The sequence below is a fragment of the Chiloscyllium punctatum genome, chromosome 24 (genome assembly GCF_047496795.1).
Source record: "Chiloscyllium punctatum isolate Juve2018m chromosome 24, sChiPun1.3, whole genome shotgun sequence".
Classification (NCBI taxonomy): domain Eukaryota; kingdom Metazoa; phylum Chordata; class Chondrichthyes; order Orectolobiformes; family Hemiscylliidae; genus Chiloscyllium; species Chiloscyllium punctatum.
In genome coordinates this window covers 85,728,935-85,801,023 of record NC_092762.1, presented here as the reverse complement: position 1 = coordinate 85,801,023, position 72,089 = coordinate 85,728,935, and the positions used below count along the sequence as shown (strand labels likewise).

The window sequence follows — 72,089 nt, the reverse complement described above, 5'->3', positions numbered from 1 at the left end:
GCTACAGCAATGGCAACACATCCACCTTCAATGATAACACACTGCAGAGTGAAGCTATACAACCAAGTACTGTTACCTGCACAAGAACTAGACTTGGTCATGTTGCACATCTACTGAAGTATTGTCTAATTTGTAGAGATAATGACTGCATATGAAAAGGGTTCCCTTCAGAAAACAGTTCCCATTCTTTTAAAAAAAAAGGGGATTCTTGAATTATTGCACAGGGTTCCAGATATCGCGTTATTATGTAAGTACCTTTGAATTCAAGAGTCGTGAGGTGATGTTGCAGCTGTACAGGACTTTGGTTAGGCCACATTTGGAGTACTGTGTGCAGTTCTGGTCGCCTCACTTTAGGAAAGATGTGGAAGCTTTGGACAGGGTGCAGAGAAGATTTACCAGGATGTTGCCTGGAATGGAGAGTAGGTCGTACGAGGATAGGTTGAGAGTTCTCGGCCTTTTCTCGTTGGAACGGCGAAGGATGAGGGGTGACTTGATAGAGGTTTATAAGATGATCAGAGGAATAGATAGAGTAGACAGTCAGAAACTTTTTCCCCGGGTACAACAGAGTGTTACAAGGGGACATAAATTTAAGGTGAAGGGTGGAAGGTATAGGGGAGATGTCAGGGGTGGGTTCTTTACCCAGAGAGTGGTGGGGGCATGGAATGCGCTGCCCATGGGAGTGGTAGAGTCAGAATCATTGGCGACCTTTAAGCGGCATTTGGATAGGTACATGGATGGGTGCTTAATCTAGGATAGAAGTTCGGCACAACATCGTGGGCCGAAGGGTCTGTTCTGTGCTGTATTGTTCTATGTTCTATGTACCTTAAAAACAGTTGGATTAAACCACACTTCATGTTCCAGACTAAAGGTCCTCGCTCACTGTCAGTAATCACAGTGCAATGGAATCATTGCAACTCCCAGTCATTAAACTAGCTACTGTTATGAAGATGTGGGTGTACTGTACCTTTAAGAAAGTTAAAAGCTAGCAGAACTACCTGACACAGCACAAAGTGGTCTGAAAAAGATATAATGTAACATTTGGTTGAACAACTCGATTAGATGATTTCCTGGAAATGATTTGAATTAGGCCAATCAGTTTAAATTATACCCCAAAAAATACCAAACTCCAATCCAGTCTGAATTGAATTTATTGACAATCTTAAAAGCCAATGACACAATCTGATGCTTTGGGGGTATAAGACTGGGGAAAATTGAACTCTTGGGAAGAGAACAGATGTAGACTGCTAGTCAGAACTGTCTGAGAGGGATCTATCCAGAGAAGGTGTTTGTACAGAGAAAAGCATCAACACTGACCTGGACAGCAAATCTGCAAAGTGAAGATTCGACAGCTGGCTGGTTTTGAAATTTGAATTTTTCAGTAAATCTTAATTGGGTGTTTTATCTGACTTGTATTATAGAAGGGAAAGTAAAAGTTAGGTTAGAGGAAGGAGTTGTAAATTGTTGTTAGTCAATTATTCTCTATTATACTTTAAGAAATAAAGTTGTTAATTTTTAAATCGTTCTTGGCCTCTCGAATTTTCACAGATAATTGCACGGGACAAATTCTTTCTGTGTTGCTGGTTTAGATTAAGCAGGACGGTTTACCCTGTGTTGTAACACTACAGTCAGACAATGTAATGCTAACATCAGAGTGTATCGAACCCGGACTATATGTCGGTCTGAGATTTTATGACAGTATAAAGAGTGTTAATAATTAAGGTCAAATGATCTGTCTTAACAACAACCCAGTCTTTAAGGTGTTTGTTACAGGGAAGCAAGCAGACTGTGTCATATTGACAGGGATATTTGGCCTGAGAAGCCACAGCGACCGTGTGGGTCTAATACAGAATAGAGTCTGTACAGCATGGGTACAGTACAGTGTGGGTACAGTACAGCGTGGGTACAGTACAGAGTGGGTACAGTACAGTGTGGGTACAGTACAGCATGGGTACAGTACAGAGTGGGTACAGTACAGTGTGGGTACAGTACAGCATGGGTACAGTACAGTGTGGGTACAGTACAGCATGGGTACAGTACAGCATGGGTACAGTACAGTGTGGGTACAGTACAGCGTGGGTACAGTACAGTGTGGGTACAGTACAGTGTGGGTACAGTACAGCATGGGTACAGTACAGCATGGGTACAGTACAGTGTGGGTACAGTACAGCATGGGTACAGTACAGTGTGGGTACAGTACAGCATGGGTACAGTACAGCGTGGGTACAGTACAGCATGGGTACAGTACAGCGTGGGTACAGTACAGCGTGGGTACAGTACAGCATGGGTACAGTACAGTGTGGGTACAGTACAGCATGGGTACAGTACAGCGTGGGTACAATACAGTGTGGGTACAGTACAGTGTGGGTACAGTACAGCATGGGTACAGTACAGCGTGGGTACAGTACAGTGTGGGTACAGTCAGCATGGGTACAGTACAGTGTGGGTACAGTACAGTGTGGGTACAGTACAGTGTGGGTACTGTACAGTGTGGGTACAGTACAGCGTGCGTACAGTACAGTGTGGGTACAGTACAGTGTGGGTACAGTACAGCATGGGTACAGTACAGTGTGGGTACAGTACAGTGTGGGTACAATACAGAGTGGGTACAGTACAGTGCGGGTACAGTACAGTGTGGGTACAGTACAGCGTGGGTACAATACAGTGTGGGTACAGTACAGTGTGGGTACAGTACAGCGTGGGTACAGTACAGCGTGGGTACAGTACAGTGTGGGTACAGTCAGCATGGGTACAGTACAGTGTGGGTACAGTACAGCGTGGGTACAGTACAGTGTGGGTACTGTACAGTGTGGGTACAGTACAGCGTGCGTACAGTACAGTGTGGGTACAGTACAGTGTGGGTACAGTACAGCATGGGTACAGTACAGTGTGGGTACTGTACAGTGTGGGTACAGTACAGCGTGGGTACAGTACAGTGTGGGTACAGTACAGCATGGGTACAGTACAGTGTGGGTACAGTACAGCATGGGTACAGTACAGCATGGGTACAGTACAGTGTGGGTACAGTCAGCATGGGTACAGTACAGTGTGGGTACAGTACAGCATGGGTACAGTACAGCATGGGTACAGTACAGTGTGGGTACAGTACAGCGTGGGTACAGTACAGTGTGGGTACAGTACAGTGTGGGTACAGTCAGCGTGGGTACAGTACAGTGTGGGTACAGTACAGCATGGGTACAGTACAGCGTGGGTACAGTACAGCATGGGTACAGTACAGCGTGGGTACAGTACAGTGTGGGTACAGTACAGCATGGGTACAGTACAGTGTGGGTACAGTCAGCATGGGTACAGTACAGCGTGGGTACAGTACAGTGTGGGTACAGTACAGTGTGGGTACAGTCAGCATGGGTACAATACAGTGTGGGTACAGTACAGTGTGGGTACAGTACAGCATGGGTACAGTACAGCGTGGGTACAGTACAGTGTGGGTACAGTACAGCATGGGTACAGTACAGCATGGGTACAGTACAGCGTGGGTACAGTACAGTGTGGGTACAGTACAGAGTGGGTACAGTCAGCATGGGTACAATACAGTGTGGGTACAGTACAGTGTGGGTACACTCAGCATGGGTACAATACAGCGTGGGTACAGTACAGCGTGGGTACAGTACAGCATGGGTACAGTACAGCGTGGGTACAGTACAGTGTGGGTACAGTCAGCATGGGCACAATACAGTGTGGGTACAGTACAGCGTGGGTACAGTACAGTGTGGGTACAGTACAGTGTGGGTACAATACAGTGTGGGTACAGTACAGTGTGGGTACAATACAGTGTGGGTACAGTCAGCATGGGTACAGTACAGCGTGGGTACAGTACAGCGTGGGTACAGTACAGTGTGGGTACAGTACAGCGTGGGTACAGTACAGCATGGGTACACTACAGTGTGTGTACAGTACAGCATGGGTACAGTACAGTGTGGGCACAGTGTGGGGTACAGCATATAGAGTGTGGTACAGTATATAGATTGGGGTACAGTACAGTGTAGGATAAATAGAAACAGGAATAGGCCATTCAGCCCATTGAGCCTGCCCTGCCATTCGATATGATCATGGCTAATTGAACACTTTAATAGCTATTATTCATCCCATCCCCATACCCCTGAACATCACTGGGAATCAGAAATATATCAGTCTCTACCTTAAACGCACTCAAACACTGAGCTCCCACAGCCCTCCCACAGCTTAACAGCCCTCTAAATAAAAACTATTCACCTTCTCGGACTTTCACAATTTTAACATTGTGCTCCCTGGTACTAGACTCCCCAACCAGGGGAATCATCTTACCCACATCTCACCTGTATAACCCTTTCAGTATTTTGTAGGTTTCAGTGAGGTAGAGTCATAGAGATGTACAGCACAGAAACAGACCCTTCGGTCCAATCCGTCCGTGCTGATGAGATATCCGAAATTAACCTAGTCCCACCTGCCAGCACTGGGCCCATATCCCTCTAAACTCTTCCTAATCATATACACAACCAGATGCCTTTTAAATGTTGCAATTGTACCAGCCTCCACCACTTCTTCTGGCAGCTCATTCCATACACGTACCACCCTCTGCGTGAAAGAGTTGCCCCTTAGGTCCCTTTTATATCTTTCCCCTCTCACCCTAAACCTGTGCCCTCCAGTTCTGGACTCCCCCACCTCAGGGAAAAGATTTTGTCTATTTATCCTATCCATGCCCCTCATAATTTTGTAAACCTCTATAAGGTCACCCCTCAGCCTCCAACGCTCCAGGGAAAACAGCCTTAGCCTGTTCAGCCTCTCCCTATAGCTCAAAACCTTCATCCCTGGCAACATCCTTGTACATCTTTTCTCAACCCTTGCAAGTTTCACAAATTCTTTCTGATAGAAAGGAGACCAGAATTGCACACGATATTCCAAAAATAGCCTAACCAATGTCCTGTACAGCTGCAACATGACCTCCCAACTCCTGTACTCAATACTCTGACCAATAAAGGAAAGCATACCAAACACCTTCTTCACTATCCTATCTACCTGCGACTCCACTTTCAAGGAGCTATCCAAGGACTCTTTGTTCAGCAACACTCCCCAGGACCTTACCATTAAGTGTATAAGTCCTGCTCTGATTTGCTTTTCCAAAATGCAGCACCTCACATTTATCTAAGTGAAACCCCATCTGCCACTTCTCAGCCCTTTGGCCCATCAGATCAAGATCCTGTTGTAATCTGAGGAAACCTTTTTCACTGTCCACTACACCTCCAATTTTGGTGTCATCTGCAAACTTACTAACTGTACCTCCTAGGTTTACATCCAAATCATTTATATAAATGACAAAAAGTAGTGGACCCAGCACCGATCCTTGTGGCACTCCACTGGTCACAGGCCTCCAGTCTAAAAAACAACCTTCCACCAGCACCCTCTGTCTTCTACCTCTGAGCCAGCTCTTTGTCCAAATGGCTAGCTCTCCCTGTATTCCATGAGAACTAACCTTGCTAACCAGTCTCCCATGAGAAACCTGATTGAACACATTATTGAAGTCCATATTGACCACGTCCACCACTCTACCCTCATCAATCCTCATTGTTAATCCTTCAAAACTCAATGAGTTTGTGAGACATGATTTCCCACTCACAAAGCCATGTTGACTATCCCTAATCAGTCCTTGCCTTTCTAAATACATGTACATCCTGTCCCTCGATATTCCCTCCAACAACCTGCCCACCATTGATATCAGGCTCACTGGTCTATAGTTCCTTGGCTTTTCCTTACCACCTTTCTTAAATAGTGGCACCACATTAGCCAACCCCCCAGTCTTCCGGCAACTCACCCATGACTACCGATGATATAAATATTGCTTTGAAACGCTCATGAACATAAGCCCAGTTTGCCCAGTCTCTCTTCATGGGACAGTCCCAGAATCCTGCAAGCGTGTCTGGTGAACCTTTGTTATACTCCCTATATGGCAATAATATCTTTCCTGAGATATGATTTGGAGGAAGCAGTTTTGGACTGGGGTAAACAAAGTTAAAAGTAACACAACATCAGGTTAAAGACCAACAGGTTAATTTGGAGGCATTAGCTTTCAGTGTGCTGCTTCTTCATCAGGTGGTTGAAGAACCTGATGAAGAAGCAGTGGTCCAAAAACTAGTGCCTCCATATAAACCTGTTGGTTTATAACCTGGTATTGTGTGATTTTTAACTTTCCTGAGATAAGGAGACTAAATTTGTATATCATACTCCAGATGTGGTCTAATCAAGGGGAATGCAAGAGTTCACTACCCATGTTCCCAAATCCACTTGTGATAAAGGCAAACATTCCATTAGCCTTCCTGTAGTTTGCTGCACATGCATGTTAACCTTCAATGATTTATTGTCAAGGGCCGCTGGTCCCTTTATACATCTACACTTCCCAACCTGCTACTATTTATGAAATACTCTGAAACTCTGTTCCCCCTACCAAAGTGGACAACCTCACATATTTCATCTGCCATCTTTTTGCTGATTCATTCATAGAGTCATAGAGTCACAGAGATGTACAGCATGGAAATAGACCCTTTGGTCCAACCTGTCCATGCTGGCCAGATATCCCAATCCAATCCAGTCCCACCTGCCAACACCCAGCCCATAACCCTCCAAACCCTTCCTATTCATATATCCATTCAGATGCTTTTTAAATGTTGCAATTGTACCAGCCTCCATCATTTCCTCTGGCAGCTCATTCCATACACGTACCACCCTCTGCATGAAAAAGTTGCCCCTTAGGTCTCTTTTATATCTTTCCCCTCTCACCTTAAACCTATGCCCTCTAGTTCTGGACTCCCCCATCCCAGGGAAAAGACTTTGTCTATTCACCCTATCCATGCCCCTCATAATTTTATAAACCTCTATAAGGTCACCTCTCAGCTTCTGATGCTCCAGGGGAAAACAGCCCCAGTCTATTCAACCTCTCCCTATAGTTCAAAACCTCCATCCCTGGCAACGTCCTTGTAAATCTTTTCTGAACCCTTTCAAGTTTCACAACATCTTTCCGATAGGAAGGAGACCAGAGTTGCATACAATATTCCAACAGTGGCCTAACCAATGTCCTGTACAGCCGCAACATGACCTCCCAACTCCTGTACTCAATACTCTGGTCGATTAAGGAAAGCATACCAAATACCTTCTTCACTATCCTATCTACCTGTGACTTCACTTTCAAGGAGCTATGAACCTGCACTCCAAGGTCTCTTTGTTCAGCAATATTCCCCAAGACCTTACCATTATGTCCTGCTAAGATTTGCTTTCCTAAAATGCAGCACTTCACATTTATCTAAGTGAAACCCCGTCTGCCACTTCTCAGCCCATTGGCCCATCTGGTCCAGATCCTGTTGTAATCTGAGGTAACCTTCTTCGCTGTCCACTACAACTCCAATTTTGGTGTCATCTGCAGAATTACTAACTATACCTCTTATGCTCAAATCCAAACCATTTATATAAATGATGAAACGTAGTGGACTCAACACAGATCCTTGTGGCACTCCACTGGTCACAGTCTGAAAAACAACCCTCCACCACCACCCTGTGTCTTATACCTTTGAGCCAGTTCTGTATCCAAATGGCTAGTTCTCCCTGTATTCCGTGAGCTCTAACCTTGCTAATCAGTCTCCCATGGGGAACCTTGTTGAACGCCTTCAGCCTGTCCAAATTATTTGAAGCCACTTTATACCTTTGTCACAATGCACATTCCCATTTAGCCTTGTATCATTTCCAAATTTGGAGATATCACATTTAGTCCTGTGACAATACTATGGTCTTACAAGGTGTATTTTGTGCTTTGTTTTTAAAGAAAGGTTTTAAGATAGAGATGATGAGCTGTTTATGAAAGCCTGCAAAGTAAACAGCTTGAGAGGCCTTGGGGGCTTTTTTTTAGGTTGGAACAATAGAAGCAGCCTGAATGGGTGGAGTCAAGCTCCCACAGAACCAGGGTTTTTCTTTTGATTTTTAGTTTCTCAGTAGCAATTGCTGCTAGGGCCTTGAAGATGTGGAAGCTGTTTTCTCTCTCTCGGTTACAGCTAAAAACTGGGGTTTTCTTTCTGCTGTGAGAATTGATTGTGAGACTATCTGTTTTCTGAGCCTGCCTTTTCCCAAGGATTTGGTTATGGGATGTCACTATATTATTGACTTATGATGCACTTCCTGTCGGCTCTCTAATTTTAGTTAAAAGTTTTAACTTAGTTTTAGGTATATTTTAATAAGTTTAGTTAGTTGTTTTAATAATTTTAATATTTTAAGTTTAATTTTAGTAATAAAGTTTTGTATTTAGAGCACAATTAATGGTGAAGGGAAATTGGGTGTTAAATAAATTTTTCACTGGAAGAGTTATTGGTTAGTAGTAAAATAATCTATTATTCTGTGAATTATGCAATTGAATTGCATCTGGAACGCAACACCTTACACTTCTGTCTAAAATAAGAAAAAAATTATGGTCAAGACTACCTTCTTCATATATTTTGAGGGGGTTTATAACAGTCCCCACCTCCAAATCATTGATTATATACATATCATTCTGACACAGGAATGACCACTCGGAGACCCTGTAGCTTTCAGAGCTCACATTAAATTCAACAATTTTAGGGCCTGAGCACCTCCTTCTATTCCTTTATCTGCCCCCCCCCCCCCCCCCTTACATCCCAGACCCTGTCATCACATTGGCTCCTTTCAGCACAGCCAGCCCACCTTAACCCAGTAATGGTCTCATTACCAGTTTCTCTTTCTCCCTGGTTCATCATTATCCATCCCTTTGTCTGTCCTACTGCTGTTTTTTTTTTCTCTCTCTCTCTCTCTCTCTGGGCTCCGTCTCCTTCTATCATTTATTCTTTTACCCCACACATCTGGCTTCAGCATATACGTGACCTTTCCCCAGGTACCAACAATTCTGAAGAAGGGTGGCTGGACCCGAAACTTTAACTCTGCTTTCACTTCACAGACGCTGCCAGGCCCTGCTGGGTTTCTCCAGCAATTTCCGATTCTGTTTCAGAAATGACCCACTTATTCCCTACCATCTGTTTTCTGCCTTTTAGCTGTCCTTTAGTCCATTCCCACCTATCCCCATGTGTTTTAATTTCCTTAACTAAGTATAGTGTGTGATATAACAGAGTGTGGGTAAGGTACAATGTGTATTTTATATAGTTTGTGTATGCTATTGCATGGCGAACAGAAGGGTGTGGGTATTGATCATTGTGGTGTACAGTACATAGTGAATGCAGAATGTAGATTGAGGGGTTGCAGACTCTTGTGTTCCCACAGGCCAGCACTAATCCGCAACAACAATTAAACAGCCTTGCGTCACATAGTTACAGATTGCCCTTATCGCCCTCATACAGCCTCAGCTCAGAGCTGAGGAAATGCACGCACCAAAAATACACCACGTAGATAAACACACACACGCTAACAACTCCCATCACGTAGCACACTGCTGCTGTGATATCAACACGTATTATTGCATGGACATCAGCAACAAAAACTCATTGCATTGCTATAGCAACTTCAATGCAGCAAAACATTCTGAGGGTCTTCACAGTAATCAGAGAAAACAATCATCAAACCACAAAGTTTTAAAAAATTCATTCACATGATGTGGGTCTCACTGTCTAGGCCAGCATTTATTGCCAATCCCCCAGTTGGGCAGAGGGTAGTTAAGAGTCAATCGCATTGCTGTGGGTCTGGAGTCACATATTGGCCAGACCAGGTCAGTTGCCTTCCTTAAAGGACATTCGTGAATCAGATGGGGTTTTTCCTGACAATGGATTCATGGCATCATGAGACTTTTAATTCTGAATTTCCTTGAATCTAAATTCCACCATCTGATGTGGCAGGATTTGAATCTGGGTCCCCAGAACTTTACCTGGGTCTCTGGATTAACAGTCCCATGATATCAGCTCCCTATTACACCAGGGGAGGCTGAGGTGATCATCAATTTCGATCCTTCCCCTTTACTCCCAAGCCTTGCCCTCTCTCCCATTGTCAATGGCCACAATAGCCTCGTTGGTTGGTGGGGTGTGAACTCCCTTTGATGCAGCCCTGCCTATGTCTCTGACTTTGGTCACTTGTGCATCTGGAGTACTGAGGCTTCATAGAAGTGACCAAACTCCCCCCACTGGTGGCACTGCTTGCTCGTCTTGTCGTGAGTTGGCTTTTCCTGTTTGCACTTTTGGCAATAGGGCGCAAAGCCGTTGACAACCAGGTGTCTGGTTTTACCACTGGTCTGATACACTCTGCCTCACATACACCAAACACCCTCAAAGCTGAATGGAGGGTGGATAATGACTGCATCGATGTCCACCTTCAGGGTTTCCTTGATCTCCATCCTTCATTTGCCCGTCCAGAGATCAAACAGATTTTTAATCCTGTACTGGTTCCAGCCAGCTCAACATATCTGGTGAGGAATATGACCATATTAACCACAGAGAGATGGGGTTGTACACATCGAGGGTATTGCATACAATTCTGGTCACCCCGCTATAGGAAGGATGTTATTAAACTGGAAAGGGTGCAAGAAACAGTTTACATGGATGTTACTAAGACTGGAAGGTTTGAGTGATAAGGAGAGGCTAGATAGGCTGGGACTTCATTCGCTGGAGTGTAGGAGGCTGGGGGGACCATATAAACGTTTATAAAATAATGAAGTACATAGACCAGGTAATTAGCCAGGATCTTTTCCCCAAGTTTGCGGAGTCTAAAACTAGAGGGCGTAGGTTTGAGGTGTGAGGGCAAAGATTTAAAAGGGACCTGAGGGCAACTATTTCACATATATGGAATGAGTTGTCAGAGGAAGTGGTGGAGACATGTAGAATTACAACAGTTAAAAGACATTTGGACAGGTAATGGGTGGGAAAGGTTTTGAGGAATATGGACCAAACGCAGGCAAATGGGACTTCTTCAGTTCAGGTAATCTGGTCAGCAGGTATGAGTTGGAATGAAAGGTGTATTTCCATGCTGTATGACTCTATACCTCTGATTCTAAGTGCCCATCCAAATCTACTGAATGTCTCAAGGCTGTGTAGTGAGTATCAACTGTTTCTCTTCCACTTCAGACAGATGTAAGATACAGACTATGGATCTTTGAATCTCATCAGCCAGTTTAATATCTGGGACTTTTGTGGACTTATGTGGTTTTAAGAAGCGACAAAAATATTGGCTTTAAATGGCATCATCTGACCCACAAAGGTTGGTCAAGATTCTAAAGTCCAAAGTGGATCAAGTGGCTGAGCTAGAATTAATATTTTACTCAAGAGAAATGAGTAAAGCCTACATTCACCTACAAGGGAGGCGTTAAAAGACCCTCATCTCCTCGTTTGAATTACACCATTATGAGAATCTTCATATGTTGGAGATGAAACATCACCTGCAATACTCATGGATGCAATGACCTCAACAGATATGGTCTGCATAGAGGCTCTTACTTCAAGAGGCTGTGTCTCTGTCAAAGTTGGAATATTAGATTTTTGACTACAGAACTGAACATAGGTCGGAGAATGCTAAACCAAAAAGACCCAAACAACTGTGGATGCTCGAAATCAGAAACGGCTGGAAAAGTTCATAAGGATCTGAATAAGGGCCACTTTGCTTTCTCTCCACAGATGCTGTCGAACCTGTTGAGATTTTTCAGCAATTTCTGAACCGATTGAAACTGAACAACGAGCTACCTATTCTGATAGGACAGTGATAGGTTTTAGAAAAGTCTCAAAGGGAGATGAGGGAAGTGGAGATATGCAAAGACATGAAAGGTTATTGGGAATGTGGAGCAATCAGATCAGTTACAATCATATTGAATGGCAGAACAGGCACAAGGAACTGAGTGACCATCTCCTTTTGTAATTTGTTTATTCGAATGGGAGGTTTGGGAGGGGACTCCAGGGTTTAGAACCCAGGCAGCTGAAGGCATAGACACCAACAGTGCAAGTGATTCACATTAAAGATGGGCAGGAATGGAAGAGTGAAGAGCTCCAAGAGGGTTCGACATATCTGTCCATTCCATTTTGGCCATTCAATCCTGATCTATGTTAAGGTTTGGGCAGAGCTATGAGTAAATGGCCCAGGGCTCAGCATCTAATCCTCAATGTAATCAGTCACTTCAATGTAACACATTTACCTCAATGTAACCCAGTCACCTCAATGTAACCCAGTCACCTCAATGTAACCCAGTCACCTTGTTCTGCCAAATGAATTTGTTTCAATGTCAGCCAATGATGGCATCAGATGTAGCTACCTCACAGTCCAATATCTTACTTAGCTTCAGCTCTGGAGAGCTAGAGAGCAACTACATCTTCAACATGAATTACTCAAGTGGCTCATTGAGTTGAGTATGGTGGCTCAGTGGTTAGCACTGCTACCTCACAGCACCAGGGGTCCTGGGTTTGATTCCATCTTTGGTATGAATTTACACATCCTCCCTGTGTCTATTTGGGTTTCCTCCCAAAGATGTGCAGGTTAGTTGGATTGACCATGGTAAATGCAGGGTTACAGGAATAGCATGGGATGCTCTTCAAAGGGTTGGTGTGGCCATAATGGCTTTTCCCATACTGTAAGGATTCTCTGAAAGCAAACCAGGAGAGATGAGAGCATGGAAGAAAAACAAATTTGGATTCAATTCTTTACTGATTTGGCCTTTTAAAAAAATCTAAATTGTACTTGCCCTCCATCTTAGCTTGCTGCTCTCCTACAAATCAGCTGGTTCGGTGTGATTGATTTGCACAGAGGTACAGTGGGTGGCTCTCTGATTCAGAGAGTTATGGAGTCAAGTCCCAACGTAGAGATTTTAATCCATATTCCAGGACGACACTCCTGATGGAATCCATAAGACTATAAGACACAGGAGCAAAAATTAAGCCATTCAGCCCCTCGGGTTTGTTACGCCATTCCATCATGGCTGATAGGTTTCTCAACACCATTCTCCTGCTTTCTCCTTATAAGTCTTGATCCCTTGATACTCAAGGGATCTATTTCCATCTTAAATGTACTCAATGACCTGGCCCCCACAGCCTTCTGTGGCAGTGAATTCCACAGACTCCCCACTCTCTGGCTGAAGAAGTTTCTCCTTATCTCCGTTCAAAAAGGTCTTCCCTTTATTCTAAGGCTGTGCTCTCGGGTCCTAGTCTCTCCGACCAATGGAAATATCTTCCCAATATCTACTCTGTCCAGACCATTCAGTATTCTGTATGTTTCAGTTATATCCCCCCACCCCCACCAATCCTTCTAACTTCCATCAAGTATAAACCCAGAGTCCTTAAATGTTTCTCATATGTTAAGCTTTTCATTCCTGGGACCATTCTCATGAGTCTCCTGTGAACATGCTCCAAGGCCAGTACATCCTTCCTGATATATGGGCCCCAAAACTGCACAAAATACTCCAAATGTGATCTGACCAGAGCCTCATAAAACCTCAAAAGTACATCCCTGCTTTTAGATTCAAGTTCTCTCAAAATAAATGCCGTCATTGTATTTGTCTTCCTAACTATTGACTCAACCTGGGCGGCATGGTGGCACAGTGGTTAGCACTACTACCTCACAGTGCTAGAGAACTGGGTTCAATTCCCGCCTCAGGCAACTGTCTGTGTGGAGTTTGCACATTCTCCCTGTGTCTGTGTGGGTGCTCCAGTTTCCTCCCACAGTCCAAAAATGTGCAGGTCAGGTAAATTGGCCATGCTAAATTGCCCGTAGTGTTAGGTGTAGGGGAATGGATCTGGGTGGGTTGCTCTTCGGAGGGTCAGTGTGGACTTGTTCGACCGAAGGGCCTGTTTCCACACTATAGGGAATCTAATCAACCTGTAAGTTTACCTTGAGAGAATCCTGGACTAGAACTCCTGAGCCTCTTTGCACTTCAGACTTCTGAATTTTCTCCCCATTTAGAAAATAGACCATGCCTCTATTCTTCCTACCAAAGTGCATGACCTCACACTTTTTCGACATTGTACTCCATCTGCCATTATTTTGCCCACTCTCCTAACCTATCCAAATTCTGCTGTAGTCTCTCCACCTCCTCAATGTTAACTGTCCTTCTACCTATCTTTGTACCATCTGCAAACAATAGCCAGAACGCCCTCAGTTCCTTCATCCAGATCGTTAATGTACGAAGTGAAAAGTTGTTTTCCCAACAGCCTTGAGGATCACCACTTGTTACCAGCTGCCATCCTGAAAAGGACATTTTTACACCCACTGTCTGCTTTCTGCCAGACAGCCAGGCTTCCATCCATGCTAGCACCTTGCCTCTGACACCATGGGCCCTTACCTTACTCAGTAGTCTTCTGTGTGGTACCTTATCAAAGGCCTACTTGAAGTCCAGGTAGATAACATCCATTGTCTCTCCTTGCTCTAACCTGTTTGTTACTTCTTCAAAGAACTCTAGCAGATTTGTCAGGCATGATCTCCCCTTGATGAAACCATGCTGACTTTACCCAAGTATTCAGGAATGTCATCCTTCACAATGGATTCCAGGGTCTTACTCACGACTGAAGTTAGGCTAATCAGTCTGTAATTTTCCATCTTTTGCCTTATTCCCTTTTTAAACAGGGATGTCACGTTAGTGATTTTCCAGGAACCCTCCCTGATTCAAGCAATTCCTGAAAGATCACCACTAACACCTCTGCTATCTCTTCAGCTACCTCCCTTAGAACTATGAGGTGTAGTCCATCTGGTTCAGGTGATTTATTCACCTTAAGGCCATTCAGATTTTCTAGCACCTTCTGGTGATGGCCACCATACTCAGTTCTGCCCCCTCACTCCCTTGAATTTTTGGGATATTATTCGGGTCTTCCACCATTAAGACTGACACAAAGTGATTATTCAGTTTGTCAGCCATTTCCTTGTTCCCCACTACTATCTTTCCAGCATTATTCTCCAGCAGCCCAATGTCCACATTTGTCTCTTTTTTGTCCTTTATATATCTAAAGAAACTCTGACAGTCTTCCTGGATTTGACTGGCTAGCTTACCCTCATAGTTAATCTTCTCCCTCCCTATTCCTTTCCTTGTTGCCCTCTGTTGGTCTTTGTAAGCTTCCCAATCCTCTGGTTTCCCACTGTCCTTTCCACATTATATGGTTTCTCTTTTGCTTTTATGCTATCCCTGACTTCCCGAGTCGGCCATGGTTGCCTCATCCTCCCCGTACCATGCTTCTCTTTCCTTGGGATGAATCTCCGTTGTATCTCCTGAATTATTCCCAGAAACTCCTGCCATTGCTGTTCCACTGAGTTTCCTGCTAGGCTCCTCTCCCAGTCCATTCTATCCAGCTCCTCCCTCATGCTTCTGTGGCTGCCTTTATTCAGCTGTAAAACTGTTACCTCTGATTCTGCCTTCTCCCCCTGAAATTGCAGAGTGACTTTAATCATACTATGATCACTGCCTCCAAAGGGTTCCTTCACCTTAAGCCCCCTTATCAAGTCTGCCTCATTGCACAACAATATATCCAGTATGGCCTATTCCCTAGTGGGTTCCACCACACGCTGCTCCATAAAGCCATCTTGTAGACATTCCACAAATAACCCGAGGGAGTGCTGTACTGCCAGAGGTGCCCTTACTTACATGAGGCCACAAATCCATCTGTCCTGACAGGTAGATATAGAAAAATCTTTACTGCTATTTTAAAGAGGTGAAGGGGAATTTACCGCAATGCTCCGAGGCCAATATTTATCCCTCAGCCAATATTACTAAAACAGCTTTACTAGTCATTATCATGAGGCTGTTTATGGGAGGTTACAGACTGCAAATTAGCTGCTGCAGTTCCTACACTGTCATAGTAGTTGCATTTGCAAAAGTGCACAATCTGATGTCATGAAAGTGTTCTGATATTTGTCTTTTGGTGATCTCCCTGGGCTGATACAGAGAAACCCAGCAGTTGTCTCTGATGTTCAACAAGATTGTCAGTGCCCAGGGCTACGACCACCTCCCTCCATCTCTTAATGAACAAACAAGAAGAGATTTGTTTGCAAACACAGCACAGATATCTGATGCAGTCCTTGCTAGCAGGACATTATGCCATATGGTTTCTGACCTTGCTACTCGATTCTGTGCATTTGAGTGGCTGATAAAAGCCTTTTGCTTTCAGAGAGTGGTGCATCTATGGAACCCCCTTCCCCAGAGAGTGGTGATTAGATTAGATTCCCTACAGTATGAAAACTTCGGCCGAACAAGTCCACACCGACCCTCCGAAGAGTAACCCACTCAGACCCATTCCCCTACCCTACATTTACCCCTGACTTGGCAGTCTTAGCATGGCCAATTCACCTGGCCTGCACATAGTCATAGAGATGCACAGCACGGAAACAGACCCTTCAGTCCAACTTGTCCATGCCGACCAGATATTATAATCTAATCTAGTCCCATTTGACAGTACTTGGCCCATATCCCTCTAAACCCTTCCTATTACTTTGGATTGTGGGAGGAAACTCATGCAGACACGGGGAGAATGTGCGAACCCCACACAGACAGTCACCCAAGGCGGGAATCGAACCCAGGTCCCTGGTGCTGTGAGGCAGTATTGGTAACCACTGAGCCACCGTGTCGTCCCGGTGAGGATAGGGGCATTGCATATTTATAAGGCAGAGGTAGATAAATGATCAACTAACAGGGAATGAAAGTTCAAAGTTCATAAGATATAGGAGCAGAATTAGGCCATTTAACCTATAGAGTCTGTGCTGCCATTTGATCGTGTCTGGTATGCTCCTCACCCCAATTTTCCTGCCTTCTCCCCATATCCCTTCAACCCATTACCAAATAAACATCTGTCTAACTCCTCCTTAAATGTACTCACTGTCCCAGCATCCCCCGCACTTTGGGGCAGTGAATTCCACAGATTCACAGCCGTTTGGGAGAAGTAGTTTCCCCTGAACTCTGTTTTAAATTTGCTTCCCCTTATCCTAAAACTCTGACCTCTCTTCCCAGAATGTCCCACAAGAGGAAGCACCTGCTCCATGTCTACTTTATCCACACCTTTTTATCATCTTGAACACCTCAGTTTGATCTCCCCTCATTCTTCTATTGGATACTGTGCAGGCAGGCAAGTGATCATAGCCAAGGCAATCACTGTTGAAAGTGCAGTGGTCTCGAGGGGTGAATGGACTATTCTGCTCCAAATGAACATGTGAAAGGATACCAAGAAACCCTTTTGTTCTGTGTTTCTCACTGTATTAACATTGCATCTTTGAACTCTGACAACTGAAACCCATGTCAGCCTTTGTCCCTTACCCCTCGCTGGTGGGATTGTCATTTGTAATCACTCTCCCAATCTCTGGAGCTTTGTCCCCTCACCTCTCTGACTACTCTATCTGCATTAATCACCCCTCCGTAGCACATAAACAGCAGAATCACCTGCCATTGCAACACACTACCATGTTCCCTGGCCCGACGTCTCTGTTTCCAGCCTGCTACAGTGCTCTGGCAAAGTTCAGCACGAGTCATAGAGCTATACAGCTTGGAGGCATATCCTTCAGTCGAAGCCATGCAGATATATTAATCCAGAATTTGAATAGATAAATAGATTGATACATAATGTGGAGGAGTTGGTGTTTCAGGGACCCTGCAGTCTTCAGGACTCAACTTTGCGTTCAATAAATTTAAAGCCTAAACATCTTCATCGTTATGATATGGAGGAGCTGGTGATGGACTGGGGTGGACAAAGTTAGAAGTCACATGACGCCAGGATTTAGTCCAACAGGTTTATTTCAAATCACAAACTTTCAGGGTGATGCCCCTTCACCTAATGAAGGAGCAGCACTCTGAAAACCTGTGATTTGAATTAAACCTGTTGGACATAAGCTGTTGGTGTGGGATTTTTAACTTTGTCCACCCCAGTCCATCACCAGCTCCACCATATCATGTATCAATCTGTTTATCTATTCAAATTCTAGATGAATTGAAGATATCTGGACGAGTTGGACCGAAGGGTCTGCCTCCAAGCTGAACCGCTCTATGACTCTATAAATCAAGATGTGGGGGTGTTGGTGTTGGACTGGAGTGGACAAAGTTAAAAATCTAGCTTTATGATGAAGGAGTTGCGCTCTGAAAGCTTGTAATTTCAAATAAACCTGTTGGACTTTAACCTGGTATTGTGTAATTTTTAACTTTATAAATCATTTCCGGCATGGACTGGTTGAACTGAAGACTGTTTCTATTCTGAAAGAGAAAATGCTGGAAAATCTCAGCATCTGTAAAGAGAGAAAAGAGCTGACGTTTTGAGTCTAACTGACCCTTTGTCAGCTTTGACAAAGGGTCAGTTAGACTCGAAACATCAGCTCCTTTGGTAAAAACAATGACTGCAGATGCCGGAAACCAGATTCTGGATTAGTGGCGCTGGAAGAGCACAGCAGTTCAGGCAGCATCCAAGGAGCTTCGAAATCGATGTTTCGGGCAAAAGCACTTCATCAGAAATAAAGGCAGTGAGCCTGAAGCGTAGAGAGATAAGCTAGAGGAGGGTGGGGGAGGAAGTAGCATAGAGTACAATAGGTGAGTGGGGGAGGGGATGAAGGTGATAGGTCAGGGAGGAGAGGGTGGAGTGGATAGTTGGAAAAGGAGATAGGCAGGTAGGACAAGTCCGGACAAGTCATGGGGACAGTGCTGAGCTGGAAGTTTGGAACTAGGGTGAGGTGGGGGAAGGGGAAATGAGGAAACTGTTGAAGTCCACATTGATGCCCTGAGGTTGAAGTGTTCCAAGGCGGAAGATGAGGCGTTCTTCCTCCAGGCATCGGGTAGTGAGGGAGCGGCGGTGAAGGAAGCCCAGGACCTCCATGTCCTCGGCAGAGTGGGAGGGGGAGTTGAAATGTTGGGCCACGGGGCGGTGTGGTTGATTGGTGCGGGTGTCCCGGAGATGTTCCCTAAAGCGCTCTGCTAGGAGGCGCCCAGTCTCCCCAATGTAGAGGAGACCGCATCGGGAGCAACGGATACAATAAATGATATTAGTGGATGTGCAGGAGAAACTTTGATGGATGTGGAAGGCTCCTTTAGGGCCTTAGACTTGCTGAGATTTTCCAGCATTTTCTCTTTTGATTTCAGATTCCAGCATCCGCAGTAATTTGCTCTTACCCACTGTTGCCATGCTGATATGACTCCAAGACTCCTGTACAGCGGCTGTCCACTGAAGAGGAGAACTGTAGCTTTAAGAACGGAAGGGAGGTGACGGAGTTTTTTTTTAATTTTCGCGAAAGCTTTTGCCAATTGGAGGAAGCAGAGGAACCGCCTCTTTCCTGAGTATTAGGGAGTGGTAGCAGGGGGTTTGGGATCAGTCGGTTCAGTTACTGATCTGTGTGCAGGAGGCTCCCAGAGACAGAGAGAGGAAAAAGTTACTTTCAGAACACAGTCCCCTAACAGATACACACACTCACATTTCCAAATTTCAGAAATACCCAGTGAATTACTTTGACCGTCTGGACACAGCCCTAACCGACGGAACCTAGCGCACAGCAAGATCCCACAGCCATAGAATTGAAACCGTGAGCGTTTTGAGTGAGACTCTGCCGCCGGTGGGAGGCTGGAACTGTGTAGGGTCTCTCAGGATGAAGGTCGGTAAGATCCGCGGCTTCCTGCTGCTCCCGGACCGGGTGGAGGACTCGGTCTATACCCGGGGCCAGTTGATGTCGGGCCGGGTGATCCTTGACCTGAGGGCGGCGGTAGCCATCCGCTCGCTGCTGGTGTGTGCCCAAGGCATAGCTGCGGTACACTGGCTGGAGAGCAGGAGCATCGGTATGAACACTGTCTACTCGGATTACAGCTCCCATCAAACTTACTTCAAACAGAGGCAGCACGTTATCCGAGGTCAGTGCAGGAATATCACTTTTAGCTGTCTGTGTGTGTGTGTGTGTCTGTCTGTGTCCTGGGTCTGTGTGTGGGTCTCTGTGTCTGTCTGTGTCCTGGGTCTGTGTGTGGGTCTCTGTGTCTGTCTGTGTCCTGGGTCTGTGTGTGGGTGTCTGTGTGCGTGTGTGAGAGAGAGAAGGGACCGTTCAGGGTTCATATAGACACGTGGCTGCGAGCCGGGGGGGGGGGGGGGGGAAGAATCTGGCTTCAAGTCTTGTTGTGGGATCTTCCCGTGCATTGTGTTGAATCTGGCTGCAGTGTAGTTTTAAGTATAAACTGCAAAATCGCTGTTGAAATCTTTTTAATTGCCTATAACTGTTTAATAAGCAAATTTGTTGATTATGTTTAACTGTGTGCTTTCATCTGGTTGTGTTAAAGGAATAGTATTCTGTCTGTCTCACTTTGCTGATAGTCCTAACGCTCCTTGTACAGACAACGGAATACTCTGGGGAATGGATACATCCACATCTCCTCCTCAAATTTGACAAGCACACTCGCTCACATTTCACACTCCAGCTCCCACATACTGCACACATTCATTCCCAGACATACGCACCCCTCTCTATCTCTCACATCCTCAGACATACACATTGCATGTACACTCACAGATGTACACTTATTGGGGTACAAACAATACAAGCACATGCTGTCTCTCTCCTATTCACCCAGACATGTACGTGTGTGTGTATATAGATATAACACGCATTTGTTTGTACATTGCATACACATACTCACAGACACACTTGAATGCACACTCATTAATACACACCCCATGTATACACAGACTCCCTCATGCTCTTCTATCACCTCCACTTCACCTGGTCTCTCTCTCCTTCACATATTCAAATTATGTGTGCATTCACAGAGTTGAACATTTTCCCCGATCTGTGCCAGGTTAGTGTATGAGGGCTATGATGGTCCTTACCCCTTTTTTATTTTCTCTTTCATGCTATAGCATGTATGAATTTTTTTAAAAAATTAATTAACCATCCCTACAAGTACTGCTTTGCATAGGAATTATTTAGCCCCAGATCTCTTGGGTATCAGTGGGATTAAACTGATGATCAGAGCACAGTTTCACAGGAAGATGGTGTCAATGTTAGAAGTTAAAAATCACACAACACCAGGTTATTGTCCAACAGGTTTATTTGAAAGTAATAGCTTTCAAAATGCTACTCCTTCATCAAGTAACTAGTAGGGCAGGATCATAGAGCATAGAAAAGTACAGCACAGAACAGGCCCTTTGGCCCACGATGTTGTGTCAAGGTTTAATCCTAATGTAAAATATAATAACTTAACCTACGCACCCCTCAACTCACTGCTATCCATGTGCATGTCCAGCAGTCACTTAAATGTCCCTAACCACCACCGCTGGCAATACATTCCATGCATTCACAACTCTCTGCGTAAAGAACCTACCTCTGACATGTCCTTTATACCTCCCTCCGAATATCCTCAAACTATGACTACTTGTCCCAGTCAATCCTGCCCTGGGGAAAAGTCTCTGGCTTATTGACCCTATCTATTCCACTTGGTATCTTGTATATCTTGGACACAGAATTTATCATAAAAGATCAATTCTGTGTCCTATGTTCTTGCACCACTAGTTACCTCTCAAAGGAGGAGTGCTCTGAAAGTTTGTACTTTCAAATAAACCTGTTGGACTATAATCTGATGATGTGTGATTTTTAACTTTGTCCATCCCAGTCCCAAACTGGCACCTCCACATCAGTGTTAGAAGTGGGAACCTGAACCTCTCAATATCACAGTGGCTATTACATCTAAAGCATAAACGTATCCCATTCACACTGACATTCTGCTGATGTTATCCAAAAAAGAGAAGTGTGCAAATCCATTTGTGACTCAGCAGGTCACCCTCCCCTACTTCCTGAGCTAAAACATTTTGTGGGTTCTCTCTGGAGACATAAAAACTCCATCTAACCTGATGGTCCAGCTGTGGTACTGAGGGAGTGCAGTGTAGTTGCAAATGCACATTTTTGGATGAGGTTCAAATTGAGCCACCACTTCCAACGGTGCTGTTTCCAAGAGAAGCAAAAGACAATATTTATCCACCAGAACTCTTTATCACATCATTATCACATTGGAGGCTTGCTGTGTACTGATTGGATCCTGCATTTTGTTTTTTTCAATATTAACTATACTTCATAACACTGGCTGCTAAGAGATGTCCTAAGACAAAACTTACTTTTCTTCAGGAAAATTAGCAATAAAACTTACAGATTATCATCTTTCTTTAAAAAAAATGAAACCAGTGGTAAATGTGCAGTGGGGGAGGGAGTCTGCTGTGTTTACCCAGTCAGAGCTGATTCCAGTCCCACAGCCATGTGTTTGATTCTTGACTGCTCTTCATAGTGGCCCAAAAAGACACTCAATTGAAAAAAGGAAGCCTGATCAGCATCTTCTCAAGGTCTGGAGAGAGAGAGAGAGAGGTTAAGCAATAAACACCATTTGGGTGGCACAGTGGTTAGCACTGCTGCCTCACAGCGCCAGGCACCCGGGTTCAATTCCCGCCTCAGGCGACTGACTGTGTGGAGTTTGCACGTTCTCCCCGTGTCTGCGTGGGTTTCCTCCGGGTGCTCCGGTTTCCTCCCACAATCCAAAGATGTGCAGGTCAGGTGAATTGGCCATGCTAAATTGTCCTTAGTGTAGGTAAGGGGTAGGGGTATGGGTGGGTTGCGCTTCGGTGGGGCGGTGTGGACTTGTTGGGCTGAAGGGCCTGTTTCCACACTGTAAATAATCTAATCTAATCTAAACCATCACAAAAACTCATTCCGGATTAAATTCTCTCTTCAGTCCTAGCTCTGTTAGTCCTCCCGTGAAATGCCAGCTCCTTCACCAAGCTTTTTCTGACTCCCCTCCCCCTGCTATCCAGTTGCACTCCTTATGCCTCTGTAAAGTTTCTTGGGGATCTTAAGCCAAGTTGATATTGAGCAACTTTTTTTAAAAAATAAATTTTTTGTCAAATAGTTATTAAAGCCTCCTTAGGGCAGATTTTGACACAGGTCTGAGTGTGTTTTGGGGGGGGGGGGGTGATATTGCGCAAATAACGTGTGGGAAGTTTTGTGGCCTCCACCTGACTCTCCGATTCCCAGAATCCTATTGCAATCTGCAAGTCCCCTCACGGGGTGACTGACCCGGTCTGACTTTTCATGTGTCAACTCTGGTCATGCTGCTTGGTATGACTTGCCATGTTTCTGCCATTGGTCACCTAGAGTTGATGTCCCTTGGGAGCTTCCAAAGGTAACATTAGATTAGAATAGATTCCCAACAGTATGGAAACAGGCCCTTCAGCCCAACAAGTCCATACCGACCGTCCGAAGGGTAACCCACCCAGACCCATTCCCCATATTTACCCCTGGCTATGGGCAATTTAGCATTGCCAATTCACCTAACCTGCACATCTTTGGATTGTGGGAGGAACTGGAGCACCCAGAGGAAACCCACGCAGAGAATGTGCAAACTCTACACAGTCAGTCACCCGAGGTGGGAATTGAACCTGGGTCCCTGACGCTGACAGGCAGCAATACTAACCACTGAGCCACCATGCCAGAGATGAATCTTTAAATCCCAGGGATGGTGTTCTGGAGGGTTGGCAAACATCCTCTTGCCCTCCTGTGCTGTCAACATCGAGGTATTTTTGGAATAGGTGATGCGCAATACAGAAATGTGGCATGATTGTTGTTCCTGAACCAGTGTGGTTGCATTTTGTGCGTGACAGCCTAGGGCGAGGCAGGGAGTTGAGTGCTCTCATGTGCCGTCTCCAGGATAACACTTGCAGCTTGACAGAAAGAAGCCCATTGACAGCAGTTGATCATAAGGCCAGCTCGTGAGCAGACATCAATATTTGCCTTGTGCTGGGATTTGCATGGTGAATTTACATCAGAAATCATAATTTCTGTTACAGATCAAAGAAATTTGCACCATAGTTCTGCAGAACTCCATCTCCACCCGCCCCTACCAACACCTTTTGACAGCTATCAGTTTAAAAGAAAGTAACTGTATTTAGATAGCACCTTTCATGACTTCAGGGCTACTAATAGCCAATGAAGTTCTTTTTCTCAATGGGTTTTTCTGGTGGAATGTAGTTACAAGTTGTGCACAGCAAGATGCCAGAAATAGCAATGACTTCCAGACCTTTTTTAAACAAGAAAGCTTCATATAATTGATTCACATCTTTGTCTCAATTTAACATCCCAGTTCCATTACACACCTTTCATTATAGAGTTAACCATTGTCCACACTTTAGGACTTAAAGGTTTTCCAATGTGAATAATGCTAAGAGCGAACTAACTACCAACGGCAATGGCTCTATTGGCTTTCATTTATAATGCTGAAACTTGAAAAATGATACACAATGGTATTTACTTTGCACTTTTTCAGCTGATAGTAGATGTAAAATTCCAGAATATTTATGAACCTTGCCAATTACTTGCATCATTGTACTTTGTCATGAACTATTAATATTTAATTAGCCAAACTGAATTTTACAATATTGTAAGTTTGGACCCATTAGAACATGCAATGTTTTTAAGTTACAATATCTAGATTTATTAGCACAATATTGCAGTCAACTGAAAATTCACACACTGTTGGCTTTAAGTTCTCAACTTGTGATTGTTAAAGTATGAGGCTGATGACACAATTGATTTGCTGCAAGTTATGGGGAGGTGATGGCCCAATGGTATTATCACTGATGTTAATCAGGGACCCACGTAACATTCCGGGGACCTGGGTTCAAATCCCGCCACACCAGATAGTGGAATTTCAGTTCAACTTAAAAACAAGTCTGTAATTAAGAATCCAAGGATAATCATGAACCCATTGTTGATTGTTGGGAAAACCCATCTGGTTCACTAATGTCCTTCAGGGAAGGAATCTGCTATCCTTACCTGGTCTGGCCTATATGTGATTCCAGAAGCACAGCAATGTGGTTAACTCTTACCGATTCACTGGGCAATTAGGGATGTGGAGTAAATGTTGGCCCAGTCAGTCATACCTACATGTTTGAATGAATAAAGGTAAGTTGTCATTGTAGCAGTGTTAATTTAACGATAGACATTGGCCAGAACATTTTAAGCAGAAATCCCCTGCTCTGCTTTGAGGTAGCTTCCATGGGCTTTTTTACATCCATCTTTTGAGGGCAGACAGTGGATCATAAAGCACAGAAACAGACCCTTCGATCTAACCAGTCCATGTCAATCATAATCCCAAACTAAACTGGTCCCACTTGCCTGTGCTTGGCCATATCTTTCTGTTTAATGTTTGCACCAAAGTGCAGCACCCAGTGACGGTGCACCACTCCCCTGGTATGGGGATGCAATTGTAACGACTTGTCTGAAAGGTAGCCAACAGATGATGACTTCATGCAATATATTAAATTTGGTCAATTTGGTGAGAGCCATTGTGGTCATAACCAACAGACCATTGTAACTTGCTGAAGCAGCATTTTTCAATCCAAGTCTTTATGATTTCAAAACCTTGTGTTTTCATGAAAACAGGATTCAGAGATCGATGCCATGCCTTTGGAGTTTAGCACTGACATGAAGGTCAGTCACTTCTCCCTGTCCCTTGAGTATATTGTACTGGCTTCAGATGGAATGTGATAAAGCAGGGAATAGGTCCTGTTTGCTCTGTAAGGGTAAAGTTCCTTGAACTTGCATACACAGCAGGCAGGACAGTAAGCATTAAATAAAGCGAAGGACGGTGGATGCTGGAGATCTGAAACAAAACCAGAAACTTCTGGAAAGACTTAGCAGATCTGGCAGCATCGGTGGGAAGAAAGCAGAGAGAATTTGGAACTGTTGAATTTCTCCAGAAATGTCTGTTTTAAAATCAGAAAGTTATGTTGGTCATATTTTTGGTGTCACTTTGGCACTCCTTCCCTTCCCCAGTGAGAGTTCCTGGTGACCCCACAAAGAGTTGAGTCTGTACGCGGTTACTAAGATTGAAGCAGTGAACTGTCCTGTGTCGGAGTTTGTTAATGTGTCTGCTATGGCAGAGTGGGCATGTGCTCTCCCCTGAGTCAAAGCAGTAAGTTCAAGTCCCACGCACGCTGTTAGTTGCCAGTGCAGGACTGACAGAATGTCACACAGGTAGAAATGGATGAGGAATTAAATTCAGGCCTCTTCTACCCTCACAGGTACATTAAATTCCCTACATTGCGGAAACAGGCCCTTCGGCCCAACCAGTCCACACTGACCCTCTGAAGAGTAACCCACCCAGACCCATTTCTCTCTGACTAGCACCTAACACTACGGGCAATTTAGCATGGCCAATTCGCCTGACCTGCACATCTTTGGACTGTGGAAGGAAACTGGAGCACCCAGAAGAAACCCACGCAGACACGGGGAGAATGTGCAACTCCACACAGATAGTCACCCGAGGCTGGAATTGAACCTGGGAGGTGCTGTGAGGCAGCAGTGCTCCCAGGTTTGATTCCAGCCTCGGGCAGCTGTCTGTGTGGAGTTTGCACATTCTCCCCGTGTCTGCGTGGGTTTCCTCCAGGTGCTCCGGTTTCAGGTAGAAGGAAAGCTATATCCCAAAGAACAGCAGGAGACTTCTCCTCAGTGACCTGGTCACTATCTTTTCATTGAAAGCATACTTTATTCATAAAATAAATTATCTTTATGTACATACAAACAGCTTTGTACAGCCTTTGCAGAGGAGAAAAATCACATTGGAATTTGGCATTCATAAGAGCTTCTCTGCAGTTGCGAACAAATCATTTTCTACTCTCATGCAGGAAACTGTTTACATTCATTTTGAGGCACTGAGAGGGTCTGACAACTGAACAGACCCCCATAGTGCTTTGGCAGAGAGACCTCAGACAGTGGTCTTTCCCCACTGCACCATAGCAGCAGCTGCCCCTCAGCACTTAGTCCTGGACCTTGGAATGTGCCAGTCTGCAACACTCAGGGTCAACTCCTTGCTCTGGAAGACCAACAAGGTTCAGACAGACCAAAAAGCATCTTTGGTTATCTAGGCACACTCAACGTTTGTCTCTGTGTACATCCTGGGGAATAGACCATAGAGCTCAGAGGCCCGTGCCACTGAGCTGCTTGGGTCAAACCTTGACAAAAGCCCCTGCATCTCTCTCCAGACGTCTTTCACAAAGGCACATTCCAGCAGGCGATGTCTGACAGTCCCATGAGGGAGAGGTGATTATAGAATGGTCCAACTACTTCCATTCCGTGGCACCAAAATCGGAAACTTCCTTTGTCAAGCCAGGGAAGTCGCTCAGCCAACACCAGTGAACAGATTGTCTGGTTCCTGTCTTTTTCTGGGATCTTGCTGTGCACAAACAGGCTGCCCCATTCTAATGCAGTGACTGCACTTCAAAGTTGAAATGTAATTGAGGGTACAAGCTGAGCAGGATGGCTGAATGACGTTGAGGCATGGATTGAGGAAAGCCAATAGGCTTCTTTAAGAGTCTGGTGAAAAACAAACACCGAAACAATTTAATTGTCTGTAAAACACTGTGGAGCAATTTGAAGTTATGAAACCTGCCACAGGAACACAAGCCTGTCTTTCTTTAGCAAATACCAGTCCCTGAGCTGTTGACAACAACAGAGGCAGTGTCTTCACTGATCTCATCACTGACAGTACTGTGAGTCTCAAGCACTGAAAGCCAGTATTTGCATTGAGCGAGCGTCCTTACAAAGGGTAGTCACTGTTCTTCTGTAGGGAATGCAACCAATTTGAACTCCGCAGTCTCCTGCAAACAGCAATGAAATGAGGATCAAAGTTTATCTGTTTGATTTTTGACTCTAAGTTCAGCAACAACTCGAATTTACAATTCTCATTCACCTGTTTACATTGTTTCTGGCTTCTCTCCCACCCTACTGCAGGGCAATACCCTGGGAGCAAGCCACTGAGCTCAAGGGCACTTGGGGACGGGTAACAAAACTCGTCAGTGAGATTCACATCCCAAGAACGAATAAAAATTGAACTCTATTCCAGTTGGGGCCAGTTAGTCTGGAAAAAGAGGTCAAAAAGTTTGGATGTGAGAAAAGGACACCCAGGAACAGAAATCAAGTCTGCAATGTCAATGGACTGAAATAAATTCTATATTCCTTTTAAACATTGTGTCCCTTTTAAAGATTCAGATTTCCTCCCTCTCCAGGGAATATGTAACATTGTCAGTCACCACCTTCCTGCTAATGTTCATACAGAGCTAAGGACGTCAGTGAAAATCACTCAGGACGCATTGTAACAATCCTTGACCCAGTTTGATACCGTTTAGACTCCTTTAAATAAAACATCTTGAGTGAAAATACAAATTGTAGTGCAGTGACTAAAATCAGCCCTGAGGTAAAATTGTAATTTATTAGGATCTTGTTATGTTTCTGTTCTTTTGCCATTCCTTTGTCTTTCTGTAATTGGTCTTGAAAACAAGGAGAACAAGTTGCACCTAAATACAAAACAAGGCAATTTTTTTTTATTCTCTAGTTATTGTCAGCTGTTAAAATATAAACATTTTTTCAAAAGCTTTTTGGGAAAAATGGACCTTGTTGATTTAATTAAATTTAGTGCCTGAAAAGCAGTAGTAAAATACGTTTTGGGAAAAGAAACTCTAACATGCGTTTTAATTTCATTTTGCACACCTCCTGTTTGAAACTAGCAGCAAATTTAACCGCTACAAATATGGAAAGGTTTATCCCTAATGAGTGGATGATTTGTTTAGAAGTTTCATTGACTTTGATTTTATTGTTGTCATATGTAGTAAGATACAGTGAAAAGTGTTGTTTGGTGTGCTATACAGGCAGATTGGATCATACAAAGTACATCAGGGTAACAAAACAGAGTGCAGAGTACAGTGTTACAGGTGCAGAGAACGGGCACAGAGATCAGAATTAACATTTGAGAGGTTTGTTCAAAAGTCTGATAACAGCGGGGAAGAAGCTGTTCTTGAATCTGTTCATACATGTACTCAAACGATTATACCTTCTGCCTGATAAGAGGGTGGAAGAGAATAAACTGCATAGGAGGGGTCTCTGATTATGTTGGTTGCTTTCCTGAGACAGCAGGTAGTATAGATGGAGTGAATGGATGGAAGACTAATTTGTGTGATGGACAGGGCTGTGTTCACGACCCTCTGTAGTTTCTTGCGGTCTTGGGAACTGACATTGCCATGCGGTGATATATCCAGGTGGAATGCTTTCTATGGTGCATCTGTAAAAATTGGTAAGAGTCCTTGTGCGCATATTTCAAATACAGTTATTTGATACTCTCTTCTGGAAGAGAAATGATCAATTGCATCCATGCATTTAACTTTCCAAAGCTGAATGGGAGCAGACGTTCGCAGGAAAGGGATGACTGGAAAATGGGGAAGCCTTCAAAAATGAGAAAACAAGAGTCCAGAGATATTCCTGTTGTGAAAAGGGTGAAAGGAAAGGCTGGCAGATATAGGGAATGCTGGATGACTAGAAAAATTGAGGTTTTGGTTAAGAAAAAGAAGGAAGCATATGTCAGGTATAGACAGGAGAGCTCGAATGAATCCTTAAAGTACAGAGGCAGTAGGAGTATACTTAAGAGGGAAATCAGGAGGGCAAAAAGGGGACGTGAGATAGCTTTGGCAAATAGTTACAGAGAATCCAAAGGGCTTTTATAAATACATTAAGGACAAAAGGTTAACCAGGGAGAGAATAGGGCCCCTCAAAGATCAGCAAGGCGATCTTTGTGTGGAGCCGCAGGAGATGGGGGAAACATTAAATGAGTAATTTGCAGCAGTGTTTACTGTGCAGAAGGAGGTGGAAGATATAGGTAAAGACAAGCCAGGGAACTATAGACCGGTGAGCCTGACCTCAATGGTGGGCAGGTTGTTGGAGGGAATCCTGAGGGACAGAATGTACATGTATTTGGAAAGGCAAGGACTGATTCGGGATAGTCAGCACGGCTTTGTGCGTGGGAAATCATGTCTCACAAACTTGATTGAGATTTTTGAGAAAGTAACAAAGAGGATCGATCAGGGCAAAGCAGTAGACGTGATCTATATGGACTTCAGTAAGGCGTTTGACAAGTTCCTCATGAGAGACTGGTGAGCTAGGTAAGCTCTCTCAGAATACAGGGAGAACTAGCCATTTGGCTAAAAGTAGAAGACAGAGGGTGGTGGTGGAGGGTTGCTTTTCAGACTGGAGGCCTGTGACCAGTGGAGTGCCACAAGGATCGGAGCTGGGCCCGCTGCTTTTCACTGTTCTATAAATAATTTGGATGTGAACATGAGAGATATAGTTAGTAAGTTTGCAGATGACACCAAAATTGGAGGTGTAGTGGACAATGAAGAGGGTTACCTCCGATTACAACAGGATCTTGATCAGATGGGCCAATGGGCTGAGCAATGGCAGATGGAGATTAATTTGGATAAACGTGAAATGCTGCATTTTGGAAAAACAATTCAGAGCAAGATTTATATACTGGGGAGTGTTGCTGAACAAAGTGACCTTGGAGAGCAGGTCATAGTTCCTTGAAATTAGAATCACAGGTAGATAGGATCGTGAAGGCGGTGTTTGGTGTGCTTTGCTTGCATGCATTTTTTTCTCTCCTTCCTATCAGAAGGATATTGTGAAACTTGAAAGGGTTCAGAAAAGATGTCTAAGGATGTTACCAGGGTTGGAGGATTTGAGTTTTAGGGAGAGGTTGAGCAGGCTGGGGCTGTTTCTCCTGGAGCGTCGGAGGCTGAGGGGTGACCTTATAGAGGTTTATAAAATCATGAGGGACATGGATAGGGTGAGTAGATGAGGTATTTTCTCTGAGGTGGGATAGTCCAGAACTAAAGGGCGTAAGTTCGAGGTGAGAGGGGAAAGATATAAAAGAGACCGAAGGGGCAACTTTTTCACACACACAGTGGTACGTGTATGGAATGAGCTGCAGGAGGAAGTGGTGGAGGCTGGTACAATTGTGACATTTAAAAGGCATCTGGATGGGTACGTGAATAGGAAGGGTTTGGAGGGATATGGGCCCAGTGCTGGCAAATGGGACCAAGTTAGATTAGGATATCTGATCGGCATGGATGCGTTGGACTGAAGGGTCTGTTTCCGTGCTGTACATCTGTGACTCTAAGTCTCCATTTAAAAAATGCAGTAGGGGTGATAGTCAATGATTGACAGATATATGAACCATGGGGATTTCCTATCACCTCAGTTTAAGGTGGAGCTTAATCTTGCCTCTTCCTCGAGCACAAGCGAAAGTGCTACAGAGAAATGAATATCAATTTGCAGATTTAAAGACATACTGTGCAACTTTAGTGGTCCCTTCCTTTGCAGACTGTGGCAAGTTTTGTGGAATCACCAAATAGTTTATATGCTGCTTTTAATTGAAACAAATAATTTGGTCACTTTTAGATATTTGTAAAAATTTCAGACACATGGTTTGGAGCAGGAGGACCCAAACGTATTCCTCTGGCTCAGAGGGAATACTGGATGTGAATGGCCCAGTACAGTAAAGGAAATGAGGCCACATAGTTGGAGAGGCTGGAGTTTTATTATCGGGAGTCATCCAGAAGATAATCATCCATGAAACTACCTTGTTGATCATTATACAGAGGGATTGAATATAGGGCAGAGAGGCATTTTGATCATACTTTTCAACATTCAGCTGGCTGGATAGAGTAAATCGGGAGAAGCTGTCCCCACTCATTAAAAAGAACAAGAATGACAGGGCATGGATTTAAAGTGATGTGCAAAAGAAGCAAGGATGTGATTCTAGAGAAGATTTGTGGCTCAGGTTGTGGTTCAAGTTGTAAGTTTGCTTGCTAAGCTGGGAGATTTGTTCTCAGACGTTTTGTCACCATGCTAGGTAACATCATCAGTAAACCTCCAATGAAGCACTGGTGCTGTCTGCTTGTTATTTGTGTCTTGGCCTGTTGTGGGTAATATCACTTCCAGTTCTTTTTCTGAGAGATTGGTAGATGGGGTCCAAATCGATGTGTTTGTTGATGGAGTTCCAGTTTGAATGCCAGGCCTCTAGTAATTCCCATGCATGTCTTTGTTTGGCCTGTTCTAGGATGGATATATTGTCCCAGTTGACCTGGTGTCCCTCTTTGTTGTGTGTGTGGGTACTAGTGATAGTTGGAGAAAGTGAGGACTGCAGATGCTGGAGATCAGAGCTGAAAATGTGTTGCTGGAAAAGCGCAGCAGGTCAGGCAGCATCCAAGGAGCAGGAGAATCGACGTTTCAGGCCTGATTCCTGAAGAAGGGCTCATGCCCAAAACGTCGATTCTCCTGCTCCTTGGATGCTGCCTGACCTGCTGCGCTTTTCCAGCAACACATTTTCAGTACTAGTGATAGTTGGTCATGTCTTTTGGTGGCTAGTTGGTGCCAGCCTCATGCAGTCCCTGTCCTGGGAGGGTTTGATGGCGGACAGTGCAGAGGGAGCTTTACTCTGCACAGAACCAGTGCTTCATTGAAGGCTCATTGATGTTGTTACCTAGCATGGTGACTAAATGTTTGAGAACAAATCTACCAGCTCAGCAAGCAAACTTGCAACCAGAAGCAAGAATGACGTGTGAAGCTTTTTTTTCCACACTGAGTAGTTAGGATCTGGAGTGCACCGCCTGGAAATGTGATGGAGGTAGGTTCACTTGAGCCCTTTGTTGGGTAGTGATCTGGATGGAAGTAGTGTGTAAGGATATGGGGGAAATGCAGGAGACTGGCCCCAGGTAATGATGCCTGTTTGAAGAGCCAGTGCAAGTACAATAGGCTGAATGGCCTTCTCATGTGACAATGATTCAAGGATGAATAATGGTTCTGAGAATTCCACTGATCAGCTTCAGAATGCCCCTCAGAGGGGTGCCCTTTCTACTTACACCTGCTTCAGTTTAACATCTCACCCAGAAGACGACACCCCTGACAGTCCAGCTCCGAGCAATTGAATAGGAGGAAATCTTCCAGCTAGATCACAGCTGATCTGAATCTCATAACCTTTTACTGTTTTTAATAAACTTATGTTGAGCTAAGAAACACACAATATTTACATGTGAAGTATCAATTGTTCCCATCAAATACACCCAGGACAGGGATAGCCTGTAGTACAGACTAAAGCTCCCTCTGCACTGTCCCCCATCAAACAGTTCCAGGACAGGGACAACACAGAGTTAGGCACCGATTAAAGCTCTCTCTACTCTTTTAAACTGAAAGTAAAGTTTTCTCTACACTATCCCATGAGACAGTCCCAGGACGGGTTGAGCACTGATTAGAAATGGAGTCAATTTCTTAATAAGACCACAACCACCGTGCCTCCAGGCGCATGTATGTGCACTGTCTGATGTTGAAATATCCCAATCAGCTTCAGATAGTTAATGTGTATAAACAATAGTTGTTAAGCCAGGTAAGGAGTAATTTCACATGAGAGAAAAGTGTCACCAAAGATTAGGAGGAGAGTGTTGGCAGAGCTTTGGGGGAGCGGGGTGGTTTCAAAGCCCAGGCTTCAGAAAGCATGGCTACCAGTTGTAGATGTAGATTCTTTAATGCAGAAGGCAGTGCCTCTGACAATGCAGCAGTGCCGCAGTTTGCACCCGAGAGTCGTTTAAGTCCCGGACTGTGAGCTCCGGGCATTCGGCATCTAACCTGCCAGTTAAAGCTGTGTACCTCGTGTTGAGGCAGTGAGCAGATGCCTCACAGTCAGTGTTTCTGCTTTTAGACAGAAAGTGGTTTGAGACATAAGTCAGAGAAGCACAGGAACCTATCTCACCAATAAAACAGAATCGAAAAGGGGTGTCAATGAAAATTTATACAATGTCTTGCCACAGTTTAATCTCACTCCTTTCTTCCCATTCAGTTAAAATTACAAATAATGTTCTCTTCTTTGCAGCAATGACTTGGTGCCCCTCACTCCGCACTGTCTTTGTACGGTGTGATCTGCCTGTACTGCATACAAAACAAAACTTTTCACTTTACCTGGATACATTTGACAATAAATCAAATCAATAACCATTCACATAGACTGCTGACTTGATATAATTGCTATTGCTTGTTGGGTCTTGCAAAGAATCTTGTTTACGAGTTTCTGGGCTGTAGTTGTGTGCAGAAAGTACAGGTGTTAGAACAGGAATCTGTAACTGGACCGACCAAAACATCTCCACCCAGAAGGTATCGGATTCATTGGCACAATGATTAATCTCGTTTGGGAGTCTCTCTTTGAATGACTACATATTAGATGGTGTCGCTCGTGCTCTATCTACACTGCCCTCACTCGCGCTCTCTTTTCTCTGTTTATCTTTCATTCTATACTTACTCCTGCACTACCTGACTGCCTGCCTTCCTGCATTCAGAGGACTGTGGTCAGTTCTGGTCACAGTATTGCGTAAAGGACAGAGGCACTGGAGAAGGGACACAGTTGATTAGAGTGGTAACAGGACTCATCGAGAGAGATTGAACAGCCTCGGGCTGTTTTCTCTGGAAGGCAGAGGTAATCCAATAGAGATCTCTCCGATCACAAAAGAGTTAGACAAGACTAAAACTTAGTCTCATAAATAAAGACAGTCACTAAGAATAAATCCAGCTGAAAATTCAGGAGATGAGCTCTCTTAAGACTATAAGAAATAGGAACAGCGGTAGACCATTCGGCCCTTCAAACCTGCTCCATCATTTTGTAGCTGATCTGACATTCCTCACATCCACTTTCCTGCTCTTTCCCCATAAGACTTGATTCCCCGACTGATCAAGAATCTCTCTAACTCAGCCTTAAATATCCACAAGGACTCTGCCCCCACAGCTCTCTGCAGCAAAGAATTCCAGAGATTCTCCACCTTCTGGGAGAATAGATTCCTCCTCATCTCAGCCTTAAATTGCTAGCCCTTTTATTTTGAGACAATGCTCTCTGGTCCTAGACTCTCCCATGAGGGGAGGCGTCCTCTCAGCATTGGCCTTGTCAGATCCCCGAAGAATCCCAAATGTTACTTCCACCTCCAATGTCTCTCAACCTTAGCTGGGGAGTGCTGAGAACATGGAACACCGTCCCACAGGGAGTGGTTCAGGTGAATGATATCAATACGTTAAAGATAAGCTGGAGAAACACGTGTGTGTGGGAGAGGGAGAAGAATAGGCTGAGGCTGGGAGGAGTCTGGCTTGACACAAAAACATCAGGCTCTAACAAATGGGTAGAGTGACCTGATCCCTGTGGTGTACTTTCTGAATGTTTGCTTCCTGACTCATGATGATCCTGAAGAACAGAATGAACTGCTGCATTGCTGTGTAAACACACTGCAGTAAATGTCTGAGACTGACACTGCTTTCAAAACATCCCAGTTACAGTTCGACAGCTGAGTTCCTATAAATGTTACTCAGTCACAGCTTCTGTTTCCAGTAACCCTGGAACAGCTTTAAACTTGAGATAAAATGAGGGATGGTGCGCTAATGTGACAGTCAGGCTTGGATTTAGAAGTGGAATTAGATTTAATTGCTATGTGTACTCAAGTACAGGAATACATGAGTACAGTGACAAGTGTACAAAATTGCCATTCTCTGGCAACATCTTAATTACAAAATCAGAATTTCCTTTTTTAAAAATAAAACAGCAAAAAATAATTAGTCAAAAGGTAAAAGAACAAACAAAAACAAAGTGCTGAAGAAACTCAGGAGGTCTGGCAGCATCTGTGGAGAGAGAAAGTTAATGTTTCAAGTCTGGTGACCCTTTGTCTGAACTGATGGTAGATGGGAAAAGATGGTATTAATGCAGATGGATGGGGGAGGGGGAACCGAAATGGGGGGAAAGGAGAGTGGATAGGTGGAGACAGGGCCCAGAGAGAGCGAGAGAAAACAGGCAGGCAGGCAGGCAAAGAGATTCTTGATGGGAGCCAGGAGTTTGTATTGTAAGGTTTATAGTCCAGAATAAGGGCAAAAGTCCTAAAAGTAGACTCTGTCCAATTAGGAATGACATTTGGAACTTTTTTAACATGAAAAGTGAGTGTCCACAGCTCCTTCCCTCCTCCATAACTGCCCACAGAGGGAACAGAGACATGATGACATTCATAGAATCCCTATGGTGTGGAAGCAAGCCATTCAACCCATCAAGTCCACACCAGTTACAAAGCACCAGCCAGGAGTGTGATGGAATACTCCCCACTTGGTCGAGTGCAGTTCCACTAACGATGAAGGAGCTTGACACCATCCAGGACAAAGCAACCCCTTGATAGGTACATGATCTGGCATCTTCAATGTTCACTTCTGCCACAACTGGCAGGCACAACAAGTAGCAGTAATCTGTACCATCCACAAGATGCAGAAATTCATCCAGGCTTCTTTAACAGCACTTTCCAAACACTTGACTCCCCTGTTTTTACCTTTTCGCCCATGGAGCCTGCTCTGCCATTCATGAAGATCATGGCTGACCTATCCATTGTCTCAGCTCCTCCTACCTGCATTATCCCCATAGCCCTTCATTCCTCTACCATTCTTTGAGGGGCGTTAATCTCTAATTCTTTACTGCATAGGGGTGATATAGACACAGACAGAGTGAATCAGGGAAAGAGCAGAAAAATAAGACTGAGTTTGATCAAGGCAGACTCTCCAGGCTGAATAACCAACTGAAAAGCCTACATCTAATAGTGATTATCTTGTGTGATTTTTAACTTTGTACACCCCAGTCCAACACCGGCATCTCCAAATCGTGACTACACCTAATGGTGTTTATTTTGGAATATTTTCATGTGGTTCAGTGTCCTGCTTTTCTTTGTTTGAGAATGCTCCGGTGAAGCGCCTTGAACTGTCAAAATGAGCCTTTTAGAGGCAAGTTGTTGTTAGAAATCCTTTTTAAATATCGATTGTTCTGTTTTTAAAAACTTCAGGAATATACAATCCGTCGCCAGCAGATGGCAGCGGTGCTTAATCTGCTGAAAACCTTTCACTCGTCCTGAGTTTGGAAAGTTCAGAGATTTTAATTTATTTAGGATCCCGTCTTCCACAGCCAGAACCCAACCGTCAGCTACAATGAGTTATCTTGAAATGCAGTCACTTTGTCCCGTCGGGTTCCCTGTAGGCGGACGTGGACATTCATTGTGTGCACAGCAAGATCCCACAATTTTTCAACAGTCGTTTGGGACTGTTCTGTGTAGTTTAAGTTGGCTGCTTTACTGAGGAATGGAATTCCCCTCTCCTCCTCACTGATCCCCATTGTGTCTCTGAGAAACATTCTGAAGACACATTTCAGAATTCTAAAGATCACTGGGAGAAAACTTATTTTTATCCCTTTTTTTCCTGATTCTAGTGACTTGAAACGCTGACATTTGAAAGTTCATTTGGAACATTTAATTTTAATAAAGCTGTTTTGTAAATGTCTTGTTCTGACTTTATTTTTGAAAATTCGATCCGACCGAGGAGCAGAGAAATCAGCTCCGGAGAAACTTGGCAGATATAGAAATGCAAAACTTGCAGGGTTTTGTATATATTTTTTAAAAGGTTGCGTAACCTGACTTGTTGATGCTTTTAACATCAAGAATAGACAACTTGCAAACAAAAATATTAGTTGAAAAACATTTGCTCCTGCCTTTCAAATAACATTGACATTGAGTTGAAGCCACGAGATAAATTATTTCAATATGTTTGAAATAAGATTTATTTTTAGGGAGCTTTGTGTTTGAAGTTGACAAAAGGAGCAAAAAGGGTTTGAACTCGTCCAAAAGTTTGCAAACTTTTCCTCGAAGTTGTTTATTTGGCTTTGGGGCACGGTTTTTTTTTATTTGAACGGCTCCTTGTTGTTTTCCTGCTGCCTGGAATCTCTCGTGATGTTTTCCTTCCAATCGGCGGAGAGATTTATGCCTTTGCAGCGATGCTCGAACTCGAACTGGGTCCCCGTACCCCCCCGGCTTTCGCTTCACTTTGAGAAAAACAAGCAAGAGCGCCGCGCCCGGGGGCGGGGCCTGGGGACCAGGGCTGTCAATCAAAGGCCAGCGCCCGCCCACAAGCCTTGCAGCCATTGGTCGGTGGCGTGGACGGCTTCCCTAGCCATTGGCCGGCGCACCTGCCAGTCAGCCTTCCCCGCCCTCTCCAGGGACTCGGCTGCCTATTTAAAGGGGCAGGCGCACAGCAGCTGAAGTGCAAAGGCTGCTCTTTGTTGTATGAGTTGTTTTCCGAGTGCAAAAGACTTCAGTTGCAAAAGAGGAGGAAAATAAAAGATGATTTTGGATAAGATGAAGAGGTTTTCAATGGTGCTGGACAACCCAGACCCCAGCTCGGTGCCAGTTTATAGCACTGGGGATGAGGTGTCCGGCAAAGTTATCCTGGAGCTGACTGCAGCAATGAAGATCCAATCCCTCAAGCTGCACGCAGAGGGCTGTGCGAAAGTGCATTGGACTGAGTCGAGGAGTGCTGGCTCTAGCACTGCTTACACCCAGAACTACAGCGATCAAGTGGAATATTACAACAAGAGGATGAACCTGCTCCAACTAGGTGAGTACCCCATTGCCCCATGTGAACTGACACCCTGCTTTTGAGAGTGGGAGTGATTAGAACTGGCTCTGATTCGAAGCTGTTTTCAAAGAGTCTCTCCAAGCACGATTGGCCGAATGGTCTACTGTAGTACTGTTCCTTTCCATGATCTGAAGTTTAGAGGCAATGTCTGGGACAGTTGACATAATGAGGGTTCAGACGATCCTCTGGAAACCAGGGTAGTGATGGCTAACCTGTACTTATTGTTTCATTGTCAGAGCAGTACAATGGTCCCCTGACATTGAGCTTCTGACTCCTGGGAGTTCTGGCTATAGTGTAGTGCAGTTAAATAAAACTTTCTCTGAAATCAGAAAGTAAGTTTAGTTTCATTTTGACTAGATTGTGAAACTGTCCTTTTAAAGATGGTGTATGTGTTTTGTCACGCAACCGTAGGTTATTCATTGTATGTTCCTTCACTGGGACATTTATTGCCCAGTGTCTGTAATTGGGGAAACTGAATTGTGGTGATTATGAAATGCTGATTCTCAGAATTTCACTGGGAGCCTGATTTGTGCAGATTTTCTGTTTCTTCACTGGACTCTTGCTGGAATGGAGTGGGGGTGGATTTTTTATTGTTTAAACATTTTTTTATATACTAAGGCCAGTCACTTTGCTTAGCACTGTTAGTCAAACATTGCCTGTAAAATCTGCAGCAACAACATTTTAGCTGGTCCTGTTTCAGCTGCATTTGTTTCACTGTCCTTGCACTTGCTTATAAAACCCATTTAATAGGATCACTGCTGACCAGATACTCTTTGTGCCCGTTTTCCTGCCCTTTTCCAGTAACTCTGGGTTCCTCTCGTCAGAGCTCAGCACTTATCCACAGTTGAACAGAGAGGTGAGCAGTATAAATAACTAAAGGAGTGCAAATTGTACGTTTAAGGAGCTGTCAAAGATCTTTTAAGTAAAATGGCGGAGTGCAAAACCAGGCAGCATATTTTTAAGGTGAGAGGAAGAAGATTTAAAAAGGACAAGGACCTTTTTTTTACAGTGTGTGGTTAGTATGTGAAACTACCAGAGGAAGTGGTGGGTGTAGGTACAGTTAAAAGACGTTTTGATAAGTACATGAATAGGAAAAGTTTAAAGGGATATGGGCCACAAGCAGGCAGGTGGTACTGGTTCACTTTGGGAAAGTGGTCAGGATGGACTAGTTGGACTGAAGGTTTATTTCTATGTGGTATGACTCAATAAAAGAAATATAATGAAATACCCATGACATGTATTTCTCTGCTGTTGACCTTGAAATGTTAACTCATTGTTTTAAGCAACTAGGCAAAAGTGAGGACTGCAGATGCTGGAAACCAGAGTTTAGATTAGAGTGGTGCTGGTGCAGGCCCGAAACGTCGATTGTCCTATTCCTCGGATGCTGCCTGACCTGCTGTGCTTTTCCAGCACCACTCTAATCTAAACCAAAATTCATTGTTTTGATTCTGGATTAGTGGTGCTGGAAGAGCACAGCAGTTCAGGCAGCATCCAAGTAGCTTCGAAATTCCGAAACATCGATTTCGAAGCTACTTGGATGCTGCCTGAACTGCTGTGCTCTTCCAGCACCACTAATCCAGAATCTGATTTTCAGCATCTGCAGTCATTGTTTTTAACTTTATTGTTTTGAGTCCACTCAAACTAAAATTTAGGAACCCAGAGTGAGGTTTATTTCCCTCAAGTTTCTCCATAGCATTATTTTCTTGTTAACCTGTTGCGAGGGGGAGGAAAGGGGAACAAGACAAGAGGAGAAACTGGAAACATTCAGCTGGTCACACCATAATAGCAGGTAAAGGAAAGTGTCAGCATTTCATATTTCACCCTGTTTCAGTTCAGCAGAAAGCGCTGAGTGAGCAACTGGGAAAGAGAAAACTACAGACTCACTTGTAGGCACATACATGCACAAATATAAAGGTAATGATTATGGACTGTCATTGGCCCAACCCATAAGGACATTGTGGCAATTAATTGTAACATTAGCTTAATTGTTTCAAATCTGTTTACTAGCCTACAAAATAACACATTTATAACATGATAATTATCATTTTCTCTGTTTTGTCCAGTTTGCTTTATAGATTAAAGAAACTGATAAACTAACCCATGAATTTAGATAGAAACTAGACCATCATCCTTGGCTCCAATGATCTGTAGGTTGGGGTAATCTGGATGATGAGGAAAGTGAACTGTTTGTCTGTATATATTGAGCAACATGTAAGGACATGTCTCTGGCTGCCCAGGTTTTGTTTTTAATATCAGTTTCACAATTAGTCATTGTGTAAACTCTGAAGGGCAATATATTTTAAAACTTATTTTGTTTGTCCCTTGCCTCAGCTGATTTTATCATACAGTAGGTCTGTGATTTAACACTTTCTCTTCTGCATTGTGGTTGGTGTTGATAGTAACTGACCTGTCCCCTCCATCCCACACTCTCCCCAGCATTGTCCAGACTATGGTAAACCAATCCATTGCAGAAAGTAACTTCTTGACTAGGATCTTACTGATCCAGGACAGTCCATCGTACAGAGTGCTTACAAATTCACAAAACCTGCCCCACATCAATTCCCCTGCCCACGGACACACACACACACGTGTCACAAAACTCTTGCGGCTAATCCATTCCCCTCTGTTGCTGCAAACCTCCCTATCCAGGTGGTGTCTGTAAAGATGGTTACCACTGGTGCCTGTGCAGTCTCTCCAAATGTTAACCTGAGAATCCTTGTGCTGTTTCGCACTGGCCTCCTGGGGAAGATGCAGAGGTACAAAAACAATGATGTCATCTCCTGGCCAGACTGGTAATCAACCTGTGAATCCTTCCCATTGCTTCACTCTTTGGGGGAGGGGGGGGAACAGAGCACAGCAAAGTGAAAACAAACAGATGACATCATATGCATCACGCATCCCGAAACTCTTCAGACCCTAGAGTTGAATGGGAAGGAGGAAATTCCACTGGGGGCTGTTCCACCTGTTCTGACACCAGACACTTCCCCGGCGATTGATTGAAGGAACTCAGTTGGCTTCAGGTTGTGGGGATTTGTGATGAAAGGGGGAAGAAGTTAGTAGTGATTATGAGTAATCTATTAACTTAATCCTGAGCACTACATAGAAACAGAAGATGGCCATTCAGCCCCTCAAGCTTGACCATGGCTGGTCTGTCTGTACCTTGACTCCATTTATCTACCTTGGTCACATTAATCTTGGCAAACTTGCTCAGTAAAACCCATCAATTCTGAAACTTTTCATTGACCACTAGCTTCACCAGTGTTTTGTTGGGGGGAAAGAGTTCTAGATTTACAGTCGTCTTTATCATGTAGTCTTCCTTTCATTACTCCTGAGCAATTTTCACGTTCTGCCTCTTCTCTCACTCCCACTGGAGGTAACCTCACTTACCCATCATCTACAACACACTGAACGACAGCAGGATCACTAACTTTGATGCCTCAGAGTAGCAAGGTTAAAACTACAATCCCAGTTTACATGCTGTCAAGGAACCCTCGATGCTCCTCAAAGCAATTTCACCCCTTTATCTTCTCTCCGAAACACTCTTCGATGTTGAAGCCAACATTTTTATTAATTCCAGCCATGGTTAAATTCATTTCTTCCTTTGGTCCATGTTCAGGCTTCTAGAACCCAAACTGCGGAAGTTGCCTAACTACTGCTCCTTGATTCCCATCACCTTCCATAAAGCTCCTTTTATAGCATGGTATCCTTCACCTGTTTCCTTGATTGAAGGTGATAAACACCTTGTGTGATTTGAAACCAACTTCTTGCTTGTTTGTGTCTTTGACATTTGAGAAGCAGCCCATTGGCTATTCCCAGCAATTGCTTGGTCCACTACAGTCCAGCACTAATTACTGTCACACCAATGACCTTCAAACCCTGCGGGATGTGGGTGGTTAACCAACCCACCAAGGAGACCGTCTTAAGGTCTTACTAGAAGAGAAACAAAATAGTGATTGACCCATTACTGGTGGGACCCACCTTATTACAGTATTTCTCATGTAAGGTGTGGATTGAGCTTTGAAGAGGAGGTTTGAAAAGTTGGCACCTGGCTTGGTTGGAGTTCAAAAATTTCTACTAATTGCATCAGCTCTGTTGTTAATTTGAATGGAAATTGTTGGTGCAATCAAATTCCATCACTGTGAACAGGCATGTTTCTTTCCCAAAATCCCCACTATTCCAACTGGGAAAGATGGGATAGGGTTTGAGCAGCAGGGGAGAATAGGTGGGTTGGGGCAGTGGTTAGGCCACACAGTGATGGTATATGTTTTTATATAATTCAGTGATCAGATTAAATTTCTATTAAGTTGGGCAGCTGGCGGTTTTACCTAGTTACATAAGGCCATGTGTATTCTCATTTCCTCCCTTGGTGATGATATTTGGACAAAAGCATCTATTTGAAGTAGTGGGTTCCATTTGAGACTCTGGGACATATAGCTGTTTCACAACCTCCTCAAATGTTTCATAACCAGTAAAACAGTTCCCTGAAGTCCCTGTTGTCATGCAGGAAGTGCAGCTACCAATTAGCTCACAGCAAGCTCTGCAAACAGCAATGTGCTAAAGATCTGCCATTCTGTATTGGTGATTGGTGTCAAATATTGGTTAGGATGCTGGAGAAAATCTCTCAATGGTTCTTCCAGAAAGTTCCATGGGATCTTTTCCATCCATCTCAAAGTAGGGAAGTGACCTCTGCTTATATTTCATCCAAACAAAACCAGCTTCAGCAGCGCAGCATTCCCACTGTTCTGCACTGGGGTTGTTTGAGCCCACAACCTTTGTGAGGGGAGAAGTTTACTCATGAGTGTGAATTTGTATGTCTATCTCTCTTTCCCCCCCCCCCCCTTTGACAGGGTGGTTTCAGCTCAGTTAGTCTGTGTAATAGTGTGAGATGTGCCCTTTTGGTTATTTTTCAAGCTGTCTTTCATCAGTAGCCTTATTCCACAAGCGCTCAAACCAACTAACCAGGTGGTGATATGGAGGCGTGTGAACCATTGTTTTTGATGGACTGTCTCTTCCTTTTCAGATAACGGGGACATCACCCTTCTCCCTGCTGGTCGCCATGAGTTTCCCTTCAGCTTCCAACTCCCTGAAGAGTAAGTACCTTGATTCCTCACACATGTAGAGAGTATATATCTTGGGACAATTGCTTCTTTGTAGAGCCTGTCTATAGATCCCTGACCTGGAGTTGCTAATGTAGATTAAAGCCTTTTCCAAGAAGGTCTAGGATGGAACCTTGTCTTGTTCCATTCATTGGATCCTATCAGATTTCATTACTGATTTCTGGGTTAATAAAGTGTGATTTGACGACACTAAAAGCCCACAATAAGTTCAAACGTTGTTCAGAAAAAAATCTGAGTTGAGTCCAAAATTAGCTGTTCAAATTTGACTTGGTCCTACAGTGGGTTTTCAAACTTGTGGATTGATGGTGGAAGTGAGTTGTATGGATCCTCAAGAGAAAACAGAAAGTGGCTTACAAAAATGCTGGAAAATGAGATTAGAGCGGAGGGGATGTTTAATGACCAGCGTGGGTGTGATGGGCTGAAGGGCATCTTTCCGTGCTGTAAAAACTCTAACTATCTATGGCTCTCCGATGCAGTGATGGTGAGGATGAGTAGAAATGTGAACTGTAGCAGGAGCAGCATGCAAAAAAGTTGACGTACCCATTGTAAGAAGCAAGCACTGCTCAGGAGAAAGGGTTTCTGTTTGTAATCCTTCAGCTGGTGCTAACGTGCAGCTTTTGTTATTTCCCATCGTGTAGGAACCTGGTGACTTCCTTTGAGGGGAAGCATGGCAGTGTACGCTACTGGGTTAAAGTCAAACTTCACCGTCCTTGGGCCACCGTGAAGAAAATCAAGCGGGAATTCACAGTTATTGAGCCCATCGACATCAACACACCATCATTACTGGTAAGAGTACCATCACCATTGGAGATTGGGAGTCCAGCTCACTGCGCCTATCTTGTCCTTATCCCAAGGAATACAAAAGGGGAAGGAAGTGATGTTAGTTAGAGGTCAGTATATACTCCATTTGGAGTAACCTATCAGTGATGGACAGCTCATGATGACCATCCTTCCTACTGCAAGGGAGGGTAGGAAAGAAGTCTCTGCATGTTGCTGAGATCCCAGTGAAGTAATGAAAGCTAACTGGCCCAATTCTGGAAAGGGAGATTCTGCCCCATGCACCACGCAAGACAATACCCTTCCTTCTGGAGTGGATACATCACGGATTTTCCCAAATCACTCTGACTCACCCAGGGTCCTCCTGCAGCACCTTCTGACCCCATGACCACTTCCATCCCCCATGACAAGGGCAACAGATACATGGGGAAACCATCACCTCCAAATTCCCCTCCAAACCACTTGCCATCCAGACTTGGAAATCGATTGCCATTTCTTCAGTGTCAAGATCCTGGAATTCCCTCCCTTCGGACATTGTGGGCATCCCTGTCACCACCACCTGCAGGGCTATTTGGGATGAGCAGTAAATGCTGGTCTGACCAGCAATGCCCACATCCCATGAATGAAATAAAAAGATAGATATTCTGGGCTAAAAGGGTTAAATAAGTTGTTAGACACATACTTCCCTTGAGTGACCAATGGGTTTGGTTCACAGTCTGAATTTACAGACAGAGTTACCTTGTTGTATTTCCTATTCCTTAAGGTTCTTACCTTTTCCTCCCACTAGGCTCCCCAAGCTGGCACAAAGGAGAAGTTGGCTCGGGTCTGGTACTGTAACTTAGGTCATGTGTCACTGACCGCAAAGATTGACCGGAAAGGCTACACACCAGGTAACAGGATTTTCATAAGCATCCTCGCTCAATAAAAGACCGTATTTTATATCGTACCTTTCCTGACCTTGGGCAAGTCTCAGTTGATTAGGTGGTTTTGAAGTGTGGTCAGTATTGTAATGCAGGGAGCACCGCATCAAATTTGGATTTGGACAAACCAAGAGACCACATACAGATTGTAATCTCAATGAATTCTCAATGATTTTTGTTTCAAAGATAAATAGTGGCCAGAGCACTAGGAAGGAGCTGCCTACTTTATTCCAAAATAGTTGCCTTTGACCTTTTACATCCAGCTCTGATTTAGCCGAATGGTTTCAGAGTTTAATAACGAGATGTTTAAAATAACAAAGGACTTTGTATTGATTTGATGCAGGAAACCATTTTCTGCAGTTGATAGGGGGACGGGGGGGTGGGTGAGTTTAAGTTAAAGGGGTCTCGTCTTCAATTTGTTGGCAACTCATTCAGCAGTGGATACTGTGAGCTTTCGAGACAGACTTGAGATGATCGTTGTGTGATAGTATCAAGGTTATGGAGCAGCGGCAGTTTAACAGGATTTAGATACATGTCAGCCTTGGTCTGATGGAATGTTTGAGATACTGAACATCCTGCTACAGTGTCCACCGTGCTGTGGAACTGGTTTTAATAAAAATGGAAAGGTGCAGTGATGAGTTTGAAGAGCAACAATTTTAGCCTCAGCCACCCCCTCAGGAGACCAGTGGGGATTGGGGGCAATGCTGGTTTGTATCATCAATTCAATGTTGCACACTGGAGTGACAGAGCATGGTGCTCTACCAGTGGGGCCAGTGTTACACTGAGCTGGGTTAAAACCGTGTAGGACTGGTGCTTTGTGACTGTAACCCCCCCCCTCCTCTTGTCTCTTCAGGAGAAGTGATCCCCATCTTCGCTGAAGTTGATAACTGCTGTTCCCGCACAGTGACCCCTAAAGCGGCCATCATCCAAATACAGACGTTCATCGCTCGGGGCACGATGAAGCAGAAGAGGGCGGTGGTGGCAACGTTGCAAGGCGAGGGTGTGGCCCCCAGAAAGAGGGGGTCATGGCACGGCCGCCCCCTGAAGATTCCCCCTGTGTCACCCTCGCTCCTGCAGTGCCGCGTGATTCGGGTGGAATACATCCTCCGGGTAAGTTGACCCACAGGTTAGCCGCTGCCGTCTTGGTGGGGGAGGGGGGGGTGTTGAGGGTAGGGCAGGGTCACGGCTGAGGGTATTGGGGGATGGGATGGGGGCAGGGTAGTGGGGGGCAAGTCAAAGAGACGGTGGAAAGTGCAGGGAGAACATGTGAGAGAGAGAGAGACAATGGGGAAATGGTGGTGGGAGTAAATGAAAGCACAAGAGAATGAGGAAGGTTGCATGCAGATGGTAGCCTAAGAATCCTTTCTTGACCGAAGCATTTTCTAAGTGGACAACTTGTTGTTTTTTGGAACTTTTTAGGTTTATGTTGAGATCCCGGGAACATCGAAACTGTCCTTGGAGTTGCCCCTCGTCATTGGCACAATTCCCCTCCATCCATTTGGCAGCCGTTCGTCCAGCGTTGGAAGTCAGTACAGTATGGAGATAGACTGGCTACGTCTCAGCATCCCCGAGAGACCAGAACGTAAGCAATCCCTCCCACTGCCACCCCCCTCTGTCTGTCTGTACCAGGCCCATAGCAGTAAGACTCTGGGTGTATAACCCTGGCCCATTGTTTCCTGTGTGTTTTATGGTTGCATTGATGAGGCTTGCAATTTTGATTTTAAATTTATCCCTTCACAACACGTGGCCATTTCTGGCTAAGCCATCCCTAATTGCCCTTGAAGGTGGTGGCGAGAGCTGTCTTCCTGAGCCGTGTGCTGTAGGTAGACCCACAATGCCATTGGGGAGGGAATTCCAGGATGTTGATCCAGTGATGATGGGATGTGGGCATCTCTGGCTGGGCCAGCCTTTATTGCCCATTCCTAGTTGCCCCTTGAGAAGGTGGGGGTGAGCTGCAGTCTGTGTGCTGAGAGTTGACGCACAATGCCTTTAGGGAGGGACTTCCAAGATTTTGACCCAGCGACATTGAAGGAACTGCAGTAATATTTTCAAGTCAAGAAGGTGAGAGGCTCGGAGGGGAACTTGCAGGGGGTGGTATTCCCATGTATCTGCTGCCCTTATCCTTCCCGATGGAAGTGGTCGTGGGTTGGAAAGTGCTGTTGAAGGGTGTGTATTTTGTAGAGTACGCATTGCTGCCGCTCCAGAGCGATGGAGGTGGAGGGATCAGGTGTTTGAAGATGTAAATGTGGTGCCAATGAAGTGGGTGCCTTTGACCTGGATGGTGTCAAACATCTTGAGTATCTGAGCTGTACTCAACCAGGCCATGTCCTTCAGCATTGAATGGGTTCATCGAATGGAGTTATCTTCGGGTCATTAAAGGAGAAGATAGGGTAGACTGCGAAACTGAGAACCAGTTCCCTCAGCTGGTGGGGGCTAGACCAGAACAAGGTGGGGGTCAGGCTGAGTGAAGAGACAGAACTTTAAAATACTAGCCAAGCTATTTGGGGGTGGGGGGTTGGTGATGTCAGGAAGCATTCCCCTCCCTCCCAGAAAAAAAACCTGTGGTGGCCAGGATGAAGTTGAAAATGACAGAATTGAGGTTGCTGGATTTTCGCTGGGTTGGAGATTATGGAACCAAATCAGCAATAATCAAACCAAGTGGGGTTCTGGTCTGGGGGCAGCGAGTGGGGGCTACTCTAAATCAGCAGCTGCCCCCCATATCACCTACAAGCTGTCACTCCTAACTTCCATAACACTGCATTGCGCATCTCTTGGTGTCAGACTGAGAGGGCATTGTCTTTAAACATTTACCAAGTTTTACCTTTTGTTAATTACCATCATGACTTTCTACGTATATCCTAATGTTGGTTTCATTGTATTTCAGCACCCCCTGATTATTTGGAGGTGGTTTCTGAGGAACAAGCTGAGCGGACTGACCAAGCACTATCCCTCCCAGAGGATGAAGAAGCCCTCGATCAAGTGCTAGAGCGTCCTTTCTTTGCCTATGTACAGGAGTTCCGCTTTCGACCCCCACCCATTTACTCTGAGGTAAGGTTGTGCACATGTAGCCTTTAAAACACCTTACAACCCAGAAACAGGCCATTCTGTTTTGTACTGTACATGAGCATCCTCTTGACCTCCTTCAACTCCCCCTTTCTTTTTATTTCCTTCTGTTTCAATTGTCCAACTTCCCCGTTCAATGTATCTGTTATTCAACTCAACCCCATTCTCCCTGCTCTCTGTAAAGCTGTATCCCCTGAATTCCCTGTTGAATTTGTTAATGACGATTTTATGTTTATTGTCCCAAGGTCTGTACAAATATCTTCTGTAAATCTTCCCCAACAATGCACTGACACAATCTTAAATTTCACCATCAGATCACACCTCAATCTTTTTAGTGAAATAGAATCCCAGCTTTTAATTCCTGCTGCTATTTATGAACTCTTCAGTCCAATATCATTCTAGTAAATCCTTGTTGAACCTTTCCCAGTGCTACTGTCTTCTGGACACCATAATTGTCTTCATCCCAAATGCAACCACAATTCCATACAAGTTAACTATAATCTCCCCTATTTTTCAATTCTGTCTCTGTGTGAATGAAGTCCAGTGTTCTTTTTATTTAATGTTCTTGATAGCCTACTTCTTGTTTCTAAATGTTGCAAATTCTCTGGAGCCTACTCTCATTTCTGTTCTTGTTTGTTTTGTCTCTTCAGATTGATCCTCATCCTCCGAGATCAGACATGCGGCCGCGATGTATGACCTGTTGAAGAATTCACTGCAGCATGCAACAGAAAGCTTTTTTTAAAAAAAAAGAGAAAAGTGAGATTTTAAAACCGGTTAAAGGGCCTTGGGATAGTTCCTGGGCACCTTGAAAGCAAACTCGGGATATTGCTGTCTGCAGAGGAACAAGACCATCCTGTGTCCAGGGAGAGCGTCCTCTGACTTCAGCGGCGATGGTGAGAGTCAGATTGGGATCCACAGCTACCTTTCTGCCTCTCGTGGAACTGTTTTGCTGTCTCCCTTTGTTTGCTCGTTTCTACTGAACTTAACATCTCATCGAAAGGTTTTGCGTGACTACTGCCTGTAGCAGACCCAGTGAGTGATGTGACCGCAGGAGAGGGTGGGTGGAGGGGTGTTCTGTGTAAAGGGGCACGGGCTGTAGCTGAATGAGCTCAACCCTCTCTCCCTCATCTCCATGTGAACCAAGCATTCACCTTGCTGGAGCACTCTATCAATCATCTTGTATTTCCAACGTGCGGACTGGGCGCTGAATGTGTTGGAATTTGTGGGAGGAGCAAGTGTTACTGTCTGGCTGTCAGCGTGTGCTCGTGTTCCGGGGCTAGACGACCAACCCGGTTTAACCAGTCAGCGTTTTGAGAGTTTGCACGGGGTTCGGTTGGGTCCCAGTCTGTCAGGTGTACTCCCTCACACTAAGTTGGATCTGTATTATAATTACAACCCCTCCCAATGATCGCAGTATACCAACAGAGAAATGTGGGATCAAGCGTTGGAGCTGAAACACTGTTGGGTGTGAGAGGTTGGGCTTCTAGGGAAGAGGTAAGAAATGCTGTGAAAACGTTGTTTAATTCCTCTGTGTTGCGATAACCTCTAGTCCCGATTCCAAGAAACCCTTCTGAAGTGTCAGACCCCCTCTGGTTGTGGGGAAATGTCTTTCAGAATACCCTGAGCTTAAGGGCAGTTGTGCAAAACTGACTTCTTTCACCACTATGATCAATAATTATTTCTAATAACTTTTTATATTGTTTTAAAACTGGATGTCCTAAAGGTTTTTCCCCAGGTAAATGTATGTAGAATGAATCAGGAGGAGGAGGGTAGGGTAGACAATTGGCTGGCAAAATGGAATTAGCAAAGGTTTTTAAGAAGCGATAGGTGGAGAAGCAGAGTGAGGGATTGGGGAAGGAATGAGAGAGAAAGAGAGAGAGAGGTGAAATTGCATAAGATATCAATGAGCAGAGCAATGACAATTCATGCAACCCCCATGAAAAGGATCTGTAGAAAGGTAATGAGTGATTTTTCTCTGCCTAAGTTGCACATAAACTGTTTTCTTTGAAAATGGGTGAGGACAGAGAGATTACAGTGTTAATGATCTAACTTCCAATGTTATGAAGTTGTTTCCATATGTGACCCAGATAGTAGGTTTCAGGGACTTGGTGCTTTAGAAGGCAACCTTTTCTTTCTCTCAATTTCTTCCATTAATTGAAGAAAGAATACCATCAGCAACCTGCATTTCCGTAGCACCTTTCTAAGTAATTAAGCATTCCAAGGTGCTTTGCATCTGTGTAAGGAGGTTAGTTCAATCAAAGGGGTACGCTGTAAGGAGCAATTTAAGGAACATGGGTATGTTTGAGGAGGACAGTGAGGTGGAAAGGTTTAGGGAGGGATTTCCAGAGTCTACGGTCGAAGCAACTGAAAGTATCCTCGCCATTGGTGGACCGATTAAAATTGAGACGGCTGAAGAGGCCGGAACTGTAGGAATGTGGGAATCTGGAATGTTGTAGAAGGGTATAGGGATAGTAAAGAGTGTGGTCGTGAAATATATAGAAAAGACGACTGAGGGTTATAAAGACCCAAGTTGCGCTTAAAATAGAGGCATTGTAGGTCAGTGAGCACAGGGAGCTGGTAGGTGAATAAAACCTTGTGTGATTTAGGATGACCAATAAGCAGAGTTTTGAATGACAGGTATACGGGGAGTCTGCTGACATTGTACATTAGTTTTTGATATCTTGCATAATTGACTTGACAGAAGAAAGGTTGCTACTTAAAGATCTGCAATAACTTAATAGATTGATGTAGTAATAGGTCAGGGATGAGTATAGCATCACCAGCTCTCTTGGATTGTCCTGGAGTCTTATCAATTTAATACCCAAGCAACCACATGATCAAAACTTTGGGAAGATCTATCAATGCATTCAAACATTCATGTTTTAAAACATTGATTATTACAGATGGCTTTACAAAGCTCCTGGTTACATGCTGTCCAGTTAGGGGTTAGCAAGAAGGTTATTTACTACTGCTTAGCTGGGGAAGGTTGGGGCACCATGGGAATGGACACCTCAGACAGCCCATAATGGGAAAGTGGGGCATAGACTGGTGGAAATGTGTCCAAACATCCAGGAATGTACCCAGCCTGAGTTGGCAACCCCTAGGTTTGTGGAGAGTTTTGAGCAATGCTTCTGGTTATCAATGGAAGAAGATTGGAATAAAATCTGTCTTCGTTGTGTGTATAAAATCCTACACATGTTTCAGACTGTTAAATTGTCTTTTTTTTTAAAAAAAAAGATATTTTTGTATTTTTTTCTTTACAATAAAATATCAGATTATCCTAGTGATTTTGGTCTTTTATTATAAAATAGTACAATGTGTGTAAGTCTGGTTGTTCTCAAAGTATTCTCTTCCTAGTTCACTTTGGGACATAGGCATCTAGTATGGTCCTAAATCCCAAAGGGATGGATTCCCAATCTTGACCTTGATGAGATGGCTATAATCTCCACCTAAATCAGTCCAATGGCTGGATTTATATAAAGAATGAAATGAAACTCCTCTCTTGATCGCTCTGATTCTCCTTCCTGTTCAATAACGATATGTTTGCTCACCTTTGTTTCTAATGATCTCTGTAGTTGGACATCTCACTGACCCATGCCCTTGCCCTTGTTTGCACAGTGTGGGCAGTGTGTTAGCAACTGTGACCCTTCCACCCAACAAAGATCAAATCTAGGAACACGCAGCCCCTGTTGACCTCTATCCATCTGACCATTGCTGTCTTACACTTTAACTCCATTTACCCTCTGTTGGTTTGTTTTGATTCTCCCCCTACCAAAAAAAATCATCTATGTCCATTGTGAAAATCTTAATTTACACTCTAACTTTTTGTTGGGGGGGGGGGGGGGGGAAGCAGGGTGTGAAACTCAAGCTTTCCTACAATTTTGTGTTTACATCAGTTTGTGATAGGTCTCTGCTCTCCCTGTAACATCAGCAGACATGGTGGTTACTCTGGTTGGCTTTTGTAAGTTAGTGAGGATAGGTATTTTGTTTCTGCAGAACCACCTGATGCCACAATTATTGGAATGACATTTTTAACGAAAGCTCAAATTTACAGTTTCTTCTACTGTGTCGTGCAGCATTTTGTGATGTTCCTGCAGTCACCATCATCATGTGGGAAACACTGGCAGTCCCTGCACAGCAAGATCCCACAAGAATCCAATAATTTGCTCTTGGTGATGATTTGTCCAGATCACTGAGGATGGCTCAATTAATCTTGAAGATAGCGCCCTGGCCTCTTTCACATCCACCTGAGAGAGTTGGCAAAGGCTTAGTTTAATATTTCCCCCAGTGGATAGTGCAGCACTCCCTCAGTATAGCTTGCAATTACACGTTTAAGTTTCCAGAGTAGGATTTAAACCAACAATCACCTGCCACAGAGGCAAAGATTCTCACAAATGAGCCACAGCCAACACTAACAGGGAGCAGAGAGAAGAGGCATGGTGTTTCCTGCATTTAGTGAATCATTGATCACCTCTGAAAAGGTTGACTTTGCAACATGCAGTTTCTGCAATGGGTTATTCATCCCTATTTTTCAGAAAGAGAAAGAAAAATATTTCAGCGTGTCTGTCAAGTTCCTGTAATACTGTACTTGGCATTGAAGGAATGTACAGAAAGTTCCTTTTAGCTTTTTGTAATTTGAGAGTTCAGTCATAAATAGTTCTTCACATTAATAACAAGCTTTGCCTTGGTTTTCAAATCTTTCCCTCATTGTCTCTAGTCTCCACCCCAACACCCTTTCAAGATCCATGACACAATCTCAAAGGGGAAGACCAAAAGTCAATTTATTTTTACTCGCAAGGTGTGGAATCTTTGGAATTCTCTCCCACCAGAGCTCATTCCCTGAGTATGCTTAAAGTAGAGAAAATGCTAATGACGGAAAGGGATATGGGGATAGTGTGTGAAGAAATGGATGATCAGCCATGATTGTATTGAATACAGGAGCAGACTCAATGGACTGAATGGCCTACTCCTATGCGACTCTATCTGGAGTCATAAACATCCCAGATTTGATCCCCTTCCACTTCAGCTGGTAAGACACTAAGTTCAGGAACTCCCTCCCTCTCTCCTCCTGTAAGACACTCCTCAGAATCTACCTCTTTAATCATCCTGCATGACGCCTCTCCTAATATCTCATAGCTCAACAGATGGGCGCTGAAGGAAGCCACTTAGCACCTTGAAGCTGTTCTCCATTTGGTGAGATCGTGGTTGATTCCTGACACAACTCAATTAGTTTAATAATACTTTGGAATACTTAAAGTGTTTATAAATGCAAAAACTTCATTTGATCCTCACTTCATCTGATTTATATTATGAAAGCTCTGCCAGGTTGTGTAAACCTGTCATTCCCAGAAACAGCAGCTGCCCCAAACATGAAGGTTATGGTCTGTCTGTGCACGCACACAGTCAGCCAGGGATCATGGCCTTCCAGGTTTCTCTGGAACCTCCCTGGGGGTCAGTGCAAGTTTGGCCGCACATTGCAAAGACAGGAGATGTCAGTGTTGTCTGGAAGAGGTCCAGATGTTTAGAAAAGTATTTCTTTGAAGTTAAGTCTGGGTCCAAGTGTTTCTGTGAGAATTATATATCAGCAAACATCTGAGTGACAGCAGCGTGATGATGCAGCTCCTAATCAGCACGGATCTAGTGCAGGGTTAAACATGAATTGCAGTATCAATACGTCCAATTCAAGCCCAGCTGTGTCAATAAGTCCACTTCTTTGCAGCTTGGTTTAATATCAAGCAGAGTCTTGTATTAGTCACTGAACCGAAGGCAACGTGACTTTATTCACTTGTCTATTCCTGCTGTGTACTTGGACGTGTCTGATAGGGGTACGCCACCTTATGAACCTCGTCCTCACTCCTGTCTCTGTTCAGGTCCATCTCCCCACACTGTTTAGTTGAGAGGGGAGCTTTCAGCACCATTCTGAGACAACCCACAAATGAGATTCCGGGCTGAGACTTTTTTTCTCTAAGTTGCTGCCAATTTTAATCTTCATCTGAGGTCAGCCAAGTGAGTTTAGATACACCTCCCCAGAGAGTCTGGTCAGTGCATTCACTCACTGCTGATTACAGAAAAGACAGGCTCTATATAAATGTAAGCCCTTTCTTCCTTTACCAAAGAACACTTAGAGTCATAGTCACACAGCATGGAAACAGACCCTTCTTTTCAATAAATCCATACCAACCATAATCCCAAACTAAACTAGTTCCACCTGCCTGATCTTGGCCTGTCTCCCTCCAAACATTTCTTATTCATGTACTTATTCAAATATCTTTTAAACATTGTAACTGTACCCACATCCACCACTTCCTCTGGAAGTTCATTCCAGTTACGGACCACTCTGTGCAAAAATAAATTGCACCCATGTCTTTTTTTTACAAATCTTTCTCTCAAAAATATGCCCACCCTAGTCTTGAAATCCCCCACACCTGCCATTCAGCTTATCGCTGCCCCTCATTATTTTTATAAACCCCCATAAGGTCACCCTCCAATCTTTAACGCTCCAGGGAAAAAAGTCCCAGTCTATCCAGCCTTTCCTTGTAACTCAAACCCTCCATTCACAGGGCCCTTGGGACCTCAGAATGTTAGTGAGGAGCTTTGGGTAGTGGGGGTTGGGGGGAGAGATGAGCGATTTGGAATCTTACAGCAGTGGATGAGGCCACTTGGACCATCAGGCCGATACTGGGATTTGAAAGAGCTATCCAATTAATCCCACCACCACCCCCCTCCCCGCCCCTGGGCCCTTGCACTCTTCTCCCTGAGGGATTTGCTGCAGATTCTTTCGAACTGAGTCTTCCCAGAGCATCCAGTCCCGTCTAACTTTCCGGACTCACCCAGGTTTACAGTCAGTGGCCTTCTGAGGCTCTGCTTTGGATACTGATCTGAACGGACCCACCTCAGACACCCCCAGTGAACCCTCTGCAGAATGTGTTTACGAAAATGCTCGGAGCTTGGCAGACCAAGCCATTCCACCAGAGCAAGTGACAGTTCAAAGCGCACATGACCCTCTATCCATCGTTGCAGTGTGCTGACATCAGTTGCTGGACGCTCACCAAACCCATAAGACGCGGACTGGTTTTAGAAACTTGGATAATGAAATCCATCGGGTTTTAATTTCAGCCTATGATTCCCACAGCTGTGAGGCCTGGTGTTTGGCTCGACTTCCTCAAATGAACCCTCCAACCCCAGCCACAGCTCTCACGCTGCTCTGTATTCCTGGAAACTGCTTTCTGATAATTACAACAATAGAAGCACTGGCACTTCAAGAGGATATTTGATGGGCTTGAGGGGGTCGGTAGTTGTGATTTGATTACCTTACCCTCCCCACCCCAGCCCAAACCAAAGCACCCAAATCTCCAACTCTCCTGTTGCTGGAAATTAGTGAACTGTGAGAAATGCAAATAGTTTTTGTTTCTCTCAGCCCCTGCCATGTCCAGATGGTGTATTGGAGCCAAGTGAAAAGTTCAGAACAGGACATGGCCGAAAGTTAATTCTGTCGCACTATGTTTATTTTAATTATTTACCATCATTCTGTAATCAGATGTTGACAGGAATTCAGTGACTCCCCTGTCTACACATGCCCCTCCCCTAAACCTGGTACATATTGTCCGTTTGGCTCTCCAAGCTGTTGACTCATGTGGGGCAAGGGACACTGTGTTCAGTTATCGTTTCCTGATTTTTTTGTTGTTGGGTTTGGGATGAAGCACGCATCTCCAACAATGTCCGGAACAGCAGGCACTTAGGGTCAGGGTTAGGGTTATAGTCAGGGTTAGGGTTAGAGTCAGGGTTAGCTTTAGAGTCTGGGTAAGAGTCAGGGTCAGGGTTCGCGTTAGGGTTAGGGCTAGAGTTCAGGTGAGGGTTAGGGACCCTGTACCCTGTAGGATTTTGTAGATTTGAAACTGAATAATTTGCAAGGGACAAAACACACTGGTCTGTGAGGGATGCCCACATGCTGAGAATGAGGTTTTAAGTATCTGAGATGCACCAAAACAAGACTAAGGGGATGGTAGAGTAAAAATCAAGATCCAAAAACTTGAGAGGGTTGGATTTTGAGAACAAATTGCCCAAGGATAGGTGCTATTCTGAAATTCACTGTCTGAGGTTGGAAACCTCACAAGTGTTATAAGTACTGTACTTGAATAAGCTCTTGGAATGTCAAAACAATGGGCCAAGTGCTGGAATGTGGGACTGGTGTTGATTGAGTGTAGTTGTTCAGATTAAATGGGCCAAAGGATCTCTCTGTACTGCATGGTTCAATGACTAGACCTGCATCCACTGGAGTGGAACATTTATGGGTGATTCAATTGAGATGTTTAAGATCACTGAGGAAGTTCATAGGATGGAGGAAGATGAATTATTCCTTACGATGGACAGAGTTCGTAGAAAATTCAGACAAGGGATGGAAGGGAGGGATGAAAATCTTTAAAGTTAGAGCCAGGCCTTTCTAAGGTGATGTCAGGATGGTTCACTCAAATAACAAAACCAAGGTTCCTTCAACAGCACCTTCTTACCCACAACCACTACCATCTAGAGGACAAGGGCAGCAAATGAATTGGGAACACCACCTCCTGCAAGTTCCCCTCCAAACCACTCACCACCCTGACTTGAAACTTTCTCATTGTTCCTTCAGCATCGTGAGGCATTGTGGGTCTACCTATAGCGCATTGAAAAGTCAGAATGAAGTCGCAACGTCAACTCTGTTCCTCTCTCTACAGATGCTGCCACACCTGCTGAGTTTCTTCAACAATTTTGCTTTTAATAGCATAACAGGTTCCGAGTGGCTGAATTACCTTCTCCTCTACGTTCTTGTAAGTGACTCAAAGAGGAGTTAATGAGTTGTTCTCTCTCCTCCCAGGTGTTATTGCATACTGTCCTCATAAAGGTTTGCTTGGTTCTGAAGGAATGAACCTCTCTCAATGTTTTTCAGAAGCTTGCTCCAGAACTGCTGTGTATTGCAACTCTGCAAGTTACTGATTCTATTTTGGATTCTCATTGTTTGTCACTTTGTCAGTACGTAATAAGCCAATTGCGTTAATCACGGCAGTGTCAGTGTCGATCTCTAAAGGCCTGAAGCCAAGAAACAAACCTGTTTTTGACAGGGAAGCACATCTTTAGTACAAAATGTTCAGACTTTGATCAGAAGTGTCAGCCCAAGATCAGTGAAGGGTGTCACTGAAAATCCCCTGCTGCCTTTGGTAGAGCCTACATTTGCCAATGACATTTTTTTTTGTGTACAAAATTCATTTCAATTAATAATCCCCCAACACCAGGTTATAGTCCAACAGGTTTATTTGGAAGCACTAGCTTTTGGAGCGCTGCTTCATCGTCAGATGGTTGTGATGAAGGAGCAGAGTTCCAAAAGCTAGTGCTTCCAAATAAACCTGTTGGACTATAATCTGGTGTTATGTTACTTTTAACTTTGTCTACTCCAGTGCAACACCGACACGTCCAAATCATTCAATTAATGAACTCCCTGTGCTGGGGACAGGAAATAAGAATCTTTACCCCTATATTTCCTTTTCAAAAGGCTGACTTTCAGCTCTGAAATACTCCCAGACTTGCCTGACCTTGCCCCTTACTGACACAGAAACACTCAGCCAGCATTTTGTAGTTGCCTCCAAACTTCTAATGCACTAACAGCTCAACCCCTGACATTTCTGAGTCTCCTGCAATGTGCATTCTCCAAATGGATTCCCCATGTATGTCCCACATGTATATCCCCCATATGTAACCCCCATGTGTACTCCCCATATGTATCCCCCATGTGTTTCCCCATATATATCACATCAGTATTCTGAAATAGAAGCGTTAGGAGGCCATTCAGCCCCTTGAGCCTGTTTTGCCAGTCAATGAGATCATGGCTGATCTGAAGCCTAACACTATGTACTTGCTTTTACCTGCTTCCCTACCTATATCCCCTAGTATTTCGGCTTAACAAAAATCCACCTATCTCAGATTTAAACCAAACAACTGGTCCAGTATCAAAAACCATTTCCCTCAATCTAGATACAAATACACTATGTCTAATTTCCTTCACTCCACCATTGCAATACCTGGGCCCTAAACACTAAAATTCTCTTCCCTAAACTTCTTTGCCTCACTCTTTCTCTTTCAGGGTGCCTTTAAAACGTACATTTTTGTCCAGGTTTATAGTCTTTCGAGGTGTCATATTTTGTCTGATAATGACAATGGACATTTTAATGCATCAATTGTACTACATAAAAAAACAAGTTGCTGTGTTTGTGGTTATGAAATCCTTTGACATTTTAATCAATCTCTTTATTGAGAGCAAGGTTATTCTGCACAGTATTAGTTTCAAACAAACATTATGATTATAAAAGAGGGAATTCCTATATCACTTAGTCCACTGGCTAGAACACTAACATGGTTAAGTTGGTTCATGCTGTAGGTAGGATATACAAAGAGTAGACTACCATCCTTCGCTGAATCTATCTGTGGTACAGGTCTGCTGGTTAGTAGTCTGAGTATCAGCCAAGATGATGGAGCTTGAGTCAATGGAATGTAGTTCCACGGGCTTCTGATTCAGAGATGAGACAGTCCTGTCATTAAGCCACTGAAACAAACATAGTGACTGTTGTTATTTAAGCAAACATAATTAATCAGTCTGCAACATATCATTATAAAATGTTAACAATGTTAGGCTGCAGTACAGCTTGAGGGATAAATGTTAACCAAGACAATGGTAGAACTTGTCAGCTGTTACAATAATTGAACATGGGGACCAACAACACCTGGTTGACATTCTGACAATATTTCCCACTGACAATGTGAAAACTGAGCGTTCAGGCAGTCCTGGGCCACAAGTTCATCTGCATAAAAGAGTTTCAGACAGAGAAAGAACTTTGACCTCATTACAGTCCACTGTTCCTCATTGATCTGATCCCCTTTCTAGATCCACTGCTAAATCCATGTGATCAGTTTCAAGTACACACCCTCCACTTAGTGAAAATAAGATGGTCCTGAAATTCCTATTTTATTTGGTTGCCCTTGTAACTTTGCCACATTTGTGCTTAAGTTCTGAATATGTCAGAAATAAACCAACTTATCATGGAATGATAGCACACTGTATTTTACCACAGAAAGAGATCATTTAGCGAAAGTCTCTGCCAGCTCCTCTGATGAGTAAACCAGTTAGTCTCACTCTTCCAGTCTTTAAATTCCTGCAATGTATTGTTTCTTCATGCATTATTCAAATCTTTCTGAATTTCAGAGTTTCACGGCTATCTGAAACTCCTGGTCCAGATAGATGGAGTCTCTGTATAACAATTATCTATTCTCATCACTGCTGCTCTCTCAGGTTACCCTTCCATTGTTATCCTTCTCTGTTCGCAATCTGGCACAGAATGGGTACTTCCCATAAAGAACAAAGAAAGAAAAACTTGACCCAGTCTCTGGGAATTGTTGGGAGGATAGGACGAAAATGACATTATCACAGACTGGAGAATCCTGGTTTAACCTGCAATGCATCAGTTTCAAAGTGTACATGTTTGTGTTCAAACCTCAGTATAGCCTCTGTCCTCATGATCTCTGTAACCTCAGTGAACAATCACAAACCCTTACCCTCAACTCCGACATCTCGATTTGACATCTCACCTGTAAGTTTCATTGCTCCAACATTTTCAAGGCCTTGGATCTTAAGTTCTGCAATATCATTCCAAAACACACCAACAGTCCTTCTTTAAGGGAATTATTGAAACATAAATCTGTAAGATTTGTGTCACTCATCCTTGTTTTCTTCTGATTATTAATGGAATGTAGGAATCACTGGCTAGGCTGCATCTATTGCCCATCTCTTATTACACAGAGGGCATTTAAGAGATAACCACATTGCTGTGGGTCTGAAGTCACATATTGATCAGACCAGGTAAGGACAGTCGATTCCCTCCACTAAAGGCATTACTGGCCCAGCTGGATTTCTCGCAACATTTCTCTGTGGTAACATTGCTACCATTAGGCTAGATTTTATTATGTAATTAATATCAAATTTTAATATTCACCATAGATTCAGAGTAATGTACAGAACAGAAAAAGACTCTTCAGTCCAACTTGTCTATGCTGACCAGATATGATGAGATTTGAATCAACATCTTAAGAATATTGGCTTGGGGTCCTGCTTCATTAGCCCAGTTATATTACCACCATGCCACTGTCTTGCCTAATAGCACTTTATGTGCACTGATGCTTAACTTTATTTGACAATGCATCCTCGGATACTACCTGACCTGCTGCGCTTTTCGAGCACCACTCTAATCTAGACTCTGGTTTCCAGCACCTGCAGTCATTATTTTTACCTAATGCACCCCAAAAAAGCAATTCTCTTTACAAGCCTTTGTTTTAAACCAGTGTTTTCTTGATTTCAGTCCACAGACAAAAAATACAAAGAAGTAACAAGACATGGTTTGCACTGCCTTTGAGATTTGGTATTCTTGTCCTGAGAAGTATAAGATGGAAAGGCTTCACAAGGCATGTTTCATCTTTCAGCAAGACTCAATTTCAGTACAGCCAAGTGAATATTTGGAATAATTGTTTTCTTAAGAATTAAGGAAATTATGGGATGCCTTAGCAAACAGTGTTTAGAGTTATGGGGGAATAAGGCAGAATAGATCGTTTCCTACAGTTATAGAGTCCTTGAGTTTTAACAGCACAGAAAGAGGCCCTTTAGCCCATTGTGTCCATGCCAACCATCAAACATCTTTAATTCTTGGCCCATAGCCCATAAGCTTGCATGCTGTGGCTTTTCAAGTGCTCATCAAATGGTTCTTAAATGTCTTGACACGATACAATTAAAAGATTAAGTGTACGAGGTGCCAGAGAGAGAACAAGGGCAACATTTTACTGCAGAGTCAGGGAAATGAAATGTACAAAGCCCATACCAACATTCCAGAATGGTTAGATTGGTTGATTATTATAGGAAGTGTCGGGTCACTTACTATTAGGGTACAGCTCATGTGGAGGGCTTGTGGTAACTGCTGAGTCTTGAACATGCAACTTGCCCTCACTCTGGGTGTGTAGGTCAGATCCTTCAGTTACTTTCAACTCCCTCCGATGGACAGCAGAAAGATCCATTGGATTCCTACTTTGATATCAGTGAGTAACCACCAGATTGGGGCAGAATTAGCCTCAGGCATGGTGAACTATATTTTGGCACTCAATACCAAACCTTGACATGGTACTTGGCTATAGATTGTGCCTTTCCCATCCTCAGAACATCCCAAACCATTTCACAGCCAGTTATGTGCTTTGTGCCTTGCCTCCCTGGTGCAGGAAATCAAACCCCACTATTCCCAGAGTCATAACAAATATAAAAACTTTATTAAAGCGCCAACTGACCCAATTTTACTGAACTGTCTAATTTGAGTTAAATGAATGTGCAGACCATGCTTTTATCATTAACAAGAAATTAACTATTTATTATAATCCAACAGTCTTTAACCAATGCCAAAAAGAAAACAAGAATGCTAACTTGTTACTCTAGAACTTAAACTCTATTCCTATTTAAAGTTCCCAACCACATACCAACAGAAACACAAAGAGTCAAGACAAGGCACAAGTCGTAGAGTCATAGAATCATAGAGACGTACAGCATGGAAATAGATCCTTCAGTCCAATGTGTCCATGCTGACCAGATATCCCAACCCACTTGGACCATATCCCTCCAAACCTTCCTATTCATATACCCATCCAAGTGCCTCTTAAATGTTGCAATTGTACCAGCATCCACCACTTCCTCTGGCAGTTCATTCCATACACGTACCACCCTCAGTGTGAAAAAGTTGCCCCTTAGGTGCCTTTTAATTTTTCCCCTCTCACCTTAAACCTATGCCCTCTAGTTCTAGACTCCCCACCTCAGGGAAAAGACTTTGTCTATTTATCCTATCCATGCCCTTCATGATTTTATAAACCTCTATAAGGTCACCCCTCAGCCTCCGATGCTCCAGGGAAAACAACCCCAGCCTATTCAGCCTCTCACTATAGCTCAAATCTTCCAACCCCGCCAACATCCTTTTAAATCTTTCCTGAACCCTTTCAAGTTTCACAACATCCTTCCTATTGCAGGGAGACCAGAATTGTACATAGTATTAGAATCATAGAACCCCTACAGTGTGGAAACAGGCCCTTCGGTCCAACCAGTCCACACCGACCCTCTAAAGAGTATCCCACCCAGACCCAATGCCCTACCCTATTTTCCTATATTTACCACTGATTAATGCACCTAACCTACACATCCCGAACACTATGGGCAATTTAGCACGTACTGGATTAGTGGTTCTGGAAGAGTACAGCAGTTCAGGCAGCATCCAACGAGCAGCGAAATCGACGTTTCGGGCAAAAGCCCTTCATCAGGAATAAAAGCCTTTTATTCCTGATGAAGGGCTTTTGCCCGAAATGTCGATTTCGCTGCTCGTTGGATGCTGCCTGAACTGCTGTGCTCTTCCAGAACCACTAATCCAGTATTTGCTTTCCAGCATCTGCAGTCATTGTTTTTACCGCAATTTAGCACGGTCAATTCACCTAACTTGCATATCTTTGGATTGTGGAAGGAAACTGGAGCACCCAGAGGAAACCCATGCAGACACAGGGAGAAAGTGCAAACTCAACACAGGCAGATGCCCGAGGGTGAAGTTGAGAGTTGAAAAATGTGGTGCTGGAAAAACACAGCAGGCCAGGCAGCATCCGAGGAGCAGGAGAATCGATGTTTCGGGCATAAGCCCTTCTTCAGAGTGGAGTTGAACCTGGGTCCCTACGTAGAAGGGAGAGAGATGATGTTTTCTTTTCACAGCTCATGTGTTGCAGCTGGATTGTCCATTTGGAACACTGTCAGGCCAAGAACTAAAAACCAGTTAGGTAGTTGCTAACTGATGTTGTCTTAATCAACTTGATCAGAGATGCCATTACACACCTCTGGAGCAGGTGAGATATGGGCCCAGGCCTCTTGGCCCAGGGGTAGGAACACTACCACTGCACCACAAAAGCATTAGAGTTTATACTAGCTGTGCCCTGCTCAGCCCACATCAACTGGTCCTGACTGAAAAAACAAAAATAGCCCAGAACACATGCAGGGTATTGCCATTCTCTCTACAACTCTCCCCGACTACTTGAACAAGGCAATGTTGTGCATACAACTCACAAACTGTTTCAGAAGTTATTTATTTAAAAAAATCTAAACAAACTCTTACACAGTTTATTTGATTTAAAGCAGAATCTTTGCCCAATTTTAGTCCTCTGTCCAAAAAAGTAAAAAAAAGGTCTGTACATTCTGAAGTACAATCAATGTTTTAATGTGAGGAGCCAATAGGTGCACAGCAAGATCCCACAATTGCAGCAGGGTAAAAGACCAGTTGCTGGTGCTGCTTAGGGCAGGAGGTACCAACCCGAAAGTCAGAAGGGTGGTGTGTGTGTGGAATGAGCTGCCAGAGGAAATGGTGGAAGCTGGTACAATTACAACATTTAAAAGGCATCTGGATGGGTACATGAATAGGAGGGGATTAAAGGGATATGGGCCAAATGCTGGCAAATGGATCTGGTTGGCATAGACGAGTTGGACCAAAGGGTCTGTATATCTCTCGAGAAGCCCTGGCATCTTTGAAACCCACCTGCAAGAGCAGACTGGGCAGAGATTTGACTGTAATTCCACAGAGCTTGATTATAATGATAATACAAATGAAAGAAAACATTTTCTTTTCAGACTTGAAGGAGATATTAATGCCAGGAACATTTATTGGGTGGAGACCAGGATTAGATAAAGGGAGACTGAAGGAGTACGAGACATTTTGGCATTTTCTCAGAGAGGGGAATCTCACATAGAGACAAGAGATCACACCAGCAAAGTGCAGCAACAAATGAGCTGCCTCAGATTCAATGCTCAAGCATCAAAAGCCACCGACTCCGGGAACATATCAAAAAATGAAATGATTTCTGCCCCAAGGTCAGGACGCGTGTGAAATGTTTGACTCATGCAGGAATAACAAGACATGTGAAATTCATGAATATAGGATAGCCCTGGATAGGTTCCAGGCAGCTGGGTACTGAATATAATTTTATATCATCATCTAATATTCTCATAGAAAAGGAAAAAATGAACTGTGTATTTTAGTCAAGTGGGTTTGGGGAAAAGATCCAGGTTGCAATCAATCATATAAATTTCTGGTTATGTATATACCCATTGCTGTGTCCCTTCTGAAAGGGCTAAAGACAACATCATGATAGGGTCCTCTTTCGTTTGAGAGAGATGGTGGTGACTGAAACTGAGCGTTATCACACGTTAGGCATGAAGAGAGATTGAGAAGGGGAGTCTTTTACGCTAATCTCAGTTCGATGTAGGAATCTCAGTTCGATGTAGCTATTGACATCTTTCTGCAACATAGATTAGCCGTCCAAGCTAACCAGAAAGGGGCATGCACATAGTTGACTGCAGGGGAATGACCGCTCATAGACGCAGCATCTAATTGGTTACAAGTGTCATTCAACTATTCAACCATGGGGGCTTCAGAGCTCAGGCAGTTCCACAACGGTCAGGTATTCAGATACGCGTTTGATCCAACTAAATCAAGCAAACCCTCTCACTAACCTACGATGCTGAGAATAAAAGGAGTTGTTGTTCCATAAATTCTAAGATAGTCATTATTAAATCCAACAGAGAGTAGTGAAAATGTGAAACCTGTTCCCACAGGAGTTTCTGGAGGTGAATGAAGTGAATGTACATCTGCAGAAACTGAATAGGACAGTGAGGGAGAAAGGAATGGAAAAGTAAAGGGAGATTTGTATTTCTTAGAGTGTGTTCATGATGTCGGGGGGGGTTCAGTTAGCTCAGTTGGCTGGATAACTGGCTTGCAGTACAAAGTAATGCCAATAAGGTGGTTCAATTACTGTTCCTAGCTGAGGTCTCCATGAAGGTCCAACCTTCTCAGCCTTACCCCTTGTCCCGAAGATTAAGGTGACCCTAAGATGAAGCCATCACTCATTGTCTCTCTCTCTAATGAGAGACAAGGCCCATGGTCTGGGAGGGGTGACTTTATCTCACAATATTCCCAAAGTATAGCCAATGCTGCAAAGGAGTCAATTTGCTCATAGCAACATTCCACAAACAGCAATGAGCAGGTAATTATGGGCGGCAATTTGATTAGCACTGTTGCCTCACAGCACCAGAGCCCCCATCGTTGTATAGTCAAATGACACTTGTAACCAATTAGATGCTGCATCTATGAGTGGTCACTCCCCTGCAGTCAACTATGTGCGTGCCCCTTCCTGGTTAGCTTGGATGGCTAATCTATGATGCAGAAAGATGTCAATAGCGTGGGTTCAATTCCTACATTGAACTGAGATTAGCGTAAAAGACTCTCCTTCTCAATTCCCACCTCAGGCGACTGTCTGTGTGGAGTTTGCACATTCTCCCCGTGTCTGCGTGGGTTTCCTCCGGATGCTTCAGTTTCCTCCCACAGTCCAAAATGTGCAGGTTAGGTGAATTGGCCATGCTAAATTGCCCGTAGTGTTAGATGAAGGGGTAAGTGTAGGGGAATGGGTCTGAGTGGGTTGCGCTTCGGAGGGTCGGTGTGGATTTGTTGGGCCGAAGGGCCTGTTTCCCCACTGTAAGTAATCTAATCTAAAGTAATCTCCATTTTTATGATAAAAACAAATTGAAACCAAAAGAGAAAATGCTGGAAAATCTCAGCAGGTCTGGCGGCATCCTGTCAGGAGAGAAAAGAGCTGACGTTTCGAGTCTAACTGACCTTTTGTCAAAGCTGGAGAGAAGGAGCTTTGACAAAGAGTCAGTTAGACTCAAAATGTCAGCTCTTTTCTCTCCTTACAGATGCTGCCAGACCTGCTGAGATTTTCCAGCATTTACTCTTTTGGTTCCATTTTTGTGATGTTGGTTCAGGACACCAGGGGAAATTCACCTGATCTTCTTTAAATTAGTGCCATAGAATCTTTCTGACCATCTCAGAGCCAGACAGAGCCTCATTTTAACAACTCACCCAAATGATTGCCCCTCTGACAGTGCAGGAGAAAGTGAGGACTACAGATGCTGGAGTACCAGAGTTGAAAAATGTGGTGCTGGAAAAACATCCCATATTCCCAACTCCTCCGGCTCTGCCACATGTGCTCCCAGGAGGACCAATTCCACTACTGAACAACTCAAATGGCCTCCTTCTTCAAAGACCGCAATTTCGCCTCCAACGTGGTTGATGATGCTCTCCACCGCATCTCCTCCACTTCCCACACCTCCACCCTTGAACCCCACCCCTCCAATCGCCACCAGGACAGAACCCCACTGATCCTCACCTCCACCCCACCAACATCCAGATATATCGTATCATCCTCCGTCATTACCTCCAGACAGACCCCACCACCAAGGATATATTTCCCTCCCCACCCCTATCAGCGTTCCGGAAAGACCACTCCCTTCGCGACTCCCTCGTCAGATCCACACCCCCCACCAACCCAACCTCCACTCCCAGCACCTTCCCCTGCAACCGCAAGAAATACAAAACTTGCGCCTACACCTCCCCCCTTACTTCCCTCCAAGGCCCCAAGGGATCCTTCCATATCCACCACAAATTCACCTGCACCTCCACACACATCATTTACTGTATCCATTGCACCCGATGTGGTCTCCTCTATATTGGGGAGACAGGCCACCTACTTGCGGAACGTTTCAGAGAACACCTCTGGGACACCCGGACCAACCAACCCAACCGCCCTGTGGCTGAACACTTTAACTCCCTCTCCCACTCTGCCAATGACATGCAGGTCCTTGGCCTCCTCCATCGCCAGACCATGGCAACATGACGCCTGGAGGAAGAGCGCCTCATCTTCCGCCTAGGAACCCTCCAACCACACGGGATGAATGTAGATTTCTCCAGCTTCCTCATTTCCCCTCCGCCCACCTTACCTCAGTCCCAACCCCCGGATTCAGCATTGCTTTCTTGACCTGCAATCTTCTTCCTGACCTCTCCGCCCCCACCCCCTCTCCGGCCTATCACCCTCACCCTCACCTCCTTCCACCTATCGTATTCCCAACGCCCCTCCCCCAAATTCCCTCCCCCCTACCTTTTATCTCAGCCACTTGGCACACCAGCCTCATTCCTGAAGAAGGGTTTATGCCCGACACGTCAATTCTGCTGCTCCTCGGATGCTGCCCAGCCTCTGACAGTGCAGCCCTCCCTTAACGCTATGCTCAGTGTCAGCCTAGAGACCAAGTCTCTGGAAAGTGGGATATGAAACAAAAGCTCTTTGACTGACAATTGACACACAAATAGAGAAAAAGACAGGGTGGGAGGAGACTGCTTGAGATCATGAGATTTCATTAAGCAGTTGGATCCTCTTATCCTTTCGACGCTGTACCAAGAAGAGTCCCAAGGGTTGAGCATAGGGACTGCATCTTCTGATCTGAATACATTGGGACTGAGTTTCCCAAATTCGGGAACGAGACCCCAAGATTGTTTGCGGGAGAGGAGGGATTGTGAGTTAAAATAGAGCTCCAACCTAGATACATGACTGATGCCCCTGAGTGAACAGCCCTCATTCCTATAGATCACACTGCAGGTTCATGTCCATTTTTAAACCTCAATAGTGGACCACAGGAGTAAACACTTTAGAAATTGTGCTTTGGTGTGTTTAACTCCATTGACAGTCCTGAATACAGAGAACTCAATAGACTTATAAGTGTAGAAGTATCAGACTTCTCCACATTACTGCTGAAATAACTCCACCGAATCCAGTATCCCGCCATCAAGTCCCCCTTTATTTACACAGGGAGAGTACTTGACACTGATCTAGCTTCCTCAGAGACAGCTCTCAAGAGTGAGCAGAACCTCTGAGACTCCTCTTTATATCTGTCAGCCAGGGCTCCCTGATTGGACCAATCGGGGAACTCAGATTCTCTGAGGTCAACCTCGCTGACCACCTTCCAGTCACTAATGTCCTTTATGGGAGGAAACCATCCTCACCTGGTCAGATCTACATGTGACTCCAGACCCACAGACTCTAAACGATGGGTCATGAATGCTGGTCGAACTCACAATCCTCTCATCCCATGAATGAATTTATAAAACCACAGCCGCCACAGTGAGCTCAGTTAATAATGAGTCACCACGAGTCTGTATGAGAACTGGTTGTATCTACGTACGGTACCATGACTCAAACAAATTCAGGCCCCTGTGACCAAACTGACACATTTGGAGCATTGTCTTTTGAGAAACTGCTGTGGCTGGCAGTATTAAAAAACCTCAAAGCACTCCTGAAGCATGTAATCATTCCTGCAGTTGAAAATGTCACGTACACCCTGACCTTGTGATGAGAACCTCTCTTTCCTTGTAGTTTCTGCTGAACTAAATTTCAGTCAGCGAAAAATTTGTCTGTTCTCAGGGTCAATGCTCTCATCAAGTTAAAATAGAAACAATATTGGACAATCAACCAATTCACACTGCTCATCCAGTCAATTAGGCCTCAACAGATCATCTGTCTCAATGATCCAACATCATCTCCATCTCATCATTAGTCTTCAGAAATCTATAGTATTCTGTCTTGAACCTGCTCAATGACTGAGTTTCCACAATTCCAAAGAATCTGAGCAAAGAAGTAAACTCCTCATCTCAGCCTGAAATGGTTTATCCCTTATCTTTAGATCATATCCCCTGATTTGAGACCCACCAGCCAGAGGAAGCATTCCCTCCTGAGCTAAATACTGTCACACGTGTAACACCCAATCACACAGTGTAACTCCCTGTCACACAGGGCAACAGCCAATCACACAGTGTAACACCCAGTCAAACAGTGCAACAGCCAATCACACAGTGTAACACCCTGTCACACAGTGTAACAGCCAATCACACAGTGTAACACTAAATCACACAGTGTAACACTCTGCCACACAGTGTAACACCCAGTTACACAGTGTAACACCCTGTCACACTGTGTAACACCCTGTCACACTGTGTAACACCCATCACACAGTGTAACACCCTGTCACACAGTGTAACACTAAATCACACAGTGTAACACCCAGTCACTCAGTGTAACAGCCAATCACACAGTGTAACACCCAGTCACACAGTGTAACAGCCAATCACACAGTGTAACACCAATCACACAGTGTAACAGCCAATCACACAGTGTAAAACCCAGTCACACAGTGTAACATCCAGTCACACAGTGTAACACTCTGTTATACCATGGTTCACCCAGTCATGGCTTGTAAGAATTTTGTAAATTTCAGTGAGACCACCTCTCATTCTTTGAAACTCAAGGGAATAGAATTTCCTCAACCTCTCCATACAAGATCAACATGACATCGCAGAAATCACTCTGCTGAACCTCCTGAACTATATCCTTCCATACGATCATAAGGAGCAGCAGTAAGCCATTCAGCCCATTGAGTCTGTTCTGCCATTGAGTGGGATCAGGTTTGACAGGCAGGATGCTGGAAGAACACAGCAGACCAGGCAGCATCAGGACGTGGAGAAGTCAACATTTTGGGTGTAACCTTTCTTCAGGACTGGGAGTGGGTGGGGAGGGGTGGGGTGGGGAGGGGTGGGGGGGGGGGGGAGCTGCAGATAAAGGGGATGGGAGAATGCAGGATGGTGAGGTTGGAATAGTTGAGGACAGGTAGAGGGTATGACCTGGTTGGTCAGTGGGAGGGATGAATCCAGTTGGTGGCTGAGAGGATTGGAAGGGTGTGGGAGAGGCTGGGAAGGGAACCTGGGGATGGGAAGGGAGGTTATTTGAAATTGGAGAACTCAATGTCGAGTCCTCCAGGCTGTAGGGTGCCTGGCATAAGATGAGGTGTTCTTCCTCCAATTTGCGGTCTGACTCGTTGAGGAAATGGAGAAGGTCTAGGATGGTTAGGCAGATCTGATAATCCTCAACTCCAATTCCCTGCCTTTTCCCCATAAACCTCTATTCCCCCTTCCTGATTAATAATCTGTCTGTGTCAGCCTTGAATTTATTGAATGACCCAGCCTCGACAGCACTCTGTGGTAAAGCATTCCACAGACTCACTCCCCTCAGGGAGAAACAAAATGCTCCTCATCCTTGTTTTAAATACATAATGCTATACTGTGAACTGATGCCTGCCGGTGCTAGATTCTCTCAGCTCTCCACCACCTAGACTGTCAAGTCCTCTGAGAATCTTATATATTTCAATGAAGTCTTCCCTCATTCTTCTAAACTCCAATGAGTTCAAGCCCAACTTACTTAGCCTCTCCCCATGAGAAAATCTCTCCATATCCAAGATCAACCTAGCAGTTAAGTAGACCAAACCTTTACACAATTCTCCAGGTGTTGTCACACCAAGGTGCTATACAATTGTAGCATGGGGTGACACTGTGCCTCAGTGGTTAGCACTACTGCCTCACAGCGCCAGGGACCTGGGTTTGTATCCACCCATGGTTGGCTGTCTATGTGGAGTTTGCACATTCCCCGTGTCTGCATGGATTTCCTCCAGGTGCTCTGGGTTCCTCCCATAGTCCAAAGATGTGCAGGTTAGGGTGGATTGGCCATGCTAACTTGCCCATAGTGTCCAGGGATGTGTAGATTAGATGCATTAGTCAGGGGAAATGTAGAGTAATAGGATAGGGGAATGGGTCTGGGTGGGATACTCTTCAGAGGGTCGGTGTGGACTAGTTGAGCCGAATGGCCTGTTCCCACATGATAGGGATTCTATGATTCATGACGTCTGTTCTCAAAATCTCTTGCAATGAAGGCCAAAATAGTGCTTGCTTTTCTAATTGATTATTGCAGTAACATGATAACATTTACTGGCTCATGTACAAGGCTAACCAGGTCCTTTTGAACGTCCACACTTTCAAATCTCTTACCATTTAAGAAATATTCTGTCTTCTTGTGTCATGGATCAAGCATTCATGGAAATAAGATACAGATTAGCCAAAGTCAGGGTCAAGGAGTGAATGGCCTTCCCCGAGCCCTCTGCTTCATGTCGTGATACATGTAGAAAATCCAGAAAAGCATCACCTCGGAATTCCCGTCTCAGTGACTAGACTCTGAATTGGTGGAAAATTGGAAAACACTAATAAAGCAATCTCAATGAATTGTAAACCAAATCTTTTATGTGATAATATGAGCAGGTTTAAGTTGCCTCAAATTTAATTGTTCACTTCACTTTCCCCGCAAGTTACGTTCTGCATTAGCCTAACTAATCAGAGATGAAGTGTAACAGTTATAGTTACTGAGTATTGGAAAGGAGGTGAAATGGTTAAAAGATATCTATCAGATTTCTCGGTGCTAGATATCTCGCGTGCATCTCTGTATCAGTTTGTTTGTTTGGATAAAATCTGAGAATGTTAGTCTCTGTCACATTTCTTGCACTTCACTCATTGTCAGTCTTCTCTCAAACCTCTCGGCTGGCTTGTTCTTTTTCTCTCTGTCCTCTTCTTATAGAGTCAGAGTCATACAGCACAGAAACTGACCCTTCGGTCTGACCAGTCCATGCTGAATGTAATCCTAAACTAAACTCGTCCTATCTGCCTGCTCCTGGCCCATATCCCTTCAAAACTATCTTTCCAAATGTCTTTTAAACATACAATTGTACCTCCAGCCACCACTCCCACAGGAAGTTCATTCCACACATGAACCAGCCTTTGTGTAAAAAATTAAATCTCTCTGCTCTCACTTGAAACCTGTGCCCCCTCCCTCTCAGTAACTCTATCTACATCTCTCATTATTTTATAAACTTCTATCAGGTCGCTTCTTCCAATTTTTCTTCTGTCTTCATATTCACTGTAAGAACGAAAGACACAGGAACAGAAGTAAGCCATTCACCTCTATTCAATAAGCTCATGGCTGATCTGATAATCCTCAACTCCCCACTCTTCTACCTTTTCCCTGTCTTTAATTCCCTGACTGATTAAAAATCTATCTACTTTGGCACTGAATATGCTTAATGAGCCAGCCTCGCCAGACCTCTGTGGTAAAGAATTCCCCAGATTAACTCCCCTCTGAAAGAAGGCGCTTGTTCTCA

General features: G+C 44.2%; 1 protein-coding gene across 2 annotated transcripts; it reads left to right on the top strand.

Annotated features, from left to right (window-relative positions):
* Positions 1–19,208: 19,208 nt before the first annotated feature.
* arrdc2 (arrestin domain containing 2) lies at positions 19,209–51,380 on the top strand. Of its 2 annotated transcripts, none has more exons than XM_072594388.1 (8): positions 19,209–19,759; positions 43,241–43,310; positions 43,976–44,123; positions 44,902–45,004; positions 45,888–46,144; positions 46,454–46,616; positions 47,919–48,082; positions 48,748–51,380. In XM_072594388.1, the coding sequence occupies exons 1-8, from the start codon at positions 19,501–19,503 to the stop codon at positions 48,799–48,801; spliced, it is 1,218 nt and encodes a 405-aa protein (XP_072450489.1). In that variant the 5' UTR covers positions 19,209–19,500; the 3' UTR covers positions 48,802–51,380. The 2 variants fall into 2 exon arrangements, with proteins under 2 accessions (XP_072450489.1, XP_072450488.1); XM_072594387.1 differs by lacking the exon at positions 19,209–19,759 and adding an exon at positions 37,824–38,199.
* The last annotated feature ends 20,709 nt before the right edge of the window (positions 51,381–72,089 follow it).

Coding starts and splice junctions, on each gene's coding strand:
- arrdc2 (XM_072594387.1), top strand. CDS start 37,926: ATGATTTTGGATAAGATGAAGAGGTTTTCAATGGTGCTGGACAACCCA. Junction 46,617..47,918: donor CATCCCCGAGAGACCAGAAC/GTAAGCAATCCC, acceptor ATTGTATTTCAG/CACCCCCTGATTATTTGGAG. Junction 48,083..48,747: donor CCCCACCCATTTACTCTGAG/GTAAGGTTGTGC, acceptor TTGTCTCTTCAG/ATTGATCCTCATCCTCCGAG.